This window comes from Cervus elaphus, chromosome 8, assembly GCF_910594005.1.
Source record: "Cervus elaphus chromosome 8, mCerEla1.1, whole genome shotgun sequence".
Lineage (NCBI taxonomy): Eukaryota > Metazoa > Chordata > Mammalia > Artiodactyla > Cervidae > Cervus > Cervus elaphus.
Genome location: NC_057822.1, coordinates 7668039 through 7739204, shown reverse-complemented (window position 1 = coordinate 7739204; position 71166 = coordinate 7668039). Strand labels below are relative to the sequence as shown.

Sequence of the window (71166 nt, the reverse complement as noted above, 5' to 3'; positions counted from 1 at the left end):
CGCAAGGCGGATTATCCAATTCTTTACAAGGGTGTTCTTTTATTTCATTTATTATTTACTATTGATCAAAACGCTTAGAAAGTATGTTAGGCTAGATATTAATTTGTAGAAGGCCGAGGCTGAAACCGAGAAGGGCCGTGTGGGGTTCCCAGGCATGGGGGTCTTTCTGATCCCTTTTTCTCGTAGGCAAGACTCCTGCCTCCGTCACCTTCGTTGATTTAGAAAGGGCTTTTTTGAATGGTTGCTAATTAAGGGCTTCCTTGGTGACTCAGGGGTAAAGAATACCGAGTCTCTTACTGTTTCTTGCGTTGACAGGATTCTTTACACTAGCGCCACCTAGGAGGGCCAAAAGCTTCTTTTTTCCCACACCGGGAGTCGAACCCGGGCCGCCTGGGTGAAAACCAGGAATCCTAACCGCTAGACCATGTGGGAGAAGACGAGGGGGGGGCGGCCAGGAAACTACGTGAGGCAAGATGAAAGGGACCAGAGCCGTTCATCAAGTTCAGGAGAGGAACCACCCGATTGGAGGTTAAGGGAATGCAAAGTTTCACACCCAGTCTTGTCAAGTGGTGGTTTAGTCACTAAGTCGCGTCCAACTCTTGCGACACCATGGGCTGTAGCCGGCCAGGGTCCTCTGTCCATGGGATTCTCTAGGCAAGAGTACTGGAGTGGGTTGCCATTTCCTTCAAAGACCCTACATTTGACCCACTGTTATAAAAACCGTCATTAAGTTCTCTGGATTTGAGACAAATAGGTTTTCGAGGCAAAAGCCCAGTGTGTGTCTCCCATCGCCCGGCAAAGCAATAAAGCTATCCTTTCCTGCTTCACCCGAAACTCTTTTGTCTCTGGAATTTGATTCGGCAAGGGTGTACAGAGGCCGAGCTTTCGGTTAACGAGATTAACCCAAATGCTTTCTGTCCAGAAAGAAAGTGAAAGAAAGAAAGTGAAGTCGCTCAGTCGTGTCCGACTTTTTGCGACCCCATGGACTGTGGCCCACCAGGCCCCCCTCTGTTCATGGAATTTTTCTGTATCCTTATACTGGAATGGGTTGCCATTTCCTTCGTCCAGGTGATCTTAACCCAGGAAGCGAACCTGAGTCTGCCGCATTGTGGGCAGACGCTTTACCATCTGAGCCACCACGGAAACCCCATGTTACTCTGTCCAATAGCAATACAAAAATTTTTTTTTACTAAAAAAAGATAATTCCAGGGCTTCCGTTGCAGCTCAGTGGTAAAGAATCCTCTTGCCAATGGAGGAGACACGGGTTTGATCCCTAATCTGGGAAGATCCCACACGCCGAGGAGCAGCTAAATCCGTGCGTGCATGCTAAGTCGCTTCAGCAGTGTCTGACTCTTTGTGACCCCGTGGGACAGTAGCCCGCCAGGCTCCTCAGTCCATGGGATTTCCCAGGCAAGAGTAGTGGAGTGGGTTGCCATTTCCTCCTCCAGGGGATCTTCCCAACCCAGGGATGGAACCCATGTCTCAGGTCTTCCTGCATTGGCAGGCGTCTTCTTCACCACTGGCGCCCCCTGGGAAGCTAAGCCCGTGAGCCACAGCTATTGAGCCTGTGTTCTGGAGCCGGGGAGCCACAACTCCTGAGTCCACGTGCTGTAACTACTGAAGCTCGCCAACTCAACAGGAGAAGCCACTGCAATGCGAAACCAGTGCGCGGCAACTATAGAGCGGCGCCCCCCCACCCCCCGCCCCGCCGCAGTTAGAGAAAAATCCTAGCAGCAATGAAGACCCAGCGCAGCCAAGAGTAAAATTAAATTAAATTAAAAAGAAAAAGACAACTCCAAAGATTACTGTGTTATTGCCCTTTGGGCATTAATTGGTTGTCCTTTCTTTTTCCTTTTTGATTATGGCCCTTTCATTCTCTCGGTTGAGACCATATCCACTGATCTGTTTCTCCCTCCCCCTCCCAACACCATGCAGCTTTCAGGTTTTCAGTTCCCCTGCCAGAGGTTAAACCCAGGCGGGCCACAGCAGTGAACGCCCTGAATCCTAACCACGAGGCCACCAAGCAACTCCCATCTACTGATCTGTTTTTACCTTCACTAGTCATTTCCTTGGTTATACCCAACCTGTTAATCACATCCAAAGCATTTTTGACCGCAGATATGGCATTTTCAGTTTGGGGATTTCAACTTGGTTTTTCTTTTATAGTTTCCAACTTTCTTCTGAAATTTCCCATCTCTTCAGTCATTATGCAGATCTTCTGTAGACTCTGACAAATTGATCCATGTTATTTCAACTTTTTGCGAATTTCAATGTTTGGGTCATTTGTGGATATCTGTATATTGACTGATCTTTCTCTTCATTACAGATCTCAGTTTCCCGTCTTATTGAATGTCTAATAATTTTTAAAAATGAATTAATTTATTTATGTTTGGCTGCACGGGGTCTTCACTGCCTTTTGCTTGGGCCTTCTCTAGTTGTAGTAAGTGGGGACTACTCTTTGCTGTGATACACAGGCTTCTCACTGCAGTGGCTTCTCACTGTGGAGCACAGACTCTTGGCGCCCAGAGTTCAGTAGTTGCAGGACCCAGGCTCATTTTAAAGGCAGGAGTAGAGATGCTGACAGAGAACAGATGTGTGAAGGTGGGGAGGATGGGGTGCAGGGTGAATTAGGAGATTGGGATTGATATGTGTACATTGTCATGGGTGAAAGAGATAGCTAGTGGAAACCTGCTGTATAGCGCGGGTTGCTCACCTTGGTGCTCTGTGGTGACCTAGATGGGGAGGATGGTTGCTGGGGAGGAAGATCCATGAGGAAGTGGAAAAGTGTGTACATCTAGCTGAAGTGAATAGACATACTCACTTCATTGTACAGTGGAAACTAACACAACACTGTAAAGCAACTATAATGCAATTAAAAAAAAAAAGGAAATTTTACAAACACTCCAGAAAACAATTTGGCCTTATTGAATAAACTTAAAGATATACAAACCTTATGACCCTTACTCCAAACAGTTGTATGCATGTACCAAGAGATATGTATAAAATATTCATAACAATATTCTTTCTACTGTCAAAAACTTGAACGTAAACCTAAATGTCTGTCATCAGGATAAGGGATAGATTGTAATATGATTCCAAAGTGGGATATTATGCAAAAAGAATCAGGATTAAGTACAGCTCCATTCAACAAAATAGATGAAACAGAAATCTAAAGCTGAGTAAAAAAAAAAAAGTTGCAGAAGACTATGCACAATATGATGGCTTTCCTGGGGGCTCAAATGGTAAAGAATATGCCTACAATGTGGGAAACCCAGGTACCATCCCCAGGTAGGGAAGATCCCCTGGAGAAGGGAATGACTAACCTCTTCAGCATTCTTGCCTGGAGAATTCTTTGGAGAGAGGAGCATGGCAGGCTACAGTCTATGGGGTAATAAAGAGTCAGACAAGACTGAGAGGCCTTCACTTCAACTTAGCTTCACATGCACGATATGAGCTCATTTATTAAAAGCTGAAAAAAAAAAACATAGCAAAACTAAACCATGTATTATTTTAAGAAAGCACACATTTATAACAAAATTATTTTTAAAGTGAGGAACATTCAGGAAAGTGGTTCCCTGATGGGGTGATGGTGGAGAATAGAAGATAAGATAGGGAAGGAGTGAGGAGGTAGATTTTTAAACAGCCCTGGTAATGCTCCAACTCTTGAATCAGGGCGTGTTCAGAGCCAGTGTTTAGAAATGTTACTCTTTTTTTTGGCTGCTCTAGGTCTTTGTTGAGGCACAAGGGCTTCTTCTAGTTGTGGCGCACAGCCTTAGTTGCTCCATGGCATGTGAGATATTAGCTCCCTGACCAGGGATGGAACTCCCGTCCCCTGCATTGGAAGGCGGATTCTCAACCACTGCACCACCAGAAAAGTCCAAAAATGTTTCATATTTGGTATTTTACAAATACAATACTATGTGGCAGAGAAAAATTCCTGGCCATATTATTATATCTTTGAACTCCTTAATAGCTGGGAGGCCAAAGACAATGGACTAATATTTTCAAAGTGCTAGAAGGCAAAGAACTTTGGAACAAGAACTTTATCTCTAGTTATACTGTCATTTAAATACTCCAGGAAAATAAATATTTATTCAAGACCTCAGGAATGTTGCCATGAAAGACCTTTGAAATGCCTCCTAAAGTAAGCACAGAGCAAGAAGAGAACTGAATCCAGGAGAAAGTGATGAGATATGGGGAATAAAGGAGAATATATGACTTAATAAATCTTATTAGTATCTAGATAGAGATTTATCCCCTCCCTCCCTTCTCTCCCCTCAAAAATCAAAGCAAAACAAAACAAACAAAAAAACCTCCAAACATCGCAAATGTCAGAACTTAAAACTCTATGAGCTCTTAGCTGGTAATCAGAGAAATCCAAATGAAAGCAACAATTAGATGACATTTTATATCTGTTATAATGCCAAAAAGTAGAAACTCAAGGCAATTCAAAGGGCCAGTAAAGATATGGAGAAAACAGAATTTTCCACAAATTGCTGATGGAGGGAGGCATGAATTTATGCGTGCTTTGTCCCAAAACGCTGTACATAGATAAGTATATCTCTGTTTGTCCTGTGACTCACCAATTCTACTCCTGAGTATGTATGTATATACCATTCCACTCCCTCCACTCCCCACCCCCCAAATACCAAAAAGACCTTTCACACAGATTCATAAGGTGTAAGTTTCAGAAGAGGGCTTACTTGGTGCCTCAGTGGTAAAGAATCCGCCTACCAATTCAGGAGACGTAGGTTCGACCCCTGCATTGGGAAGATCCCCTGGAGAAGGAAATGGCTACCCACTCCAGTATTCTTGCCTAGGAAATTCCATGAACAGAGGAGCCTGACAGGCTACAGTTCTTGGGGTCACAAAAGAGCTGGACCCACACAAAAACATAATAATATAAAAGAAGAGTCAGACACGACAGTGAATAAAAACAACAGTAAAATTTCAGAATGTTTATTTCATGTTATGTATGTAGCTGAAGCTGGAGGCAACCCATGGTGCATCCACCATTAAGAAGACAAATGAGAAAATGTGGCCTTTGATGGCACAGTATACAGTAGTTAGAAATGATGAACTGGATTTACATTCAGTGAGAAGGCAAGAAGCAGAATATCTATACCACATTTATGTAAACTTATGTACATTCAAAACATTTATTCTTAAATGAACACTATGTTTTTCAAGACACATTCATTCACTCCATCAAGTATTCAGTAGTATTCTTTAATACTTATTATATGTCAGGTACCACTCCTGACATTGAGGATATAGTAGCAAACTAAGAAAATTGTGGTTTTTATAGAACTTATATTCTACTAGAAGAAAAGAGATGATAAAGAAAAATAAATGAGAAACACAAGATGAAGATTGTGGATGCAGGAGATGTGGTATCTTTTTTAAGAGACTCACTGTATTTTTCTATTATTTATTTTTGGTTACATGGTTCTTTGGTGCTGCACATGGGCTTTCTCTAGTTGTGGCGAGCAGGGGCTACTCTTCATTGTGGCTTCTCATTGCAGTGGCTTCTCTCGTTGTGGATCATGGGCTCTAGAGCACTCAGGCTTCACTAGTTGCAGTACTTGGACTCAGTAGTCATGGCACATGGGCCTCTGTGGCATGTGAAATCTTCACGGACCAGAGATGGAGCCTGTGTCCCCTGCATTAGAAGGCAGATTCTTATCCACTGTTCCACCAGAGAAGTCAGAGATGTGCTATTTCTTAATACAGGGTGGCCATGGAAGTCTTCTCTGATAAGGGAAATTCTTTAAGAGGAGGAACAAGATTGGATATGTGGGGAATGAGAACTCTGGGCAGAGAACAGTATGTGCAAAGGTCCTGAGGTGGGAGTGTTTGGTATGTTTTAGAAACATTAAGGAGGCCAGTGCGTGGTCAGAGTAGAGAGAGAGTGAGTTATAGGAAGTGAGAGGTGTAGTAGGCGGGGTCACACAGGGCTTTACAGGCTGTGGTATGCACTTAGGGTTTTGTTTGGAGCAAAACGAGAGGCTTTTAGGGGAGGAGTGAAATGATCTGGCTTATTTTTACAGAATCACCACGGTTTTTGTACAGAGCTAAGACTAGAGGCTGGGGAAGTGTTAATGAGGGATTACAGCAATCCAGGACAAGGTGATGGTGATTTAGAAGAGGGTGGTATGAGAGATGTGAAAGGCCAATCTTTAGAGAAAAAATGAAAAGCTACCAGCAAATATCTTTAAGGACTTGGGATGGGGAACAAATACCTCAGACAAAATATTTTCAGAAGTGCTAAGCATCAAAGAAACAAATTTGACTACATTAAATGAAAAACATTTGTTCATCAAAAGATACCACCAAGAGTAAAAGGACCAGCTATAAACTGGCAGAAAAATGAGGATTTTTAAAAGAGCAGACAATTTATGAGTGAATGGGTGTTGAGGGAACTGGAGGTACCATGGATGTTGCTGAGGGTTTTGGCCTGAGCACCCGGAAGATTGATAGAAAGACTGGGAAGGAGAGTAAGTTTTGGTGAAAAAACCAGGAGTTTGGTTGGAATGTTCAGGATGCCCATTAGACACCCAAGTGGAGGTATCAGGAGTCTATTGGCCGTTTGTCTAGAATAGAATTCAGGGGAGAGGTCTGAGGTTACACTTTTAGAAGCTGCAATAGATAGGAGGTATTTAAATCATGGGATTTTTTTTTTTTTTGATACAGTATGTACTCTTGTATCTCACTTCTTCTTCTTCTTTTAGTATTTATTTATTTGACTGCACTAGGTCTTAGTTGTGGCACCTGGGACCCTTGGTCATCCTTGCAACATGCGGGGTCTTTAGCTGGGGCACACAGGGTCCCCAGCTGCCACACACAAACTCCCAACCGCAGCATGTGGGATCCAGTTCCCTAATCAGGGATAGAAACTGGGCCCTCCTGGGGAGTGAGGAGTCTCAGTCACGGGACCACCAGGGAAGTCTCTAAATCAGGGGATTTTTTAAATAAGTTTATTTATTTTTAAATGAAACAAAGATGAATATTTTTAATGATAAAAGGTACACTTCACAAAGAAGACAGACATCATAAACCATTAGATACCTTAACCACAAAGATAAATAAAGCAAAAATTAGAAGAAAAATATAAGGGAAAAGAAAACATATTTAATCATAGCGAGACACACTAACATTTCTCTGAGAATATTTTATCAAGTGCAGAAAAAGTAAGAATAGGAACATCTTGACTGATGTCATTAATAATTTCAATATAATAGATTTGTATTTAATTTATTTATATTAATCATATCCTACACAAAAAGTCAAGGAATTAAATGAAGTCACCAAGGAATGAACAAGAGAGACTGAGATCAAGCACAGAGACACTTCTTTATTTAGAAGGAGGGAAGGTGGTGAGGAGCCAGCAAAGGGGCTGGAAAGAAATGGTCGCTGAGGTTGGAAAAGAACTAAGAGAGGGTAGGGTTCTGGAGGGCAAGCGAGAAAGTATTTCCAGAAGGTAGAAGCAATAGGCTGTGCCCAATTCTACTGATAAGTTGATAAAATGAGGCAGCACGAAAGAGTTTTGGTAAAGTTAACTTAATGCAATGATGAAATTAAAAGCCTCACTAGAAAGGGCTCTAGAGAGACCAGGAGAAGTGGGTAAAGCAAGTAGAGACGGTACTTTGTGTGTGTGGGGGGGGGTGTGGGGGGCTTGGAAGAACTCTATTTCCAGTTACCACCTCTGCTCTCCATTCTAACAGTGATATAAAAAGAATAGAAACACACACACTCACTCACACACACACACACTCATATACAAATCAGGTCATGGGATTAGTAGCTAATCCCTTACCTCCCCAGTCAATGCCGGCTCAGGTCAAAGGTTTTTAAAAAAGATTTTTTAATTTATTTGGCTGCACCTGGTCTTAGTTGCAGCTTGCAGCGTCCTCAGTCTTTGTTGCAGCACTCAGGTTCTTTAGTTGAGACATGTGAACTCTTAGTTTCGGGGTCTAGTTCCCTGATCAGGGATGGAACCTGGGCCCCTGGCATTGGGAATGCAGAATCTTAGCCACTGGACCATCAGGAAAGTCCCAAGTTTAACCGATGTTTATCCTCAGCTCTTTTTGCTTCCCTCTCTCTCCAGGGCTCTGGCCTTCCCTGAAGGCTGCAGCATCAGGAGGGAAAAGAGATGCAGACCTTGGAAAAGGCTGTGTGGCAGTTTGGTCATCTGAGAACAGGTCGGGGGGCACACGGAGTGGGCTGCCATCCTCCCTCTCTTCTCCAGCCTTCTTCATTGACCCAGGTACCACCCCCGCCACCCCATCAGAATGGGCCCCAGTTTCCCCCTCAGTCAGTCTCTCCCACCAGGAAGCTTCCATAAGCCTCTTATCCTCCATCAGACGGCAGACAGACTGAAAACCTCAGTCACAGAAAACTAACCAGTCTGATCACATGCACCACAGCTTTGTCTAACTCAATGAAATGATAAGAGATGCCATGTAGGGCCACCCAAGATGGACGGGTCATTGTGGAGAGTTCTGACAAAACGTGGTCCACTGGAGAAGGGAATGGCAAACCACTTCAGTATTCTTGCCTTGAGAAGCCCATGAACAGTATGAAAGGCAAAAAGATAGGATACTGAAAGATGAACTCCCCAGGTCTGTAGGTGACCAATATGCTACTGGAGAAACAACTCGAGAAAGAATGAAGAGACAGAGCCAAAGCAAAAACAACACCCGGTTGTGGATGTGACTGGTGATGCAAGTAAAGTCCGATGCTGTAAAGAGCAATATTGCATAGGAACCTGGAGTGTTAGGTCCATGAATCAAGGTAAATTGGAAGTGGTCAAACAGGAGATGGCAAGAGTGAACATCGACATTTTAGGAATCAGAGAACTAAAATGCACTGGAATGGGTGAATTTAACTCAGATGACCATTATATCTACTTCTGTGGGCAGGAATCCCTTAGAAGAAATGGAGTAACCATCATAGTCAAGGAAAGAGTCCCAAATGCAGTACTTGATGGCATTCTCAAAAACAACAGAATGATCTCTGTTTGTTTCCAAGGCAAACCATTCAGTATCACAGTAATCCAAGTCTATGCCCCGACCAGTAATGCTGAAGAAGCTGAAGTTTAATGGTTCTACAAAGACCTACAAGACCTTCTAGAAGTAACACCCAAAAAAGATATCCTTTCCATTATAGGGGGCTGGAATGCAAAAGTAGGAAGTCAAGAGATACCTGGAATAACAGGCAAATTTGGCCTTGGAGTACAGAATGAAGCAGGTCAAAGGCTAACAAAGTTTTGCCAAGAGAATGCACTGGTCATAGATAGCAAACACCCTCTTCCAACAACACAAGAGAAGATTCTACACATGGACATCATCAGATGGTCAATACTGATTTCAAACTGATTATATTCTTTGCAGCCAAAGATGGAGAAGCTCTATAGAGTCAGCAAAAACAAGACCAGGAACTGACTGTAGCTCAGATCATGAACTCCTTATTGCCAAATTCAGACTTAAATTGAAGAAAGTAGGGAAAACCACTAAACCACTCAGGTATGACCTAAATAAAATCTCTTATGATTATACAGTGGACGTGACAAATAGATTCAAGGGATTAGATCTGATAGACAGAATGCCTGAAGAACTATGGACCAAGGTTCATGACATTGTACAGGAGGCAGGGATCAAGACCATCCTCAAGAAAAAGAAATGTAAAAAGGCAAAATGGTTGTCTGAGGAGGCCTTAGAAATAGCTGAGAAAAGAAGAGAAGCTAAAGGCAAAGGAGAAAAGGAAAGGTATACCCACTTGAATGCAGAGTTCTAAAGAATAGCAAGGAGATATAAGAAAGCCTTCCTCAGTGATCAATACAAAGAAATAGAGGGAAAAATATGATGGGAAAGACTAGAGATCTCTTCAAGAAAATCAGAGATACCAAGGGAACATTTTATGCAAAAATGAGCACAATAAAGGACAGAAATGGTATGGACCTAACAGAAGCAGAAAATGTTAAGAAGAGGTGGCAAGAATATACAGAAGAACTATACAAAAAAGATCTTCACGACCCATATAATTATGATGGTGTGATCACTTACCTAAAGCCAGACATCCTAGAATGTGAAGTCAAGTGGGCCTTAGGAAGCATCACTACAAACAAAGCTAATGGAGGCAATGGAATTCCAGTTGAGCTATTTCAAATCCTGAAAGATGATGCTGTGAAAGTGCTGCACTTGATATGTCAGCAAATTTGGAAAACTCAGCAGTGGCCACAGGACTGGAAAAGGTCAGTTTTCATTCCAATCCCAAAGAAAGGCAATGACAAAGAATGCTCAAACTACCGCACAATTGCACTCATCTCACACACTAGCAAAGTAATGCTCAAAATTCTCCAAGCCAGGCTTTAACAGTACATGAACCGTGAACTTCCAGATGTTTAGGCTGGTTTTAGAAAAGGCAGAGGAACCAGGGGTCAAATTGTCAACATCTGTTGGATCATTGAAAAAGCCAGAGAGTTCCAGAAAAACATCTACTTCTGCTTTATTGATTATGCCAAAGCCTTTGTGTGGATCACAACAAACTTTGGAAAATTCTGAAAGAGATGGGACTACCAGACTACCTTATCTGCCTCCTGAGAAATGTGTATGCAGGTCAAGAAGCAACAGTCAGAACTGGACATGGAACAACAGACTGGTTCCAAATCAGGAAAGGTGTACATCAAGGCTTTATATTGTCACCCTGCTTATTTAACTTATATGCAGAGTACATCATGAGAAATGCTGGACTGGATGAAGCACAAGCTGGAATCAAGATTGCCTGGAGAAATATCAATAACTCAGATATGCAGATGACACCATCCTTACAGCAGAAATCAAAGAACTAAAGAGTCTCTTGATGAAAGTGAAAGAGGAGAGTAAAAAAGCTGGCTTAAAACTCAACATTCAAAAAACTAAGATCATGGCATCTGGTCCCATTTCTTCATGGCAAATAGATGGGGAAAGAGTAACAGACTTTATTTTGGGGGGCTCCAAATCACTGCAGGTGGTGACTGCAGCCATGAAATTAAAAGATTCTTGCTCCTGGGAAGGAAAGTTATAACCAACTTAGACAGCATATTAAAAAGCAGAGACATTACTTCGCCTACAAAGGTCCATCTAGTCAAAGCTATGGTTTTTCCAGTAGTCATGTATGTATGTGAGAGTTGGACTATAAAGAAAGCTAAGCACCAAAGAATTGATGCTTTTGAACTGTGGTGTTGGAGAAGACTCACAAGAGTCCCTTGGACAGCAAGGAGATCTAACCAGTCCATCCTAAAGAAATCAGTCCTGAATATTCATTGGAGAGACTGATGCTGAAGCTGAAACTCCAATATTTTGGCCACCTGATGTGAAGAACTGACTCAAAGGAAAAGACCCTGATGCTGGGAAAGATTGAAGGTGGGAGGAGAAGGGGACAACATGGTTGGATGAGAAGGGGATGAGATGGTTGGATGGCATCACCAACTCAATGGACATGAGTTTTAGTAAACTCCAGGAATTGGTGATGGACAGGGAGGCCTAGCATGCTTCAGTCCATGGGGTTGCAAAGAGTCGGACACCACTTAAGGACTGAACTGAACTGGATTCTACTCATAAGTTAATAAAATGAGGAGGCACGAAGAAGTTTTGGTAAAGTTAACTTAATGCAATGATGGAATTAAAAGCCTCACTAGAAAGGGCTCTAGAGAGATCAGGAAGAGAAGTCAGTAAAGCAAGTAGAGACAGCACTTTGTGTGTGTGTGTGTGTCAGGGGTGGGGGGTGGCTTGGAAGACTTGAGAACTCTATTTCCAGTTACCACCTCTGCTCTCCATTCTAACAGTGATATAAAAAGAATAGAAACACACACACACTCACTCACACACACACACTCATATACAAATCAGGTCATGAGATTAGCAGCTAATCCCTTACCTCCCCAGTCACTCCTAGATCAGGTCAAAGATTTTTAAAAAATATTTTTTAATTTATTTGGCTGCACCCGGTCTTAGTTTCAGCTTGCAGGATCTTCAGTCTTTGTTGCAGCACTCAGGTTCTTTAGTTGAGACATGTGAACTCTTAGTTGTGGCAGGTGGGATCTAGTTCCCTGATCAGGATTAGAACCTGGGCCCTTGGCACAGGGGAGTCTTAGCCACTGGGCCATCAGGAAAGTCCTAAGTTTAACTTGGGATGTCTATCCTCAGCTCCTTCTGCTTCCCTATGTCTCCAGGACTCTGACCTCCCTTGAAGGCTGCACCATCAGAAGGGAAAAGAGACGCAGACCTTGGAAAATTCTGTGTGTGGCAGCTTGGTCATCTGAGAACAGGTAGGAGGGTACACGGAGTGGGCTGCCATCCCCTCTCTCTCCTCCAGCCTTCATCGTCATCCCAGGTAGCCCCCTTCCCAAATCCAACAATGTGGCCAGCCCGTGCCCAAAGGCACCGTCCCTCTGGCCTCTCAGTTTCATCTCTACAGGCCCTGTAAGACTGCCAGACTCTAGTGGTCCTTGTACCAAAGCCACTGTTTCCCTCGGATATGGCTCCTTCCTTAGCACAGGTCCCTGGCCAGGTCCCCCAACCTCCACAGACCCCTGACCTGGAGGAATCAGAGGCTAGAAGTTTGGGGCAGTTGATGCCAACTCTCACATGAATGGACCGTGAGTGCCATCATGACAACCTGCCCTGGCATATTCTGAAGTGACTGCAATGGCGATGCCTCCTTTAACAGCTCAGGCTGCCCACACACAGGGCAAAGTTGGTCTGTAGATAAGGCGGTGAGTGGCAGAGCCCAGCTAGGATTGAACCACCGGCGTTACTGCCCAGGCCCCTCCTTGAGTGAGGAGGGCACAGGCTGTACCCACTGGCGCCCCTATATCCAGACTGGATCAACAAGGCAAAGTCCCCGACTCCATGGGGCACTTCCTGCAGCAGGACAGTCCGCTGTGGTCAGCCCTGGACTTCCAGACCACCTGTGAAGTTGGTGCCAATCGGCAGCCAGATTCAGCCTAAGGCATACAGGTCTGAACCTGGTTTGTCCTCTGGTTCTCTGGGGTCCGCAGGCCCATCTTTGAGTCTTGTGCCCCTCCCTCTGCTCACCTGAGACCACCCAGCTCCCAGTTCCTTTTCTTCCTCTGAGCTCTGCTTCTCCTTCAGAGGATTCCCCCCACCCCACCCCCCCCCATCTTCCACGTCTGTGAATTCGATGTGTGATCAGAGCATGTGCCGATCCTTCTAAAATGTCTCACAAAGAGGTGACAGTTCTCCTGAGGACCCATTGTCTCGAGACACAGAGAGGACCTCCCGTGGTGCTCCAGAGGGTGGAGGGGGATGAGGTTTCAGAGCAGGTGGAAGGTCAAGGTGCCAGAAGACATCATTCTCCCCGGAGCCCACCCCAAGCAAAACCGAATAAGATCGAGGGTGGAGAGCGATGCTGGGGGAACTGGACTCCTTGGGGATAAGGAAGGGAAAGAAAAATGCAGCTGCAGAGCAGAGATCAGCGCTGTGGCCCCAGTGCATAGGCTGTGCTCACAGTCATATCCACGTCCTCTGTGGGAGAGGTGGCCACGGGAGTGGCAAATAGGGGCACGGGGCACATCCTCCATGGCTGTGACATGGGTGTGCCTCTGCTGGATGCTCTTGTGAGTGTCCTGGGTGGAAAGCCACACCTGGGTGTCTAGCCGTGACCATGGAAGTCCTCATGCAGGTCTCCCTGACCCTCGTGTCTGGCCATCAGCAGCCCCAAGGCCACCCAGTGTAGACCCCCCAGGCCTCCAACCACCGAGCTGACCAGAGGGACAGAGGCAGTGACACCACTTAACCTTCAGCTCTATACCTGTGCGGGGTTGGTCTTATTCCACTCAGGCCCTCTTCTATGGGTCACTCCTCCATTCCTTTCTGTTCCCAAGACTGTTCCCCAGCACTTTGGAAGAGTTTTGTATCAGGGAAAGCAGAGATGTGGCCCAGTGCCAGGAGGGACCTGCGTGGCCAATGGAAAGTTTTTGCTCATTTGTTTTCAATGAGATAAATTTTAAAAATTAAAGGGAGTGTCTATGGTGGAGAAGAAAGCAGGAGTGGGAATTCAGGGTGACGTTACTGTTGTTCAGTTGCTAAGCTGTGTCCCACTCTTTGGGACTCCATGGACTGCAGCAGGCCAGGGTGAAGTGGAGAACAGAAAATCAAGGATGACAGAGCTATAATCTGGAGAAAACGGTGGAGCTGTCTCTGCTGGAGGCCAGGCAGGGTGGAGGAGCAAACACACAGAATAAAACGAAACAAAACAACACCCTTTTCTCCCCTCCTGTTCTTTATTATACACAGCAAACTGCCAAATTCACAATTCTTCCATTCAATGCTGTGAATACGCAGACATTAATGTGTTCTATCTCTTTTACTCCATATGCCTCCTAAGACAAGAACTGAAAAGCTAGAAAGAATGAATGAATTGGTTGCTCTGTTTCTCTGAGATCAATTAAGACACTGCAACATCTTTAAAGAGCATCTGGGGTCCCAGGTACTGTTCAATTCAAGAGACTGAGTTTGAGCCGGGAAGGGGCCCTTTCTGCTAATACCTGGGCTGTGATCAGACCAAGGGTTTTGTGTCACTAGAGACCTGAAGGTCATTTTGTTTTTACCTGCTCCTCCTGAACGTGGGCAGACTATCAGAGTCCAGGACAGTAGTATCTACTGAACCACAGTTATTCGCCTGTTTGCCAGGAAATTTTTTGTGCAGGGAATGAGTGTCTGAGGACAAAGGGCTACAGAGCTGACACAATGCCCTGCTGTGTGCTACCGTCCAGTGGGCTCGAGACGATTCCTGGAGACATTTTTGTTGGGTTACTGCACACCCACAAATAGCTACTTAAAAACAAGGAAAAGAACAAAACTTCACAATTCGAGGGTTATTTAGAAAAGGCATTTAAAAATTAACAGACGCTCCTGTTACTTCTTGCAATAGACTCAAAATTGTCCTCCCAGCCTCTGGTCTCTCCCACACCAGTCCATTCTGCACACTGTAGCAGGATCCATCTCCATAAAGTACAGCTCTGATCTGCTCACTTACATGCTCCAGCACTTTCCATGGCTCCACATTGCCTTTAAACAGCAAAGCCCCGAAGATCCTTCATCCTGGAACCCCTCGTCTCTTCCCCTCACCCATCTCCCACTGCTTCCTTGAACACCTGCTCAGCTGAAGCTTCTCCCTCCACCAGGGCTCTCTTTGTTTCCTCCTCTCCTCCCACCCTCCCCTGCTCATTCCTACTCAGTCTTTCTGTCTTCACACAGATGTTGTTTCAACCGAGGAAGCTTCTTCCCTACGTGCCAACCTCTGGGCTGAGCTAGGTGCCCGAGCAAGAGGCTTCCACAACATCCTGAACTTTCTTCTATCACAAGCATAACTGTTCCATCCATTTGCAGGTGTTTGTTTAATTGTCTTTCCTGCTACTCGGGAAGTTCGGTGACGTCTATCCCACCCTCTTCGTCTCTCCAGTGCCCATGAAGGTGAGACACAGAGAAGGAATAAGTGAACCCAACCGTCTTCTGGAATTTGATAGTGGTGATGCCTGCCCAACTCTGTGAAAATACCAAAAACCATTGAGGTGCATACTTTAAAAGGGTGAACTTGATGGAATGCAATTTACATACTAAAAAACCAGTTAGTTTTTTAAAAGGCAAGCCATAAGATGACAGAGGACTTATATCCAGAACAGATATACAACTCCAGCAAGTCAATGATAAAAAAGGAAACAACCACACACAAACAATGGATAGACAAATGGAAAGGCAACTTTGTGAAAGAGGAAATCTAATGAAATTGAAATGGCCAATAAACATGAAAATCAGTTCCACTCATCATCAGGGAATACAAGCTAAAACCGTATTGACATGTTGACACATGGCAGAAACCAACACAATGTTGTAAAACAGTTATCCTCCAATTAAAAATAAACAAGTTAAAAAACACAACAAGGGATTTCCCTGGTGATCCAGTGATTAAGACTCTGCTCTTCCAATGAGTGGGGTTGGGGGGTGGAGGTGGGGCTAAGATCCAACATGTTGCATGTTGAGGCCAAAAAAAAAAAAGAAAAAAAATTAAACATAATTTTTGTCACATGATGAAATACTCCCACAATGAGAATTGATGCTCTTCAACTACAGGTGACGAGATGAACCCATATTACAAACGCCATGCTGTGCAAAACAATCCAGAAACAAGAGTCTACACTGTAATGCTACCTACAGACACAGTCGTTCTATGGTGGAACAAGGTAGGATGGTGGGTACTCCTTGAGGGAGGTGAGTAGGGTGGGAGGAAGAGGGAGGTGCTAGGGTGCTGGGAATACTTTACTTCTTCATTTGCATGCCAGTTACACAAGTGTGCTCAATTTGTGAACATTTTTTGAGCTGCATACACACATTGTATGTGCATACACACATTGTATGTGTGTGTGTGTGATATTTCAATTAAAAAGTTTTTACAAAATCCTACCCATTCTTCCATGTACTTTTAAAATACTCCCTCAATAGCATTCAAAAAGTCACACAGTCTCTGGGTTAAGAGGAATTGATGGTAACTCTACCTCCTCTATGGTCTCATGGCACTTTGGGATCCTTTGATCACACACCTGGAAGCATCTGCATGGAAAAAGAGAGAGCTCTGGGGACCTGGGTTCTAGGGCCAGCCATTTACCACGTGGGTGGCCACAGACCTGAGTCCCCCACAGCCACACGGCACTTAGCTATAAGCAGCAGAAAGTGACTCTTGAGCAGAAAAAGGAATCAGGTAGTTGCTAGAATTCCTAGAAGGCCAGAAGCAGGCTCAGAGGTATGATGCCAGGTATGATGCTTAAAATTACACTATAGAATCAGTTTGGGACAGATCCCGCGGCTGTGGTTGTCCAGTAGAGCTCACACAGCCAACTCCAACGGGCACCGGGGCTGGACTCCAGGATGCCCCCTGGGACTTTCCCGGCGGTCCAGTGGTTGAGAATCTGCCTGTTCAGGGGATTCCATGCAGGGAACATGGGTTTGATCCCCGTTGCGGGAACTAAGATTCCACATGCCTTGAGCCAACTAAGCCGGTGCACCACAAGTACTGAAGCCTGTGCGCCTAGACGAGTCCATGCGCTGCAGCAAGAGAAGCCACAAGGAGAAGCCCGTGCACCGCAATGAAAAGGAGCTCCCGATCGCTGGAGCGAGAGAAAGCCCACTCGCAGCAACGAAGACCCAGCACAGCCAAAAATAAAATTAATTAATAACACAAAGCAAAAAAAAGAAAAATTAAAAAAGAAAAGAATGCCCGATGTGGCAGCTCGAATCCCTGATGTGGCTGCCCCTTGAAGTGGAGGGTGCCAACACCTACCACAGGAGCAGATTCTGCACAGTTCCTATCCCTTGATGTTGCCAACTCTGCATTTGAAGTCTGTGGCAGGAGTGTCTGATTAGCAGAGCCTAGGTCATGTGACCTCGCCCTAACTGCAAGGGACTCCAAGAAAATGAGCATCTGGCCTTTCCAGCTTTTATAGCAGGAGATGATCCTGCCTCTTTTTAAGTAGAAGTTTTCCCAAACACAAGAATGGTCACTGTTGGTGCTCAGAGTAGCCTGCCCCAAGATATGCCACAATGGCCTCTTGATTATTTTGAATTAAGGTTGCTTGGGAAACAGCTGGTGGGAAAAAAAAATGATATTTATAAAAACCTAACATCCCTTTCTCTCCTTGATAGTGGGAAATGAATCTCCCATGTGAAGCTATCCTCCTTCTACCAGGAGGAGAGAGAGCATCCTTATCAGCAGAGTTAGGGAATTCAAGGCCAGTAAAACTGTGTAAACAAATACTGCCACTTCTTCATCCATCTGTCACTCCAGGCCCAAGCCTCTGTTTCACCGTTGTTGCTGTTGTTTAGTCGCTGAGTCATGTCTCTTGTCTGACTCTTTTGTGACCCCATGGACTGTAGCCCACCATGCTCCTCAGTCCATGGGATTTTCCAGGGAAGAATACTGGAGAGGGTTGTCATTTTCTTATCCAGGGGATCTTCCTGACCCAGGGTTCGAACCAGGGTCTCCTGCATTGCAGACAGATTCTTTACCATCTGAGCCACCAGGGAAGCCCCTCACAATGAACCAAAAATGATGTTGCACAAATATCCTGCTTTGTTCACTTCAGAGGTCTCACTTCTGACCTCTGTACATATGAATTAATCTTTTTCTTCTGTTAATCTGTTTTGTGTCGATTTAATCATTAGACCTGGAAAAGGCAATGGCACCCCATTCCAGTATTCTTGCCTGGAAAATCCCATGGACAGAGGAGCCTGGTAGGCTGCAGTCCATGGGGTCGCTAAGAGTCGGACACGACTGAGCGACTTCACTTTCACTTTTCACTTTCATGCATTGGAGAAGGAAATGGCAACCCACTCCAGTGTTCTTGCCTGGAGAATCCCAGGGACGGGGGAGCCTGGTGGGCTGCCGTCTATGGGGTCACACAGAGTCGGACACGACTGAAGTGACTTAGCAGCAGCAGCAGCAATCATTAGACCAGCCAAATGAAGTCAACATCACCAAAAGGACAAATGTCAATGATATTGAGACCATTCATCTCAGAGTAGGACTTGAACTCATGTGCAGGGGCTCAAATCCAGTCAAAATCCATGATCTTCCAACTGAGATCACACATCTGGTTTTAGGACTTAAAGAAGCTCAGATTCTTGATGTCTCATGGCAGAAAGAATTCAATGAGAGACAAAGTAATAGGGGAAGTGAAGTGAAGTTGCTCAGTCATGTCCAACTCTTTGGGACCCCATGGACTGTAGCCCACTAGACTCCTCGGTCCATGGGATTTTCTAGGCGTGAGTACTGGAGTGGGTTGCCATTTCCTTCCCCAGGGGATCTTTCCCACCCAGGGATCGAACCTGGGTCTCCTGCACTGTAGGCAGATGCTTTACCGTCTGAGCCACCAGGGAAGCCAGAAGTAGATTTATTTAGAGAGGAACACATTCTGCACAGAGGGTGTGAATCATCTCAGAAGACAAGAGTGGCCTCGAAATATGGTGTGGTTAGCTTTTATGGGCTGAGTAATTTCATAGGGTGATGTGTGGAAGAAGTGTTCCAGCTCTTTTGGAGAAGGGGGTGGAGATTTCCAGGAATTGGGCCATCAACCACTTTTTGACTTTTAAGGTCTGCCTGGAAATTGTCATGGCACCTGTGAGGGTGTCATTTAGCTTGCTGACGTGTTACAATGAATGCATACTGAGGCTCCAGGTTTAGTGGAAGTTGACAAATCCACCATCTTGAACCTATTTAGTTCTAATACGTTTATGTCGTGTCCTTGGACCGTACCATTCTTCTGAAGGTTGTGCCCTGCCCCCTTCCCTGTTTCACTTGCACCTGTTTCCTCATCCAAAAAATAGAAATAATGCTCACCCTATGCATGGGAGTCGTAATGGCTAAAGAAGCTAGTGGGTAGAAGGGACTCATCCTATGCCTGGCACAGAGAAGAGCTTAATTAATGGTAAACATCATTATTGGTAATTTGGGTTCCATTCTAACGTCTCCTCCACCCCTAGGGGTCTCCAAACTTTGGCATCTCAGCCTACTGTGAAATGGAATTCCCTTTATAATATTTAATGAAGTTAATAAGTTTTCTAGCTCACAGAGCAGTCCACCTTTTCCACCATCCTTCAGAACTGAGAGTGCAATGTTTGAAGCAGCTCTGGCCTTCCCTCAGGATCCTATTTACATTGTCAAGGAAAGAAAGTTTCCAGAAAAGGTATTTGTTAGCTCCAAATTGAAATCAACTCAACAAATATTTGACTTAAACATTTTTTTATTTTTAGACATTTAAGCATTTAATATCTTTCTTTGATTCAGTAGCCAAATAAGGCACCACCTGCTCAGTGTGGAAAGGCACCTGTCAGAAACAAAATACAACTGTGTTGCAAGATGCCTGTCTCAGGAGGCCAGCTGCAGACTCCCTGGGAGCAGGGACCATGCTTACTGTGTGTAGTAGCACCTCAACTGGCACACAGGAGCCCTAAGGACGTTTATTGAGTTCATCGTCATCAGTGAAAACCAAAACACAACAATCCTTTTTTCTTTGCCTCCCCCTCACCTCTCTACCCTCCATTTCCATTTCCAAACTTTCATTTATACTAGAGGAATATGCTTTTCTTTCTTGGAAGATTCCACTGTGGGCAGAAGAGTTTGGTTTTAGAGTTGTTTTTGTTGTTCAGCTGCTAAGTCATGTCTGACCCTTTGCAACTCCATAGACTGCAGCACACAGTCCTTCCCTATCTCCCGGAGTTTGCTCAAATTCATGTCCATTGAGTCAGTGATGCCATCCAGCCATCTCATCATCTGCGGTCCCCGTTTCCTCCTGCCTTCAATCTTCCCCAGCAGCAGGGTCTTTTCCGATGAGTCGGCTCTTCGAATCAGGTGGCCAAAGTATTGGAGCTTCAGCTTTAGCATCAGTCTTTCCAACGAATATTCAGGGTTAATTTTTTTTGGATTGACTGGTTTGATCTCCTTGATGTCCAAGGGACTCTCAAGAGTTCGAACACCACAGTTTGAAAGAATCAGTTCTTTGGTGCTTAGCCTTCTTTATGGTCCAACTTTTTTCTTTTTTAAGGCAAAATACTTTTGGGAAACATATCTATGTGTGCTTGAGTCCTTAAATGGCTTTGCCCTGGTTTGAGGCATCTCATGCCTTGCTCCTTGAGACTAAATGGTAGGGGGAATGAAGCAGGACTCCTTAGAGCTTGGATGGACTTGGAAAGGGCCCCCTTGGCTACAGAAGCCCAAAGAAGCTAACAAAGTGAATTTACCCCACTTTTGTTGTGGAAGCTAGACCCTGACCTCCACTCAGACACATGAATGAGCCTGTCCTACTCTTGTTCAACTCACAGAAGAATCCACATTCTTTGAGCCAAGGTGTTAGGGAAGAGTGTGATACAACACATAGATGGACCTTGGAGTCAAAGAGACCTGGATCTGAGTCTTGTCTTTGCAACTTACTAGATGTGAGACTTCTGGCAAGTATTTTGTCTCTTTGAGTTTGAAATTCTCAGTGGCAAATGGAAAAAAATAGCATCTCCCAGGGTAACTGGGAAAGACAAATCCCAGGAGAAAATTTACATGAAAGCACCTTGCAAAGTGTCTGGTGGATATTTAAACACAGGATGGAGAAGAGATGTCTGGGAAGAAAGAATTTGCCAGTGTTTTTCCAGACATATTCTTGTGTGTGTGTGTGTCTGGCCACACGGCCCTCAGGGATCGTAGTTCTCTGACCAGGGATTGAACCTGTGCCCCCGGCATTGGGAGTGTGAAGTATTAACCACTGGACTGCCAAGAAGGTCCCTCTCCAGACAATCTGAAGTGAGCATTTCTATAGTGGGATGACAGGAGCTGTATAACTCTGGGTCAGTCTTCCTACCTCCAAGATCCTCAGTTTTCCCTCGAAAGGGATATCTGACTGCAACAAGGAGAGACTCCTAGAATTTAAGATTAAAGGTCAGAGTGTGTCACTTTCTGTAACAGAATACAGATTTATTACCTTGTTTCCAAGATGTTGTCAATTATAAAATGTACAATTGGTTAAAAAAAGAGCTTTTTGAGAGGAAAAAAAATACAACTTTTTTTTGAGAGGAAAAAAAATACAACTTTGTTAATGGGTCCATCAATTTTAAAACATATTCTGACTTCAGAATCATTAAAATGGGAACAAGCATATGTCTTGCAATGGAAGAAATTCATGATAATAATGCTGGTTCCCATTTAGAGCGCATCTGTTGGGTGCCAGGCACCACCTGAGCTACTTTACTAGGTGCTTGACTTGTTATCCAGTGGGGCAGACATTATTCCATTTCATGTTAGGAAACAGAATAGGGAGGAGTCAAGTCACTCTCCCATGGTCTCACAAACAGGAAGTGGGGCTTAGAAAACAGATCACTTTAATCCCAAATTCTTTCCTTTTTCAACTGTTCTCCAGGCTAAGGAGTCAAAGAGATAAGTTCTGTCCAGGGGAATGGTTTGTGAATATGGTACTTTGAATATATCCAGAATCTTTGTAAAGTGAAGGCTTTACAAAGGCTTTACCTCCAGGAAGGCTAGAGGTAACATAAATAGAGTTGTAATCTAATCAGTCTCCAAATACCTGACCTTGGAGGTAAGGTGGTAACTGGAGAGTGAGGACTGCTCAGAATCCAAATAGAGGGAAGCCAAGAAATGAGCCTGAATCAAGGTTAACCCAGCCACACCAAACCCCTGGGGTGGGAGGGGCCCTGGCCAGTCTCCAGGCTCATTCTTGGCCCGTGGACACTGCAATACGCTCTCATCCTAGAGGCCATTCTTCCCATGTCTTCCCAAGGTCATCCTGTGTCCTTGACTTTGACTCTTTACTAAAGATGTAGACACTTTTGGAGAATTCAATTTTTTCTATAACCTTTCTTAAAGATGGAGAAATGTGCAGATCAGTTGTCAGAAGCTAGCTAGTGTTCATTTAGTTCTAGAACAAGTTGTACATGAACAAGCTGAGTTTTGGTTAGTGAGTCCCAGTTAGTTCCCCTGTGCCTGATTATGGGATCGAGTATTTTCGGCTGCAAAGCTATGGATAGGGCCCTCCCTCTGATATGACCCCAGGCAGACCCCATGACTCTCAGGAGCATGCCCTGACTCCTGACTCCTAACCAGAAGCCACCTGGGCTATCTGCATGCCTGCCTACCCGTCTGTCTGTCTAGCTATTGTGTTTAGGGGAGACGGCTAAACCCACATCAGTGGATTCCCAACGTAGCAGAGCTTTTAGGAAGGGTGGCGGCAGGGATACGGATGAAGCTGGGCTGGGGTCGGGCAGGATGGGGTTGGGAGTCGCCAGAAGCATAAGGGATTGAGTAAGAGATGCCCCCGTCAACCTGACCGGAAGGGACTCATCGTGAAGCTGCCGGAGGAGAAATGTGCTTCTTGGTCTTGACTGAAGGCTCTTTGGTCGGTGGCTGAGCCAGCCCCAGCGTGGGCGTCACCGAGCCTCCACGTGGATATCAACAGGGCTGAAGGTCACCGTTGCAGGCTGTTGGCTGATGTTGCTGTTTGCGCCCAGGGCAGAAGGGGAAGCTGGCTTGGGGCCCTTGGGTTCCAGCTCCCGTCTCGTCCTCATTTTCCTGTAATGAGATACCCACACAGGGCTGAGTCTTCCTCGTTGTGTGCCCTGCGGAACAGGCTCTGTAACCACAGCTCCAGCGAGGAGATCACTGCAGATACTGCTGTTGCATATAATTTCCTGTGCAATCCAGTAGGACCTTGTTGTTTATCTATTTTATATACAGTATCTGCTAACCCCAAACTCCTAATTTATTCCTCTCCCCCGACCCCCACCTTTTCCCTTTGGTAACCATAGGTTTGTTTTTTATGTCTACGAGTCTGTTTCAGTTTTATCTTATTTACTTATTTCATTTTTGGCCACACTGCCAAAAAGAATCCCTGACAAGTGCACACCCTGCATTGGAAGTGTGGTGTCTTAGCCACACTTACGGAAAGCCCCTGTTTCTGTTTTATAAATAAGTTCATTTGTATCAGATTTTAGATCCTATATGCAAATGAAGTGTGTGTGTTAGTCATTCAGTCGTGTCCGACTCTTTGCAACCCCATGGACTGTAGCCCGCCAGGCTCCTCTGTACATGGGATTCTCCAGGCAAGAATACTGGATTGGATTGCCATTCCCTTCCCCAGAGGATCTTCCTGACCTAGGGGTTGAACTCTGGTCTCCTGCATTGCAGGCATTTTCTCTACTGTTTAAGCTACAGGGAAGTCCTTATATAAATGATATCATATGATATTTGTCTTTTTCTGACTTACTTCACTTAGTATGATAACCTCTGGGTGCATCCATGTTGCTGCAAATGGCATTATTTATTCTTTTACATGGAGGAGTATTCCATTCTGTATGCATACCGTATCTTCTTCATCCATTCATCTGTTGATGGACAGTTAGGTTGTTTGCTTGTCTCGCTATTGTTAAGTAGTGCTGCTATGAACATTGGGGTGCATGTATCTTTTTGAAGTATGGTTTTTCTCTGGATATATGCCAGGAGTGGAACTGCTAGTTCATATGAAAACCAATCCTGAATACTCATTGGAAGGACTGATGCTGAAGCTGAAACTCCAATAGTTTGGCCACCTGATATGAAGAACTGACTCACTGGAAAAGACCCTGATGCTGGGAAAGATTGAAGGCAGGAGGAGAAAGGGATGACAGAGGATGAGATGGTTGGATGGCATCACCGACTCAATGGACATGAGTTTGAGCAAGCTCCGGGAGTTGGTGGTGGACAGGAAAGCCTAGCGTGCAGCAGTCCGTGGGGTTGCAAAGAGTTGGACATGACTGAGCAACTGAATTGAACAGATGGAAATGGCAACTCACTCCAGTATTCTTGCCTGGAGAATTCCATGGACAGAGGAGCCTGGTGGGCTATAGTCCACAGGGTTGCAAAGAGTTGGACACAACTGAAGCAACTTAGCGCGCACGTGTGGTTACTCTCATTTTAAGGTTTTTAAGAAACCTCCATATTGTTCTCCACAGTGGCTGCACCATTGGCATTCCCACCCACAGTGCAGGAGGGTTCCCTTTTTTCCCACCCCCTCTCCAGCATTTATTATTTGCAGATTTCTTAATGATGGCTATTCTGATCAGTATGATGTGATACCTCATTATAGGTTTTTTTTTCAAATTTTTATTGGAATATAGTTGACTTACAATATTGTGTTAATTTTATCTGTACAGCAAAGTGAATCAGCTATATATAGACATATAGCCACTCTTTTTTATTTATAATGTGCTGTACAGCTGTATAATATCTGCTCTACAGCAAAGTGAATCAGTTTTGTGTGTGTGTGTGTGTGTGTGTAATAAAGTTTTATTAAAGTATAAAGGAGATAGAGAAAGCTTCTGACATAGGCATCAGAAGGGGGCAAAAGAGTACCCTAGCCACTCTTTTTTAGATTCTGTTCCCATATAGGGCATTACAGAGTACTGAGCAGAGTTCCCTATGCTATACAGTAGGTTCTTATTGATTATCTATTTTATATAGAATAGTATTTATATGTCAATCCCAATCTTCCAATTTATCCCTCCCTCCTTACCAACTAGCAACCCTAAGTATATCTGATACATGTGTAACTCGACCTCATTACAGCTTTGATTTGCATTTCTCTAATATTCAGTCATGTTGAGTGTGGCCACCTGTGTGTTTTCTTTGGAGCAATGTCTATTTAGAGACACTTCCACTGTCATTATCATTATTGTATATCAAAAATACTTCTTTAAATACAAAAATCTATGGCCACTGTGAAGTTCTTCCAGTAGTGAAAGTGAAAGTGAAGTCACTCAGTTGGGTCTCACTTTGCGACCCCATGGACTGTAGTCTACCAAGCTCCTCCATCCATGGAATTTTCCAGGCAAGAGTACTGGAGTGGATTGCCATTTCCTTCTCCAGGGGATGTTCCCAACCCGGGGATCGAACCTGGGTCTCCCACATTGCAGGCAGATGCTTTACCGTCTGAGCCACCAGTCAAGTTTATTCTTCCAGTAGAATAAACATCAAAAAAGGACCCAGAAAGGTAAGAGCATTTGAAAATGGACTCAAAGATACTGCTGTGCAGATAACAGGCAACTACAAACGTGAGCTTCCATTCATTCTAGCATCACTGAAGGGACCAGATGGTTCTAAAGCCCAGCGCATCCCGTACCTGTTGTACATCTTCAGCAAGATCAGAACCACAGTGAAGATGATGATGACAACCACCACAACGGCAGCAATGATGGCTCCAGAACCTATGAGGAAGAGAGGCGTAGAGATGGCCAATGTGCAGAGAACGTGTTAGCTGCTCACTCACGTGTGGCTCTTGGTGACCCCATGGGCTGTAGCACGCCAGGGAATTTCCAGGCAGGAATACTGGAGTGGGTAGCCATTCCCTTCTCCAGACGACCTTCCCGACCCAAGGGTCGAGCCTGGGTCTCCAGCATGGCAGGCAGATTCTTTACAGTCTGAACCACCGGGGAAGCCCGGGCTAGTGTGCAAACTGAAATCCAAAGAAGGATTGGGAAGGTGAGCGCAAGACCCATACAGTGGCTCCCTGCATCCTCACTGGGTCGAGGAGAGGTGTGAAAGCCACACTCACTGCTGACCCCAGGAGAGAATCGCTCTAGGGTAGCAGAGCACGGCTACCTGCTGTGTGTGTGAGGGCCCTCGGCACATTACCTGCCAAAATCCTGCTGTAGGTCCAGTCCTGCTCTTATCATCCCCAACATAACTCCAAACTTCTTTCATGAAACAAAACATCCTTGCTTCTTTTTGATAATATAAAAGCAATATGTAATTTTTGTATATTTATATGTGTATTTTAGCTGTGCCATATGGCATGTAGGATCTTAGTTCCCTGGTCAGGGATTGAACCCATGTTTTTTTCTGCATTCAGAGTTTGAAGTCTTAACCACTGGACTGCCAGAGAAGCCCCTGTAGATAATTTTGGTAATATAAGCCAAAAAGGAGGGGAGGATAAGACCTCATTGCCCCAAGAACCATTGAGAGTCTACATCTGTATACATTCACCAATGTGGTCATATTTTTGCATATATACATATTAAATACCCATAATCTTTTGAATAATTTAATAATCCTGTCTGAAAATCTATCTTAAGAAAATATTCATAGATATGGAAAAATATGCATTTGATAAAAATGGAACCATGTTCCATAAACTGTTTTATAACAAAATATCCTGATCATATTGCTATATAGGTATATAGTTTTCTTCATGACTTTTGAAGGTTGCATAGTACTCCATTGTTTGGCTGGCCATAATTTATTTGCCAGTTCTTTTTTTTTTTTTTATTTGCCAGTTCTTTATTGAGGATATTTATGTTGCATTCAATTTTACACTATTAAAAACAAGGCTATAATGAATGTCCTTGTAGCTTAATATCTCAGATTCTACTTTCAGTATCAGCACCCAGTCCTAATGTCAATTTCTAATTTTAGGTTCAAGATCAATATCCTTGCCAGAATTGATATTGAAAGTATCAAGAATCATAAAAAAGGTTCACACTTTAAACCAATCTATTTGATTCTGGATAATTTATCATAGGCAATAATCCCCAATAAAGAAAAAGCTGTGTTAATGAAAATGCTTATTACATTATAAATATGCTAAATATGGAAAAAGTTAAAAAAGATATGGTATACTTATCCCTTGAAGTATTATACAATAATTAAAATAATGATTATGAAGACTCTGGTACATGGAACACTTACGATGATGTAAAAGTGGAAAATAGAATATGATACTATACACATAACCACATATACATATTGCAACCATTAAAATATGTACATACAAACATAACATTAAGCAAAAGAAGTCAGATACAAAAGATACAGATACATGATTCCATGTATACAAAGTTCAAAACCAGGGTAGAATTAATCTATGGTGGTAGAAATCAGAAGAGTGGGTTCCTTTGAGTGGGCAGGGGCTAATGACTGCAAGGAGCACTGGAAATTCTGGCACACCGATGGTGGTCTGCTCCTCCATCTGGGTGCTGGTCACACAGCTGTGTGCACTCTGAAAATTCATCCAGTTGTGCACTTATCATTTGTGCCATTTTTTGCATGTATGTAATGCTTTTATAAAAAGCTTACTTTTGGACTTCCCTCCTGAAAGTCTAGTGGTAAAGACTCTGCGCTTCCACTGCAGGGGGCACAGGTTTGATCCCTGGTCAAGGAATTAGGATCCCACATGCCTCCCGCAGCATGGCCAAAAAATAGTTTACTTAAAAAAAAAGACCTGTGCAATTATTCATAGGAAGAAAGATTGGGAGGGACAAAGAGAGGGGGTGGGAAATCCATCATGGAGTAACTTGCTTTCCTGTTCTTCCTGGGGAGTCCAGTGGGTTTTTCAACCAGTGGCCAGATGATTCCTTGTCACGGGGGCTGTTCTCTGTGCTGAAGGGTGTTCAGCAGCATCCCTGGTTTATACTCACTAGATGCCAGGGGTGCTTCTCCCCACACACCCCCAGATGGGACAACCAAAAATATCTTCAGGCATTGCCAAATATCTCCGGTGGTAGGGTTGCCAGATATAATATAGGATACCCAAGTATATTAGAATATCTGATAAATAATGATAAATTTCAAAATATGTCTGAAATATTACATATATCCTTTATCATTCTAAAAATCTATCAATTGTATATCTTATATTCAAATTTGATTGGTAATCTGTTCTTTTATTTGCTCAATCTGGCAATCCTATTTAAGGGGCAAAATTGCCTGGTTGATATTATTAGTCCCACCTTGCTGACACTAATTCTATCTGCTTTGCATTTCCCTTCAGAACTGTTTTGAGACACTCCTCAGCAGGCCTCTGTAGGTCTCTGCGCCCAGCACAGAGCAGCCTAACATGTGAGACCCCGCCCCAAGAGCGGGTCTCCATGTAAGAGACACATCCTGCCACGAATCTAGCTTCCTGCCAGTGCCACAGTCTGGAGCCGATTATCACTGCTCATCACTGCTCCACGTGTGTTGGGAGGCCTGTTCCATTCGCAAAGGTATGTACCAAATTGGGGAGGGGAGCTTCCCAGGTGGCGCTAGTGGTAAAGAACCCGCCTCCCAGTGCAGGAGATGAAAGAGAGGTCAGTTCAATCCCTGGGCCGGGAAGATCCCCTGGAGGAGGGCATGGCAACCCACTCCAGGATTCTTGCCTGGAGAATCCCACGGACAGAGGAGCCTGGTGGAATACAGTCCACAGGGTGGCAAAGAGTCAGACAAGAGTGAAGCAACTTAGCATGCATGCATGCATGTACAAAATGGACCCAAACTTCACCTAATACAATCAGTTGGTTTTCTGAGGAGTGGTCCTCACTTTTCTCCTCTGGGGCCCTCTTCTTGTTCCTGGCAAAGGTCTCCCCAGGACTAGCTCTTCCCACCTACATTCACTGACTTCTTTGTAAACTGACAGGATGTTTTTGCTCTCCCCCCAAAAAATGAAAGTCGTTGCATTTTAAGGTGACTCGTATAGGGCCATTTAAAAAAATTATTTATTTATTTGGCTGCATTACATCTTAGTTGTGGCATGTGAGCTTAGGTTGCCCCACAGCATGTGGAATCTTAGTTCTCTGACCAGGGACTGAACCCCATTACCTGCATTGGAAGGTGGATTTTTAAGCACTGGACCACCAGGGAAGTCCCATGCAGGGCTATCTTACAAGAGATTCAAATTTCCATTGCCCTCCAAGCCCCCAAACTCCATAATGAAAATAAAAGTAATGGTAGTAATAATAATAATAATACTCATTAAGTACTTAGGCTCAGTGGTAAAGAATCCACCTGCCAATGCAGGAGACATGGATTCGATCCCTGGGTCAGGAAGATTCCCTGGAGAAGGAAATGGCAATCCATTCCAGTATTCTTGACTGGGAAATCCCATGGACAGAGAGGAACCTGATAAGTTACAGTCCATCAGGCCACAACTTAGTGACTAATCATCATGTTTCACAGGCATGGAGGCTATTCTAAATTCTTCAAATGGATTATCACTTGTAGCCCTCACACCTACCTATGTGGCAGATCATTAATCCTCCCATTGTACAGATAAGGAGGGCTTCCCTGGTGGCTCAGTGGTAAAGAATCTGCCTACCAATGCAGAAGCCTCGGGTTTGATCCTTGGGTCAGGAAGATTCCCTGGGGAAGGAAATGGCAACCCACTGCAGTATTCTTCCCTGGGAAATCCCCTGGACAGAGGAGTCTGGCAGGCTACGGTCCATGGGGTCCCGAAAGAGTCAGACACAACTCAGCAACTAAACAACAACAACAAAGATGCTGAAACAAGCCCAGAGCAGTGAAGTCACATGCTCAGGTGCGTGCAGTTGGCAAATGGCATCATCGAGACCCACGTGCTTTGTCTGCAGAGGCCACGCCCTTGACCTTGACACCAGGAGCTGAAGGCAAACCCTGTCCCGCCCTGGATCCCCTGGCCGCAAAGCCAAGTTGACCTTACTCTTGTATAGAAAGTCTTCTCCTCTGGTGGTCATGTTCAGTGAGTAGACGGTGTTACCCCCCAAAGGGGTGGCTGTGGTCATCTCGACGTGCTGAAAAGGAAGGTGAAATTTTGGTTAAAACCAGTCATTTTATAATCCCTGTATGATGCCTCTTTTGGTCTTCATCTGGGTGACTGGAGAAAATATTTAAGCATGTAGTTTCTCTTCAGTCAGTTCAGTTCAGTTGCTCAGTCATGTCTGACTCTTTGCGACCCCATGGACTGCAGCACGCCAGGCCTCCCTGTCCATCACCAACTCCTGAAGTTTACTCAAGCTCATGCCCATTCAGTTGGTGATGCCATCCAACCATCTCATCCTCTGTCATCCCCTTCTCCTCCCACCTTCAATCTTTCCCAGCATCAGGGTCTTTTCAAATGAGTCAGCTCTATGCATCAGGTGGCCAAAGTATTGGAGTTTCTGCTTCAGCATCAGTCCTTCCAATGAATATTCAGGACTGATTTCCTTTAGGATGGACTGGTTGGATCTCCTTGCAGTCCAAGGGACTCTCAAGAGTCTTCTCCGACAACCACAGTTCAAAAGCATCAATTCTTCGGTGCTCAGCTTTCTTTATAGTCCAACTCTCACATCCATACATGACTACGGGAAAAACCATAGCCTTGACTAGACGGACCTTTGTTGGCAAGTTTCTCTTAGCAGCAAGTAAACATCAGGCCTTTTACCATATACTATTGGAGCTCCAACTCATTGGAAAAGACCCTGATGCTGGGAAAGATTGAAGGCAAAAAGAGAAGAAGCTGGCAGAGGATGAGATGGTTGGATAGCAACACTGATTCAATGGATCTGAACATGAGCAAACTCCAGGAGATAGTGGATGACAGGGAAGGCTGGTGTTCTGCAGCCCATGGGGTTGCAGAGAGTTGGATACAACTTAGCAACTGAACAAGGAACAATGGGGAGTTAAAAATAAGGTTTGACATTTTTAAAGATTTCCATTTTTCAAAGCAGTTTCAATTCATTCAACAATATTTATTCAACTCCTCCTAACTATGTTTCACACCAAGTATCTAAATTGATCTTCTGGAAAATGTGTGAGGAAGGTTATTGTTGCCATTTTACTAATGAAACTGAAGCTCCCAATACCACATGGAGCCCCAAGTTTACGCAAGAGAACTGAACCCAGGGCATCAGTGAGACTTTGGCCACTCTACAATGCCTGAATGCTGTTTCTGGTTTCAAAATCTTTACAATTTAAGATGGGGGTGAGGGGAAGAAGCTAAAAAAACTAACTATGATATATGATTATTAAGCAGTCAGTGAGAGGAACTATTGGGTTGTGAACAGTGACTTCAAGAAGATTAATCTGAATGGGCCTTGAAGGATGGGCGTGGTTTGGGCTGGGGGTGGGGTGAGAGGGGAGAGAACGCGGCTGAAGTTGCGCAAAGCCCTCCAAGCAGAGAGAGCATCTTCCCCCAGCTAGCGAGACGTGCAACTCGGCCCAAAGGCCAACAACTCCTTGCCTCCAGAAGCTCGCATTCTGGTGAGAGTGAGACCCTAGGTTTGATCATGGCATTCCCGGGCTCAAAAAAAACAGTCATCTCCTGGGCACCCACACCCGAACGTCTGGCAGTGAAAGCCCTTCACTGGCTGCTTCCAACCCCCTTTTCAGCCTCCTGGCTCCCCACAACAACCTCTGTCAAATCGCTGGGACAATGGGCCACTCCGTCCTCCCACGTCACTCCCGGTCTTTGCTGTCTCTGAGCTGCGGCCCCAGGCTTTGGCCCCCTCCAGGTCCCCTACCTCTGCCAGCTCGTGATGGAAACAGGGGCCAGCACCCCTCCATCGGGGTCACCTGCAGCCAGGCTGGTGGCTCTGGAGACTATGACCTGTTCCCGGCCAGTGCTCCCATTCTCAACCTCAGAGTGACCCCGCGTGGCTGGGTCTGCTGATCCACAGGATGGGCTCTGCCTTCACCGTCTCTGCCCTCCTTTAAGCCTTGAAGTCCTGCCTCAGTCACAGCCCCAAGCCCCGCTTTGTCTGTCCCTTCCTCCCCGGAACCAGATCCTCAGGACTTGGATGACTCAGGCTCCCTGAAGGACCCCTCTGACGTCCCCACACTGGCCAACCTTTCCGCCTGGCTGAGCTTCCTGTCTCCCGACCACCATAAACAGGCCTGGGTTGCCAGCCATGCTCCGCTGCCCACTCCCCCTCCAAAAGGAACCTTCCAGACTCAGCCCGGTCACCTCCAGGAAGACTTCCCGCCACACAGAATCAATCCTCCTGCTCTCCGCTCTCCCTCGCATCTCTCGGCAAAGACGCGCCGCCACGGCCGGTGGCTCCCTTCTGCGTCTGGCAGCCAACTTTCCGTGCTCATTGTCAGGTCCTTGAGTTAGAGACCGCTTTTGGCTTTCCCCCCACATCTTTCTGCCTCCTTCAGATAAAAGAGTCTGGCTCTCCTCACCTTTGTGGGTGGAAGGACCTGGGTGAGTGGTTGAACTTCTCCCAGCTGGGTTTGCTGTTTGTAAAAGGAGGCAGCTTTTCCCAAGGGAACTGAGGGTTCAAGGTTAAGTATGAAAAGTGCTTTAAGTGCTCAATAAAGGGTATCTCTTAGGATTTTTAGCAGGTATTAGTGAGTATTTGCTGAGCTAATTAGAGACAGGAGCTCAAAACAGGAAAAAAAAAATTCTTTCTATAAAAATAAGTATGGACCAATAAGAGAACATGGCATAAAAGTCTTCCCCAACCATCCACCCCCAACTCCTACTCCCAGGGAGAGGTTCCCTCCCACAACACACATTCCCTATCTTGGCACATAAAGACTTTTAATATGCGTTTGCCTAAACTCTCTGCTTCTGTCTCCACCAATATCAAGCTGAGCACACTCACCAGTAATGCTTTCTCACAATTCCTTTTTTTTTTTTTTTGGCTGCACCTTGTGGCTTGCAGGATCCAAGTTCCCCAATCAGGGATTGAACCCAGGCCCGTGGCAGTGAAAGCACCGAGTCCTAACCACTATACCGCTAGGGAGTTACCCACAATTCCTTTTAAAAATAGAAAAAAGAGGCAAATAGGTGGCCATTGACCAAAGGTCACCTAAGGAGAGAGACATGGCATAATCACTAGATAAACTAAACTCTATCATGGACTCATTCCCCGTTAAACCAACAAGCACAGAATTGACTGAAGCCATCATCTGAGTGTCTGCCATGTGCAAAGACCTTGTGACAGATATTTTTTATCCATTCTCTGATTTAATTAGCAAATGCCATGTAAAATAGGTCTTCCTTTCCCCTTATTTCACATGAGGACCCTGAGACTTTCCATATGGCCTGAATGCTGCAGGCTTGGCAAATGAACCCAGAACTGCAAACTTCAAAGCCTGTATCCTTCCCTCCGCATCACCTGCCCCTGGTACACACCCAGGGTGGGGATGGGGGCTCAAGACCAGTCACTACAGTAACCCGCACACATGCACACAGATACATACTCACCAGTAACGGAGCTGTCTAGGGCCGCCAGGGCACAGGCTCCTCCGCAGGTCCTTCAGGGTGACCTCTTGGGTGCCGGGTTCCAGGAGGGACTCCCTTTCAGAAGGGCCCGGCTGCTCCTCTTTCTGAGAGAAGAGTGAGCAATCCCAGAGCATATTTTGCCTCATCTAAGGGCCAAGGGCTCTCAATTACATCTCTGTTCCGACCACATAGAGAAGGTGGGAGGGAGGGTGGTGGAGCGTTGATAGCCAAGGGTGTGGGTGTTTTCATGTGTCGGGCCCCTGTGATTCTTGTTAACCAAGTGAGGTCCAGCAGGGAGATGTCAGTGTCAAATATGTCCATGACCAGGGCCCATGGCCACAGAAAATGGGGGAGTGTACAGGGAGGTGAGGCTGATCTTCATGGACAGAGGTTGATTTAATAATAATAATAATATACCATGTGCCCCAGGCACTGTACTCAGTGATTTATGTGAGAGGTCTCATTGAATCCTCATATCTGTCTGATAGGAGAATACAATCACTGTGCCCATTCTACAGATGGGGAAACTGAGACCCAGGTCAGAGAAGATATCAATCTAACTTCATAGGGCTAATATGTAATTATGCTAGGATTCAAGCTAGGGTTTGTCTAATTTCACAGCCCCTTCTCCATAAACTCTCACTAGACTGCTCCCCAGAGAATGCACAAGGTGCAATGGCCAGCATCTGGGGGCCAAATCAATGTAGGGCTTTGATGAGAAGACCCTCAGAGGCTGTGGAAGAGAGAGAGGCCAGAGCTCTTCACCTAACCCTGACCCAGACTGGTCGCTGACCTTGCCTATACTCTGAACCTCTGTCTCCAGCAGAGCCTTAATCACATTTACAGAATCTACAAGGAGCTGTTGTTTCCTTGGGTTGTTTACAAATGCTCATTTGGGAGGTCATTTTGGGAAGAGATGGAGAGTCATGACCATTTACTCACTGAACCATCTTTCTCTGTTCCTTGGTCAAGTATAAGGTCATAGTGAGTAAAGTTGCTCAGTCGTGTCTGACTCTTTGTGACCCCATGGACTGTAGCCCACCAGGCTTCTCCGTCCATGGGATTTTCCAGGCAAGAATACTGGAGTGGGTTGCCATTTCCTTCTCCAGGACATTTTCCCGACCCAGGGACTGAACCCGGGTCTCCCACATTTTAGGCAGATGCCTTACTGTCTAAGGCACCAGGGAAGTCCATAAGGTCATAACTCAAGGATCAATGTTGCCACCTGTCCAGAATATCCCCCTCCCTTCTGCTCTGCCCCCACAGTATCCTTCTTCTCTCTGACCTAGCCTAGATGTTCCTCCCTGGATAAGAAAACCCATATGCTATCAAGCCTGGCAGACCCATACCCAAATGGCCAACTATAACTCAGAATAGGGAAGCCATGAATGCCTGAGACCTGCCAGGACACTGGATTGATTTCTCTCATTCATCTGAGAGAGGGGAGATTTAGCATGACTTGGTTTCTTCCACAGACAAAAACCTAACTGCTCCCAAGCTGTCCCTTAGGTTAGTGGGATGGTTTAATTGTCAGAAAAGTAACTTTCATTTTGGGACCAAAATCTCTTCCCTTGCGATTTTAACTCATTGGTCCTAATTCTCTTCCCACAGAGGCAACCCATTACCTCTTACACACGACAATGGACCTTTTTAAAAGCCCTTCCACGTACAAAAAGTTAAGGTTTTATGAATGGAACAGTGATGGTAGCTGAAATCAGCATGTCATTTTTACCTTCTACCAGTAGGTGGCAATAGCAGTTGGCTATAGTATGTCCCTTTGAACTTCCTTGGTGACTCCGACGGTAAAGCGTCTGCCTACAATGTGGGAGACCGGGGTTCGATACCTGGGTCGGGAAGATCCCCTGGAGAAGGAAATGGCAACCCATTCCAGTATTCTTGCCTGGAAAATCCCATGGACTGAGGATCCTGGTAGGCTACAGTCCATGGGGTCGCAAAGAGTCAGACACGACTGAGCGACTTCACTTTCTTTCTTTCACTATAGTATGTCTGTTTGAACTTAACCAACAAATGATTGGTAAATGTCCTGTCAGGCTTCCCAGGTGGCTCAGTGGTAAAGACTCGCCCGCCAGTGCAGGACGGGTGGTTCAGTCCCTGGGTTTGATAGATCCCCTGGCATAGGAAATGGCTACCTGCTCCAGTACTGTTGCCTGGAAAATTCCATGGACAGAGGAACCTGGTGACTTACAGTCCATGGGGTTGCAAAGTGTTAGACATGACTGAGCACATACAAATGTCCTGTGAATCCAACATGTTTCTCAGTAGAGATGCTTTCTGCCCTTGAAAACAGCAACTATATGTTCTCCGATGATTTTATTCTCCAGGATAAATATTCTCAGCTTCTTCAAACCATCTTTAGTATCCCTCATGAATAGGTTCCTCGTTTCTTTATGTGTCAGTGTCTTCCTTAAATAAAATACCCTAAACCGTATGCTTGACTCCAAAGGGGACCTGAACTGTCCAGAATGACATTTTTCTTGACAATGATTAGACCTGAGCTTGAATTCAGTTATTTACTAGCTGCGTGACCTTGGTCAACTTTCTTCACTTCTTAGTTTTCTGATCCGTAAAATAAGAATTATAGACTCCACAGGGTCATGTGAGAATTAAATGAGATAAAACATGTGATACATTTAGCACAGGGACTGGGCACAAAACCTATTGATATTACACTGGACTAACGCAAACAAATAGCTTACCAGCTTTTCAAGCAGCTACAGCCCACTGCTCCACACACCCTGCTGAGACACCTTTTCCTGACTTATCTTGTGCTTGTTTATGGTCAGTCAAAGCCCTACGATCAGTACATGAAAGGACTTTCTACACTCAGAGTCCTTTGGAACTAGAAGGCAATGATAGTTATATTACGCATGGTGATGATATTATGATGAGCTGTAGTCTAGTAACCAGACCCCCAGGACACTCCTGTGCAGTTGTCTTTTTGAACTTACATGCAGGACTTTGCACTGATTCCTGTTAGCCTTGACCGTGTTGATTGGGCCCTTCGGAGAGAAACTCCAGCTCCTGCTGGTGCTTCGAGAACTCTTGATGTTACTGTGACAAAGCACACGGTCGGGGAGCTCGGGACCTGGCAGGGGCTTTGGGGTCGGGAAGTCTTGGGTTTTAATCTTGGGATCCCTGCTGACCAGCTCTGCAAGCCACCTCCCTAGGCCTCAGTGGTCTCATTTATAAAACAGGAAAAACAGTCTCATTTATAAAACGTTCCCTATCTTGTGGGGTTCTGAGAGTAAATGAGATGTTCTAACTGCCCAGCACAGTGCCTGCAGGAGGAGAAGGGGGCGACAGAGGAGGAGTTGGTTGGATGGCATTGCTGACTCCACGGACGAGAGTTTGAGCAAACTCCAGGAGACAGTGAAGGACAGGGAAACCTGGTGTGCTGCAGTCCATGGGGCTGCAAAGACTCAGACACAACCGAGCAACTGAACAATGAACAAAGTGCCTGCTGGCTGGTGGGTGATCAGTCAGTGTCCATCCTAGCTCCTTTTCTCTTTTCTCTCCTGTTCCCCCTACTCTTCTTGGAGCCCCCAGTTCTCCACCTGATCAAGTGTCTGCTGTGCTTGGTCGAGCTCAAGTATGAACAAAGCAGTCAGGGAGCCAGACTGTGAAGGCTGATATTCCAAGAAGGGGATCTGAGGAGAGACTCATCAGAACATCCAGAACTTTGACCTTCTCCTCCATCTCCACCGAGGGCAGAGACAGAGGAAAGAGTGAAACCAACCCCAAGCAGGCAAAAGTCCTAATGGGACTGGTAGGGCCTGGGGGCTGCTGGGTGTGCAGGGAAAAAGCATTAAAGAATTCTTAACCTGGGGTGAGACTCAGGAGACATGGGTTTCCTTTTATTACTCACTTGCCATAGACTTTGGAAAGTCATCGTCTTCCCTAGACCTTGATTTTCCCACCTGCAAAATGGCCTAGTTTGGAGATGATCTCTAAGGGCCTTTCCACCTGTGGTCTAGGGTATGGACCAGCCATTCATAGCTGATCTCAAGAACCTGTGTTTTCCAAAAGCTCATCTTTCTTTGTAGCTATCGACTCGGGGGATATTGGATGAGGGAAGACGGTGTGTACAATTCAGAATGGAAGGCAGGAATCCTTCCTGGAAGGTAGTTGAGACTGGAATAAAACAGGGAGAACTCTACAGAGGGGTTTGACATGGCAGCAGATTGCATATGGGACCCTTAGGAACCTCCAAAAGCTCTGTTGAGTACATGGTGATCCCAGTCTGCCTGAATCCAGACTGGCTCCCTCCTACACCCTCCATTCCTGTTGGGTCCCATGTCATCTCCCCCTACTCTAATTGCTCTGCCTGTACGTGGCTCTGTCCCCGTGTGTGTCAGAGCTCCCGAAGGTGGGGGCTGAGTTGGCATCATACTACCTTGAACTTAGTCCCCCCCCGCCCCGCCACAATTACATACTGACTATGTTCCTTGCAGTTGGCTCTTAGAAATTAGGACGCCCATTTCTTGTTCCATGTATCCATCTACTCTTCCATCCTCCCATCCACTCATCCACCCACCCACCCACTGTGCACAGTCATTCTCCCACCTGTTCTGTCCACTTTCCGTCATTCATTCAACAAGCACCCACCACCTCCCATTTGGCACCAGGCATAAGTCTGCCTTATGACCACTTTCGTCTGGGATTTCTATCTGTAACTTTGTACATGAAAATTAGACTTGCACCAGCTCTGAGACGATTCAAAGAGGGGCCATAGGGATCATGTCTCTACAGCTCAGACAAAGAGGATGAAACTATTTCTTTTAAGAAAATCTCCTTCTATCAGTAGTTAGTGGGGATCATCCCCCTCATGCCTGGCCCAGCCTTGATCACAGAGAGGTGGCTGATTAACATCATATTGAAGTCCTTTGGAAAAGGCAGTGGCCTGTGGATCTGGAAGTCTGGGTTCCAGGTCTACCACATCTATTAAGTTTTATTTACCCACCTGTCAACTTCAGGCTTGAACATCCTGTGTTTCTGATTTTTGTGGTCCACATTGTATAGAAAAGATGCCTCAAGGAGCTTCCCACCCAAGACCTGCAAGTCTAATTTTCATGTACAAAGTTACAGATAGAAATCCCAGACGAAAGTGGTCACAAGGCAGACTTATGCCTGGTGCCAAATGGGAAGCATAGGGTGTGCCAGGAGTCAGTGGGAGGAGGAGACCAGTGGGCGTCCTGGTTGAGACTGACCGAGAGCCGGAATGCGACCTGCGCCTTACATTTACCCCTCAGTCTTTGGGCTCCAGCCAAGGGCCCAGCTTCCAAGGGTCCTCAAATATACCTGAGCTCCTATATAAATCTCCAGGTGTCCCACTGTCCCCAAGGGAAAAAAGGCACAAGGGTAAAGAGTTGATGGCTCTATGCAAATATGTCAGAGGAAGATAATTCAACCCCAACATTCTGATCAGGAAGGAGAGGAAACTAAGGGAACTAAGGAATTTAAGGGGATGCTAATGAATTTTTTTTTGGCCACCTGGGGATCAGGATGCGGATATCTTTGAGGGGACCATTACTCAGCCTCATAGACAGGACCCATATCTGTTGGACTTCAAGACTTCTGTAGTCAATTCACACCTGTTTCCTCAGCCCCGTCCTGCCTGAATTGACACATCTCACAGGCCAGGTGCTGCAGGAGATGCAGAGGTCGATCAGACACGCCGAGGGGTAGCAGGTACGAGGTACATTGGGAGGCAGTACGGGAGAGCTGCCATGAGAGGAGCAGAGAAGGGGTCCTAGAGACACTAGGCAGGCAGGGCAGGGGCGTGGGGAGCAGGCTCAAGAGGCAACTGGGAAGGCCCGATTCTGTCCCTGCCGCATGAGCTGAGTTCACATCTCAGCACCTACTCCCAGCCTAACTACAAATACACTTGCAGTTCACCCTGTCCTGAAGGACCACCCTGCTCTAGCCTGTGCCTGCCAGGATTCAGTCCCATTGGTGGGATTTATTTGCCCAGTTTGGTCCCATCAGTGGGATTAATTTGCCCAGTTAACTGGTGACCATTCTCAATTTTTCTTTTCTTTTTACTTATTTGGTTGGTCGCACCAGGTCTTAGCTGTGGCACTCAGGACCTTTGATCTTCGTTGCGGCATGCTGGGTCTTGAGTTGGAGCATGTGAACTCTTAGCTTCATGTGGTATCTAGTTCCCTGACGAGGGTCTAAACCCGGGCCCGCTGCATTGGAAGCTTGGAGTCCCACCAGGGAAGTCTCATTCTCAATTTTTCCTTTTCAAATCTCCTCCCTGTTAAGGGAGCTAATATATAGGATTCAGACTCTAATCTGTCAGACCCAAAGGTTTGTATTCAATCCTCTCCAGCCTCCCCTGCCCGTTCCTGCCTGAACAGACAAATCTCTTCCCTGCCAAGGGCTTAGAATGTCTTTAGTTTTATAAGCCCCCTCCCTGCCCAGCTCTGGTTTGCAAGGATGTCCTGGCCCCTCCATGAGCCTACCCATCTCTTCACAGGATAAAGAACTCACATGGGGTGGGTGAGCCGGGCATTCCATCCCCCAGACAGGCAGCAGAGCCTTCTACCTCTTACAGCAGGTTTCAGGCTCTGCAGTGACTCAGGGGTGGTTTCTCTGGGCCCAGAGGAAAACAACAGGTAAGAAGGACAAACTCTGGTTTGCTTCATCCTAGGAGAAACAATTGTAGGATCTATCTTTGTTTTTCAAAAAATGCAGGAGGGGGACTTTTCTGGTGGTCCAGTGGTTAGGACTTTGCACTTCCACTGCAGGGAACATGGGTTCGATGATCCCTGATGGGGGAACTAAGACCAGCAGGCAGCTCAATGCAGACCAAAAAAAAAAAAAAATGCAAGAGGGAATTCTGGTTAACCAGAGCAAATGGAATATAATTATCTCTGCTTCCTCTTGAAACTCACCCCACCCCCCACAAATGGCAGTAAAGGAATTCAGACATACGACACCACGAGGTCAAAAGGGAAAGGAGAGATGACAACCACTTTGGAGAGAGTCCAGTCCAGGTTTGAAAGTTGGAAAAGCTGAAGGCTAAGTATGACTAGCAGCCTGGCAAAGACTGAGGCTCAAACCTGCAGACTGGGGAAACCAACAAAAGCTGAAGGCACAGAAGAAACCCCAGATTCTGCTGATACTACTAAAAGCCAGGGTAGGAAATGGGGCTGGAAAGAGGAATTTGCAGTTCAAATCCATCCCTTCCCCACCAAACGGAGACAATGCAAAGGGCAGAAGAAAACTTCAACATCCTCGGAAAGATGAGATACTATATTTATAAAACAAGAACAGAATGCTATAAGAAAAGAATATTCCAAGAACAAGAAAGAGTGCTAGGAATTTAAAATATGACAAAAGAAATGTAAAAGTTCAATAGAAGCATTCGAAGACAGTTGAGGAAATGTCTCATAAAGTGGAATCAAAAAAGACTGAGAGATAAAAGAGGCAAAAACAAATTACTCCAGGAGGTCCAACATTCTAACGATAAGAATTCCAGAAGTGATTAAGTGGGAAAAAAATCAAGGGGAAGCAATTATCAAACAATACATGGAAATTTCCCAGAAATGAATGACCTGAATTTTCAGAATAAGAAGACGGTGGACTCACCAGAAAAGTGAATATAAAAGATGCACAACGGGGCTTGTCATCATTACCTCCCAGAACACGGGGTGTAAAGAGAATGTCCCACACATCTATCAATTATAAAAAAAAAAAAACAAGGTCAAATATCCAGAAAAGGATCAACACTCAGATGAAAGCAGAACGTCCGTGGATTTGACAGCAGCAGTCCTGAAGCTCTGAGCTAACTCTCCAAAATTCTAAGGGAAGATTATCTCCAGCCTAGAAGTGGACAGATGCCAAACTAAATACGGAGTGGAAGGGTAGAAGAACAATATTTAGGGGCACAAAAAGCTTCACACACAAAAAAATCCGCCCCGCCCCATGCACATTTTCCCGGAGAATTTGCCCCATGAAAGCGGAAGAGTGAGCTGCAGGAGACGCTCCAAGGACCCAGGGACCAGGGGGCGCCCGGGTGATGCTGTGGGTAGCCAGTCCGACCAAGGGGTGGAGGGAGGTGCAGGAGAATTCTGCCAGCCAAGAAAAAAGTGAAACTGGTCGATTTTCTATGTGTTTGTCCAGAGTGAAAGGAGATCCACTCTTGGCTGGAGAGTTTGTGGGATGAACTTATGATGGAAAATTCAGCGCCTCCAAAAGGCTCCTCCCTTCCACTCCTCTCCCCACGAGGCTTCTTTCCCTGGTCCCCACACCTTCTGCGGTGATCCTAGGAGGCAGTGCCTGTGATCATTGGTTTGGTGGAAGCCACTCTGAAAACTCTCCTTACAAATGGGAAAGCTAGGGGCCAGCGAGGTGCCCGGGGCACACGGATGGGAGGGCGCGTTGGTCATTCACTGGGTACTCTTTCCAGAACGCCTTTCTGATTCACCCAAGACAAGGTCAGTAACAACAATAGCAAGAGCCAAAGACAACCCAAAGGAACCCCGGCCGGGGAGCGCAATGAGGTCCCGCCTGGCCCAGTGTTCCCCCCGCAGTGCTGCCCTCAACCACCCCGCCTGGTAGCTGTGCTGCGTCTTAAAACACACCAACCGAGGCTTCTGAGTTCCTTCTCACTGCCGCCTGCTGAAGCAAGAACACAGAGGTGTAACTGAGTTGTGTCTACCCTGGGCAGGCCACTCTGAACCTCCTAAGGAAAAAAAAAAAAACTGGGCTTGGGAGTGCAGAGAAGAAACCAAACCCAAGTCTCTTCAGAACCAGGCGCCCTGACCCCCAGTGCCCCCAGCTAACTGCTTCTAATTTAAGAACCCAGGCCAGTGCCGTCCTACAAGATCCAATCATCTGAGGTCACCCCTGATGTTGACTTTTCAGCGGTCTCCCTTTGATTCTCGGTCTCTCCTCCACCTTTGGCAAAGGCTTGGCCAACCTTCGAGTCTTTGTCATGGAGGAGTTGAGGATGAACTCTGCCTGCAGCATCTGCCCTTGACTACAGAGCTAGAGGAACCCTAGTGCTGTGGAGCCTGTTACGTGACACTCTTCCTTTGCGTCTCCAAGTCCCAGGCTATGGCGCTCACGACCTCACCGGTTCAGCAGGCTCAGCACCCAAACCCCAACCGTGAGGCCAGACGTGGGAGGCCAGGGGCCCTGGGCTGGAAGTTAGGAGTCCAGGGTTCGAGTCTTACCTCTGTTACTGCCGCGCAGTGTGACCTTGGGCAAGTCACCTGTCCTGTCTGCACCTCAGTTTGTTCCCCTGCAAAGGGCGCGGGCTGGGACGGTGACCTCCCTCTCACGCTCCCTCCTTCCTGTGACTCTCCCGCCTCCCCAGTTTGGTTCAGGACACATCACCCACCCCCCACCCTCCCCAAGGCTGCCTGCCTCCCACACCTTCCATTCCAGAAGGAACGGCCCTCCCCTTTCCTGTCCGTGCGGGGGGAGCCTGGCAGGCGCTGGGCAGCCGACAGGGACAGGAGGTGCGGGAACAATCCTGGCCATTCAAGCCGCCCGCCGGCAGGGAGCGCTGGCCCGCAGCCAGTCTCCACGGGCCGAGATACAGAGGGGCGTTTGTCTGGGGGACGCAGGTTTGCATCTGAACCTTCGCATTCTCCTCTCCCTCCCTCTCAGGTGGCAGCTTTGCTAGGAGGTGGGATGTGGGCAGCTCCTCTGTGGGCTGGGAAATGGGACAGGAGGAGGGAGGCGGGAAGGAGGGCAGGCGAGCCACGTGGACAGGGTGCCCACAGTGAGGGCAGGGGGTGGGCACCGTGGGGGGTGCAGGAAAGGGCTTTGGGCCGGAGGGGGCCGTAGGAAGGGGCGCAGGAGGAGGGGCTGGTTCCCCACCCTCACTGACTACGAGGAAAGGACCCAGGGAGCAAGGGGTCCCCTTCTCAGTTTCCTCTGCTTTCAAGTGGGGTCGGATGACTTCTCTGGCGGTTCAGTGGTTCAGGCCACCTTCCAGTGCAGGGGGATGTGGGTTGGATCCCTGGTAGAGAAGCTAAGATCCCTCATGCCTTGTGGCCAAAAAAACAGAACATAAAACAGAAGCAATATTGTAACACGTTCAATAAAGATTTTAAAAATGGTCCACATTAAAAAAAAAAAAACACCTTAGAAAATAAAATGGGGTTGAAAATTCCCTGGCAATCCAGTGGTGAGGGCTCCACACTTTCACTGCCGAGGGTGTGGGTTTGATCCCTGATTAGGGAACTAAGATCCCATAAGCTGAATGGTGCAGCTGAAAAAAAAAAAACAACAACCAACGTGGGACTGATTATCCCACCATTATGCTATAAATCAAATAAGATGATGAACTTGCAAACGGTGTGGTCTAGGGAAGAAAAGCATTTGGACTCAGGTGGGCCTGCATTTAAATCCCACCTCTGTCACATCTAAGTTGTGGGCAACATCTTTACCCTCCAGGAGCCTCACCTTCCTCATCTCAGGGAGAAAAATGATGTGTGTGCCACCAGACAAGATCATAAGGATGAAATAAGAACCAACAGGAAGTACCCTGCCCAGGATATGCGGTTGAATGAATGAAGACATGGTCAGGGCTGCGGTGTGGCTTTTGCAGGCTGTTTGCAGTGTAATAAAGTTTCATGGGCTTTAAACATTTTATTTTTTCTGAAGTGAGGTTTGCTTGTGCCCTAAAATGGATTCCCACCCCACTCCCGATTTTAAGAGAAATTAAAACATTTAGACAGCCTTGTGTCTGTTCTGCCCAGTGGGTAAGTCGGCCTGGTGTTGGGTCAGGGTCCTGGCAGGGCTGCCCTGTCCCGGGAAGGGCCCCCAGTGCCACCTCTGGGTCCCTGACGCCTCCCCCCGGCCCCCCAGAGCTGAGCCCATGGGCCTTCGTTTCTGCCATTATCTTTGTTTCAATGCAATATGAGCCCTGTTGCCCGTGGCTGGCGGGCCCCTGGAGCTCGGCAGGTGCGGCGGCGGGGAGAGTCCAGAGGCCCTGGGAGTGTAGGTCAGCCTGGCTTTCAAGGAGCTGGGGTTGGGGGTGATGGGCATTTACCACTCACGTCACCCCTGCTCCGTTTTGGGACCGCCTCTGTGTCTAGCACTGTACTTGGGGCTTCACATTCATAATCTCCTTCACCCCTCATCACACCCATTCTGCTTGAGACCCAAGGAAACTGAGGCTCAGAGAGCTCAAGCAATTCGCCCAAAGTCACAGAGCAGGGTAAGGATCCAGGCTTCAACTCCCCAAACCAGAGGGCCTCCCGGTACCTACCCCACCATCTTTGAAGAGTCAATGGGAACGTGGAAGAGGCTTGGAGGGTGTGCAGAACATGGCAAGGCAGTGTGAGTCTGGGGACCAAGGAAATATGAAAATGAGCAGGAGAGCAGAGCCGGGGAGGGTGTGAGAGGTGTGCCAGGGGCACCTGGGTCCTCCCGGGGGTGGTGGGCAGAGCAGGGGAAGGGGGCATGGTCAGCGTGCCAGCTTTTGCCTCTGTGTTGATTTCTTGAGCCAGCAAGAAACTCCGCCAGGCGGGGCTACTGCAAAACATGCCTGTAGGCACTTCATTTTCTCACTGAACTGTGGAGGGCTGCGCCTGTTTACCCACACACCATGGCAGAGCCTGTGCTGCTCAGGGAGCCCCGCCCCTGAAAGAGGAGCTCAGAGTCACCGAGGATTGCATGCTGGGGGCTCCGGCCCTGACGTTCGCCAGAGGAGGGAGATTCCTGCTGGGAGCAGGCTGCCTGCTCCACCCAGTCACACCGCAGCCAGGGGAATGGGGTACGCCCTGAATGTGACCTTTCTACTCAGAGCGGACAGGTTGGACAGGGCCCACTCCACTCAAAAACCATCAGCTAGGGACTTCCCTGGCAGTCCAGTGGTTAAGACTCTTTGCTCCCAATGCAGGGGGCATGGGTTTGATCCCTGGTCGAGGAACTAAGATCCTACATGCCACATAGTACAATGAGGAAAAAAAAATCAACTTTACGGCCACCCCAGAGAGCAAGCTTTCTAGAAACAAATCTGACCCTGGTCACCTCTGCCTAGACCTTGAGTGACATCTCACCAGCCAAGATGAATGAAGTCCAAACCCCTTAGCATGTAGGCCCGTGCTCAAAAATGTGGTAGCCACTGGCTTCAGGCGGCTATGGAATCCTTGAAATGTGGCTGGTCTGAATTGAGATGTGTTGTATGTGTAACATACCTGTGGGACCTCAAAGACTTAGCACATAATAAAAGAGCTAAGTAATTTATATCTTGCTTATCTTAGTAAGTTAAAAAAATTGATTAGATGTTTGATAATATTGGGATTGTTACTGCTGTTCAGTCGCTAAGTTGTGTCCCACGCTTTGGACCCCATGGACTGCAGCAGGCCAGGCTCCTCTGTCCTCCACTATCTCTTAGAGTTTGCTCAAATTCATGTCCATTGAGTCGGTGATGCTCTCTAACCATCTCATCCTCTGTCACCCCCTTCTCCTTTTGCCTTCAGTCTTTCCCAATGAGTCACAGGCTTTTTGCATATGTTGGGTCAAATAAAATATATTATCAAAATTTAATCTGTTTCTTTTTACTTTTTTAACGTGGTTACATTTGAAATTACGTATGTGGCTCATGATATACTGAACACCACATTTATACTCTGTCCTCTCTCCGCTGCCTCTCCTACCCACATTAGCTTATTCATTTGTTCTTTTCTTTTTTTTCCTTCTTTTTCTGGCTATACCACATTGGTTGTTAGTTCCCCAACCAGGCATTGAACCTGGGGCCTTGGCAGTGAAAGTGTGGAGTCCTAACCAGTGGACCACCAGGGGAGTCCCCATTTGTTCATTTCTTCATGACTGTATTCATTCAGTAAACATTCACTAATCGTCTGCTATATGCTAAACACTAGAGGCAATGAGGAAACAATATAGGCCTGGCATTTGTGCCCACACGGAGCTTATGAACTATACTTGTGTCCTACACTGGTTTGAGCAAGGAGCTCAAATCAGTCAATCCGAAGGAAATCAACCCTGAATATTCATTGGAAGGACTGATGCTGAAGCTGAAGCTCCAATACTTTGGCCAGCTGATGCAAAGAGCTGACTCATCGGAAAAGGCCCCAATGCTGGGAAAGATTGAAGGTGGGAGGAGAAGGGGACGACAGAGGATGAGATGGTTGGATGGCATCAGTGACTCAATGAACATGAATTTGAGCAAGCTCTGGGAGCTGGTGATGGACAGGGAAGCCTGGTGTGTTCACTCAGTCACAACTGAGTGACTGGACAATAACACACATAGATCCCATAGCATTACTTGCCGCTGCTCATATTGATGCTTCTCTGTAAAATGACTTCTTAATCCTGTCTGCCTGGCGAACTCCTATTGATACTTCAAAGCCCAAACCTTCCAACCCTTCAAGCACTTATGTCAAATGTTTCAGTTAAAAAGAAAATTACCTCATACAGTTTGTTCATTCCCACCCCCAATCCCTGCTGGGGTTCTGAACTATTAACTGTGTGACTGTGCGATTTTACCATTGTATCAGTTTAAATGTCATCACTCTAAGATGCTCACTATCCCCCAACCCCAGGAATTGTCTCACTTACCCTCTTTAACCTTCTTAGATCCACCACCAGCAGAAACTATCTTGTTGGTGACCCATCCAACCCTCCAGACCCTAAGATCTGTGAGAGCAGGCACTGGTCTTTGTTGTTCAGAGATGACATCCCAGTGCCTAGCACAGTCTTCAGCACCTAGTAGGCACTTAGAAAATGAAGATGGGACTTTCCTGGTGGTGAAGAATCCACCTCCCAATGCAGGGGACTTGGGTTCCTTCCCTGATCTGGGAATTAAGATCTCACATGCTCTAATGCAAACTAGTACAACCACTATGGAAAACAGTATGGAGATTCCTTAAAAAACTGGGAATAGAACTGCCATATGACCCAGCAATCCCACTTCTGGGCATACACACCGAGGAAACCAGAGTTGAAAGAGACACATGTACTCCAGTGTTCACTGCGGCATGGTTTACAATGGCTAGGACATGGAAGCAACCCAGATGTCCATCAACAAATGCATGGATAAGGAAGTTGTGGTACATATACACAACGAAATGTTACTCAGCTATAAAGGAACACATTTGAGTCAGTTCTAATGAGGTGGATGAAACCAGAGCCTATTATACAGAGTGAAGTAAGTCAGAAAGAGAAAGACAAATACTGTATATTAATATGCATATTAATATGCATATACAGAATTTAGATAGATGGTAATGACGATCCTATATGCAAGGCAGCAAAAGAAACACAGATGTAAGGAACAGACTTTTGGACTTTGTAGGAGAAGGCAAGGGTGGGATGATTTGAGAGAACAGCATTGCAACATGTATATTACCATGTGTAAAATAGATGACCAGTGCAAGTTCGATGCACGAAGCAGGGCTCTCAAAGCCAGCGCTCTGGGACAACCCAGAGGGATGGGGTGGGGAGGGAGGTGGGAAGGAGGTTCAGGATGGGGGGACACATGTGCATCTGTGACTGATTCATGTTGATGTATGGCAAAAACCATCATAGTATTGTAAAGTAATTATCCTCCAATTAAAATAAATAAATTAATTAATTAAAAAAAATCCCACATGCTTCAGCGCAACTAAGCCCATGTGCCACAACAAAGACCCAGCGCAGCCAAAAGGAAAAAATAAACAAAAGGAAAATGAAGATGATGGCCTGTTGGCTATATCGTGCAGGGTGTTACAACAGAGGTTCTGGAGTTGGACCACTGGGTCCAAATCCTGCACTCAATTGGCCATTGTGGTCACTATCATCATCATCATCATTATATGTCTGCTTTCCCCCTCTTGAGGGCCTGGGCAGTGTCTTGGGCTTTGTCACGCCCCAGCACTTCACAGAATCTGGTCTCTTCCAGAGTTCCCCATGGCAGGAAATGTCACTGCCATCCATGTAGCCTCTGAAGCCAGAAACCCACTGAAGTCATCACCTGTCACCAGTCTGCCACCCTCATCAACAAGCCCTTTCAGATTTATCTTCATTTCATACACATCTCCTTACTAATCTCCTCCAGCGTCCCTATCCTTGCTGGGGTCCAGGCTTCTGTCCTCTGTCACCTGGATGCTGCCATCGCTGCCCGGTGGGCCAGGACTACCTCTGCTCTGGTCCTCCACAGCAGTGGCAGCAATCTTTAAAAACCTCAGGTCTACTTTACACTAGAATTTACCATCGTCAGCAAGGCCCCTGTATAGGATCTGTATTCTTCAGACCCCTCCAGTCTCCTCTCTGTCTGAGTTCTGCCCTGTAACTCTGTCCCGTTGTGGCCACAGGACCTTTGCATATGCCAGAGCACTCTTTCCTCACCTCCTGGCATTTCTGATACTTTAACCCAAGCATCACTTCAAATTCCCATGCTGTGCACCCTCACAGCACAGGGGTTTAATAGCTGTTGGCTGAACCAAAGCATCCAGCAAGGACTAAACACAGGTCATAGGGCTTGAGCCTTCCCACCACAAGTGGCCACCAGTAATGTGACGCTAAGACACAGACGGGCCGTGAATGCTATGGAGCTCAGTGTGGGAGATGGTGCTAAGCAGGGGACAAGAGAAAAGGGCAAAGCTGCTCAGAAAGGGAAAAGCTGAGTGGCACCATGTGGTCATTAAACAAGCGTTAGTCACTCAGTCGTGTCTGACTCTGCGACCCCATGGACTGCTTTGTTCATGGAATTCTCTGAGCAGGAATACTGGAGTGGGTTGCCATTCCATTCTCCAGGGGATCTTCCCAACCTAGGGATCAAACCCAGGTCTCCTGCATGGAAGGCAGATTCTTTACTGTCTGAGCCACCAGGGAAGCTAAACAAGGGTTTAATTAAATAAGGGCTTTGAGATCTGTATCTGAACGCCCGTATTTACCTGTCACTAAGTGCCAAATCCTCTGGGTACTTTAAGTCTATTTGACTGTCTCATCCACCCTAAGTGGAAAGCACGTTGTTGTTGAAATTTTTTTACAGAGGAAACCACGGCCCAGAGAGATTAACTAACTGGTCTAAGGTCACCAACCGAGGTGGGATGTGAACTCAAGCAACCCGACTTCAGGGTCTGCTCCACATTTCAAAGGCTTGACTGTTAGAATGAACATTTGATCACTTTCTCTGTGCCAAGAACTTTTCTAAGAAATTTACAAAGAAGTTACTTCTATCATTTTTATTTATTTTTACTTCATTTCATCCCACTTTTTCTCCTTCTTCCAGGTCAACTGGGTATCACTATATCTTACAGGTGAAGAAACTGTAGTCCAGAAAGGTTAACTAACTTGCCTGAGGTCACACAGCCAGCAAAAGTGATGAAACTAGCTGGAGTTTCATTCTTTTAACCACTCCACTCCACACCTTCTGCTCTATGAAGGTGCATTATTATTATTAATTTGCTAGGATTTTGTCAGGTGGAGAAAGGAGGAGGGACACTGTAGCTGGGAAGAACAGTGGGCATGAAGACTGGGAGATGGGGATGAGGACGAACACTTTAGAAAGGGAAGTGTGAGACTGGGGAGGCGGGTGGGGCAGTGAGCGGGGTGGGGCTGTGAGGGTCCCAGCACAGCGGAGCTGAGTGTCCAGGCAAGGTCAGAGTGGAGACTGAATGTGAGGGATGTTTGGGGATTAAGCTATGGAAGAATTTCCTGCATAGGCAGATGCTAGCACACTTTAATCTCTCCAGAATCCCCATGTCACAGATTCCACGCGAGCTGTGAGCTCCTGACCTGGCTCTGCTGAATGCCCTTTGGGAAGTTACTTAACCTTTCTGGTCGTCCATCCCTTTCCCGCAAAATGGAGGTAATAAACAGGACCTTCTTCATGAGGTAAAAATGAGGTTATGAATATAAAGCCCCTGGCAGAGTGCTTGGAATAAAGCAGCCCTTTGAGATCTCATTTCTCTCCTTTCCCCAGCCTCTAGGAAGGTCTCCTCAAAGCCCCAGGCTCACCCGAATTGAGACTAAAATCGGCTGACTGAGAACCACCAAGGCCCCCCTGGAGGCCCCAGGTCCGTACAATGAGGAAGAAGAGAGGTATCCAAAGTGTCAAGCTATCTGAAGTGCATCCGAGACTGCAAAAAAAATGAGTAATTATAATTTATGTCCTCCTCCTTCCTGCTGTGTCAACTCGGGGTTATATAACTGAACTTCTCTGTGAGGGGGCCCTTGGGGGCCTCCAGGAGGCAGGGCTGGCGGTGACATAAATAAATATTTCTCTGCTCTCTGCCCCGGGCTTGGGCTCTGAGCAAACACCACAGCCTGAAAGGGAGGCTGTGACAGGGAGGAAGCTGGGGGAGGTGAGTTCAGGGCTGCGAGTCAGGAGACCTGCGTTCCAGGCCCAGTCCTGACTGGGAGGACGTGGCCATCAGGCAACCAGTGAGCCGGGAGGCGAGATCACGGTGTGATCTGGGGAACGCTGGGACCCTCGGGCAGGCCTTTGCAGCCTGCTCCCTGCATCCAGGCCCGGCACTCGAGCCCTTCCCATCTCTCTCCCGTCTCCTCCCCCGTTCCCTCTTGGCACCCACACACCCCTAACCTTGGTTCTCTGGGACTACGGAGTCCCCTACAACCCCACAGGATTTGGCCCTCTCCTGGAAAGTCCTCCACTTCCCGTGACATGGTGGTGTGCTGAGGGCGACTGAGGTGGGGGTTTAGAGTTAGATACGGGCCTGAAGGAGAAGAGGGGGACAGAGGCTGAGATGGTTGGATGGCGTCCCTGATGCAATGGACATGACCTTGGGAAAACTCCGGAAGAGGGTGAGGGACAGGGAAGCTTGGCACACTGCAGTCCATGGGGTTGCAAAGAGTCGGACACGACTTGATAACTGAACAACAATGGACTTGAATTCTGACCTGAGTGTCTTTAGGCTTGTGACTTAACCTCTCTGAGTCTGTTTCCTCATCTGTAAACTAGACTTGGTGATTCCTGTCTTTTCCCTGGTTGCAAAAATCAAATAAGATAATCATTGCTAATAATAAGCGGACTCATCTCTTCCATGCAGCCTCTATGTTTGCATGAATTCATTTCCCAAGGAGCTCCTAAAATAGAAGGGAAGACAGACCTGTTTGCTAATTATAACACTTTCATGTGATAAGTGCTATAAGCAAAGTACCTGTGAGGTGCTGGGAATTCTCAGAAAAGATTGACCTACTTGAGATCCGTGGGGAGGCTTTGGACAGATCCTGGAGGAGGAAACTAGTATTTATTAATGCCCACTATGCCTCAGGCTGAACCTCCAATACTTTGGCTACCTGATGTGAAAGCCAATGCATTGGAAAAGACCCTGACGCTGGGAAAAACTGAAGGCAAAAGGAGAAGGGGGCAGCAGAGCATGAGATGGTTAGATAACATCACCAACTCAATGGACATGAATTTCAGCAAACTCTGGGAGACAGTGAAGGACAGAGGAGACTGGCATGCTGCTGTCCATGGGGTCACAAAGAGTCAGACACGACTTAGCGACTGAACGGCAACACAAAGCATCAGTCACTCTCCTAGAGGCTTGAAAAGCATTGCTAAATGCCTTATGCATGCAAAACCCTCACAAATGCCTGATTTATTTATACAGTAAGGCTAAATAATTGGACTTGCACTTGTACCACAATTTTTTAGTCAAAACTCAGGACACTTGTCCTCAGCTCAGTTCAGTCACTCCGTCATGTCTGACTCTTTGCAACACCATGGACTGCAGCACTCCAGGCCTCCCTGTCCATCACCAACTCCCGGTGTTTACTCAAACTCATTTCCATCAAGTCAGTAATGCCATCCACCCATCTCATCCTCTGTCGTCCCCTCCTCCTCCTACTTTCAATCTTTCCCAGCATCAGGGTCTTTTCAAATGAGTCAGTTCTTCACATCAGATGGCCAAAGTTTTGGAGTTTCAGCTTCAGCATCAGTCCTTCTGATGAATATTCAGGACTGATTTCCTTCAGGATAAACTGGTTGGAACTCCTTGCAGCCAAGGAACTCTTAAGAATCTTCTTCAACACCACAGTTCAAAAGCATCAATTCTTCAATGCTCAGCTTTCTTTATAGTTCAACTCTCACATCCATACATGACTACTGGAAAACCATAGCTTTGACCAGAAGGACATTTGTTGGCAAAGTAATGTCTTTGATTTTTAAATGCTGTCTAGGTTGGTCACAGCTTTTCTTCCAAGGAGAAAGCATCTTTCATTTCATGGTTGCAGTCATCACCTGCAGTGATTTTGGAGCCCAAGAAAATAGAGTTTCTTACTGTTTCCCCATCTATTTGCCATGAAGTGATGGGACCAGATGCAATTATCTTAGTTTTCTGAATGTTGAGGTTTAGGCCAACTTTTTCACTCTCCTCTTTCACTTTCATCAAGAAGCTCTTTAGTTCTTCTTTGCTTTCTGCCATAAGGGTGGTGTCATCTGCATATCTGAAGTTATTGATATTTCTTCTGGCAATCTTGATTCCAGCTTGTGCTTTATCCAGCCTGCCATTTGCATGATGTACTCTGCATATAAGTTAAATAAGCAGGGTGATCATATACAGCCTTGACGAACTCCTTTTCCGATTTGGAACCAGTCTGTTGTTCCATGTCCAGTTCTAACTGTTGCTTCTTGACCTGCATACAGATTTCTCAGGAGGCAGATAAGGTGGTCTGGCATTTCCATCTCTTTCAGAATTTTCCAAAGTTTGTTGTGATCCACATGATCAAAGACTTTGGCATAGTCAATAAAGCAGAAGTAGATGTTTTTCTGGAATTCTCTTGCTTTTTCTATGATCTAACAGATGTTGGCAATTTGATCTCAGGTTCCTCTGCCTTTCCTAAACCAGCTTGAACATCTGGAAGTTCACGGGTCACTTACTGTTGAAGCCTCGCTTGGAGAATTTTGAGCATTACTTTACTAGCGTGTGAGATGAGTGCAATTGTGTGGTAGTTTGAACATTCTTTGTCATTGCCTTTCTTTGGGATTGGAATGAAAACTGACCTTTTCCAGTCCTGTGGCCACTGCTGAGTTTCCCAAATTTGCTGACATATCGAGTGTAGCACTTTCACAGCATCATCTTTCAGGATTTGAAATAGCTCAACTGGAATTCCATCGCCTCCACTAGCTTTGTTTGTAGTGATGCTTCCTAAGGCCCACTTGACTTCCCATTCCAGGATGTCTGGCTTTAGGTAAGTGATCACACCATCATGATTATCTGGGTTGTGAAGATCTTTTTTGTATAGTTCTGTGTATTCTTGCCACCTCTTCTTAATATCTTCTGCTTCTGTTAGGGCCATACCATTTCTGTCCTTTATTGTGCTCATCTTTGCATGAAATGTTCCCTTGGGATTTCTAATTTTCTTGAAGAGAGCTCTAGTTTTCCCCATTCTATTCTTTTCCTCTATTTCCTTGCACTGATCACCAAGGAAGGCTTTCTTATCTCTCCTTGCTATTTTCTGGAACTCTGCATTCAAATGGGTATATCTTTCCTTTTCTCCTTTGCCTTTAGCTTCTCTTCTTTTCTCAGCTATTTCTAAGGCCTCCTCAGACAACCATTTTGCCTTTTTACATTTCTTTTTCTTGAGGATGGTCTTGATCCCTGCCTCCTGGACAATGTCGTGAACCTTGGTCCATAGTTCTTCAAGCACTCTATCAGATCTAATCTCTTGAATCTATTTGTCCCTTCCACTGTATAATCATAAGAGATTTGATTTAGGTCATACCTGAATGATCTAGTGGTTTTCCCTACTTTCTTCAATTTAAGTCTGAATTTGGCAATAAGGAGTTCATGATCTGAGCCACAGTCAGCTCCCGGTCTTGTTTTTGCTGACTCTATAGAGCTTCTCCATCTTTGGCTGCAAAGAACATAATCAGTTTGAAATCAGCATTGACCATCTGATGATGGTCTTCTCTTGTGTTGTTGGAAGAGGGTGTTTGCTATGACCAGTGTGTTCTCTTGGCAAAACTCTGTTAGCCTTTGACCTGCTTCGTTTTGTACTCCAAGGCCAAATTTGCCTGTTACTCCAGGTATCTCTTGACTTCCTAGTTTTGCATTCCAGTTCCCTATAATGAAAAGGACATCTTTTTTGGGTGTTAGTTCTAGATGGTCTTGTAGGTCTTCATAGAACAGTTCAACTTCAGCTTCTTCAGCATTACTGGTTGGGGCATAGACTTGGATTACTGTGATACTGAATGGTTTGCCTTGGAAATGAACAGAGATCATTCTGTCGTTTTTGAGATTGCATCCAAGTACTGCATTTATAACTCTATTGTTGGCTATGATGGCTACTCCATTTCTTCTAAGGAATTCTTGCCCACAGTAGTAAATTATAATGATCATCTGAGTTAAATTCACCCTTTTCCGTCCATTTTAGTTCACTGATTGCTAGAATGTTGATGTTCACTCTTGCCATCTCCTGTTTGACCACTTCCAATTTGCCTTGATTCATGGACCTAACATTCCAGTTTCCTTCACAATATTGCTCTTTACAGCATTGGACTTTACTTGCATCACCCGTCACATCCACAATTGGGTGTTGTTTTTGCTTTGGCTCTGTCTCTTCATTCTTTCTGGAGTTATTTCTCCACTGCTCTCCAATAGCATATTGGGCACCTACCGATCTGGGGAGTTCATTTCTCAGTGTCCTATCTTTTTGCCCTTTTATTGCCTAGCAAAGATTTTGGGTCCACAAGGAGTCCAAGAGGAGAACTAGAAGCTATAGAATGAACGTAGAAATACCAGAGTTTGCAGGATAGCCCAGTGGTTTATGAATCATAGACTTATTTCCACAGAGCCTGGTCTGGCCATGCACTTGCCATACAATAACTGTCTAACAAGTGCTTAGTGGATTGAGGGCAGTGTGTGTGTGTGTGTGTGTGTGTCTGTGTATTTTCTACCCCTTCATGCTCCTGGGATATTCTACTGTAAAGGAACAGAAGCTACCAGCTGTCTTCCCTACGGATCCCTTGTTGCAGAAAAAATTGCTGTGACCTTGGCCTTCTGCATGGTGTCTCTCTTTTATTCCGATACTATCCATCTACTTCTGGCTGGTCACAGAATAAAGCCATCATTCTTTGTCTTATCAACCAAAGTCTTCCATGAACCTTTTCCACTTTTATCCACCAGCACCTGTCTTCTCCCTTTCTTCCCAACCCTAGGCAGGGAATGAGTGACTTCCTGTCTCCTTAAACTCACCCATGCCTCACCTGTGCCTCCCATACTGGGAAGCTATTACTAGCTGCACAGTATCTCCCCACTGAAGAGATGGAGTCTGTTTCTCCACTCCCTTGAATCTAGGTGGGCCCCATGACTGCTGGGACCACTGGGATATGGCAGGAGCGACACTGGCTCTTGGGGTAAAGCCCTTCAGGGAGGCTTCTGCTTCCTGCCTCTCAGAATGCTCGCTCCGTCTCGGCACCCCGCTGACATGCTCTGAGAAGCCCCGGGCACGTGCAGAGGCCACAGGCAGACGTGCTAGTTGACCGCCCCGGCTGTGGTCCCAGCTGTCAGCCACGTGTCACTAAGTCACCACGTGAGTGAGCCACACAGACACCCAGGCCAGCTGAGCCGTGAGCTGTGAATGTCAGGCAGAAGGCACGTGTCAGACCCCAAGTGAAGACCTCTCCCCTGAGCCCGCTCAACCTATACAGCCATCAAGCCACGAAGTCTTAGAGCAGTTGGTTACACAGGGACAGATAATCAGCAAACTGGCCTTTTCTCCAGTGCCATCTTCCCAATGCTACCCCAATCTAAACCTTCCTCGGTCATGACACTCAACTGTCTCCTCCTCCCCAGAACACCTCTTCCACCTCTGACTACTTATAATAATTGTTTGCACCAATCACGATGGCTTGAGATCCCTGGACCTACTTATCCTTTAAAACATTCAAAAAATAACCTGTAAACAGAATAATTTTATCGTTTCTGAAAATGGAAAACTTGCCATCAATAGAAAGCAACAAAATAAATTAGATGAAACAGATCAGTGTCATTCTAGCTGGACAGTGTTACCTCCCAAAGGGTCTGGGCCCAAGGCAGGTCCTCTTTTAAAAAAAGGAGTGAGTGTTGCAGCCAGACTCTGAGATTCAGAATCCAGGCAGTTACAGCAGACCAGCGTCTGAATCCCCGGATCACATGACCATGGTTGTGTATCCTTCAATTCAGCAGTTGCGCGAGCTTCGTGAGTCCTTCACCTTCCTGACTATGGCGGGTGCCAGAGCGCTCCAGTATGCAGCGCTTTGGAAGCCTCCAGCCTTTCCAGTATTTTAAAAGAACAGGGTGCATAAAATCCCTTCCTCCCGAAAATGCTGAGTTCTGTTTCTGTTTCTTGCATTGACCCCAGGCTGAAACACCCTGACTTCCGGCAGCTCCTGCAGCAGCTCCTGGATTTGTTTCTTTTATTATTTAAGTAGTTCCTTCAGAGTATTTTCAATGTGGGTCTTTGTGTATTCCACCTTCTAAGGCTTTATTTGTCTAAGAATATTTTTAGTATGACCTCATGTTTGAATGACGATTTGGCTGCCTTTAAAATTCTGGATCGAAAGGGTTCTCTTCTTTCAATTCTTATAATAACATTATTCTTTGACTTCCTTGATCAAGTGCTATTATTGAGATGTATAACATCAGTCTAAATCTTGGCACTTTGTAAGGGAGGCTAGTTCTCTCTGCCCTTTCTCACTGTCTTTCAGCTTTTCAATTTTATCATGATATTTTGTATGGATTTTTCTGCTGTTGGTGACTCCATGAGTCCTTTCAGTATGATTTCATTCATTTTCCTTTAATCCTGGAACATATAATCTCTATTATTTCTTCAATTCTTCCTTATTCTCCATTTTTCGTCTTCTTTCAGGACACCTACTTTTACTCTCCGTCTCTCTTAGATTTTCTTTTTCATTTGTTATCTCTTTATTTTTTTCCTGCTTCCTTCTGGGATAGTTCTCAATCTGATTTTCCTCTTTACTGCATGCATGCGTGCTAAGTTGCTTCAGTTGTGTCTGACTCTTTCTGACCCTATGGACCACAGCCTGGAAAGGATTCTCTGTCCATGGGATTCTCTAGGGGAATACTGGTGTGGGTTGCCATGCCTTCCTCCAGGGGATCTTCCTGACCCAGGGATCTAACCCACGTACGTCTCCTATGTCTCCTGCATTGGCAGGCAGGCTCTTTACCACTAGCACCACCTGAGAAATGTTAATTTAGCTGTATCCAACCTGATATTTATACCATCTATTGTGTCCTTTATTTTTTTTTCACTACAAATTTGTTTTATTTTCTTTTGCGCAAGAGCCTGATTCAGAGTTGATGTTTCAGCCATATTGGCCCAAGACGTATAATGAGGCGATGTGAAGCATTTCTGAATAAAGAAGTGGAGAAAGGAACAGGCTGAGATGGCAATGCCTCTTTTGTCTCTGGAGCACAGGGTCCAGCTGGATTGCAGAGCTCTGTTCTGCTTGCGGAACGTGAGAACAGAGTGCCTTCCTCTGTGGCGCTTCTGACCTGAAGCTAAGTGGAGGGGAGGCAAGGACTTCTGCCAGGTCGTGTCCTTCATTTTAAATAGTATATCTTTCATGGGCTTCCCTGGTGGCTCAGGGGTAAAGAATCCACCTGCCAAGCAGGCATCACAGTTTGATCCCTGGGTCGGGAAGATCCCCTGGAGGAGGAAATGGCAACCCACTCCAGTCTTCTTGCCAAGAAAATCCCATGGACAGAGGACCCCGGTGGGCTGCAGTCCATGGGGTAGCAAAAGAGTGGGACACGACTTAGCAACTAACCAACAACGATAAGTTTCATAGCTAATCTTTTGCTTTGGTTCTCTCCTATGATTTCTTGTTCTTGCATTATTCTACAAAGGTCTTTCCTTATCTTTTAAAGTATTAATAAAAGTATCATGCTTTACTTCAAAATCTGGTTCCATCTACTTCAATCATTCTGCTTCAGATGACAATCTGCTGCTTGATTTACTGTCTTTTAGAACAGTTGTACTTCTTAGGCATCTAATTATTTTGGTGAGTGAATTCAAGTTCCCCTGGGGGAACTTCTCTCAGCCTGGTAATGCGCCCTGTGGAAGAGCCAGAGGCACTAGGAAAAGAAAAAATGAGCCCGGGGGCAGAGAGACACAGACTCCCTCAGCCACTCTCTTCTGGTTGGCACTCTGCCTGTGTCTCTGCAGGCTTCATCTCTGAGTTCCAGGGAGCAGTAGCCTTGGCAGGAGGTCAACTCCGTCGGTGGGATTCTACAGACTGGGGTGGGGGGCGGGGTTGGAAGGGCAGCGATGGGCAAGTGAATACCTGAGCCTTGGTCTGTTTTGATTGATTCCTCATCTCAGCAGGGCTTTGAGTTGCTCCAAGGGCTTCCGTGGTGAGCCAGTGGTAAAGAACTTGCCTGCCAATGCAGGGGACTCAGATTCGATCCCTGGGTCAGGAAGATCCCCTGGAGAAGGAGATAGCAACCCACTCCAGCATTCTTGCCTGGGAAACCCCACAGACAGAGGAGCCTGGTGGGCTGCAGTTCATGGGGTCACAAAATAGTCGGACATGTCTTAGCGACTAAAAACAACAATAGACCCTCCCAGGGCTGTAGCTGCCAACTTCTGCACTGCAGGGACAGGAGGCAGTGACTGTCCCAAGACAAGGAGCAGGGACCCAAAGTGAGTAAGTGTCCTTAGAGAACAGTGCAGAGGTCAGTCACTCATTCCACGCTGAAAGTCTGTGTACCAAGGCACTGTGCTAGATGGTGGGGCAGACCATGGGATATGGTCCCTGCCATCACGGGGTTCATGCTCTGACAACAAACTAACAGACCCAGCCTAGTGCCCTACTAAGGTCCCCATCCCGGCCCTGCCTTTCGAGCATCTCAGTTAGTCTTTCTAAGCCTCAGTTTCTTCATCTGCACAATGGAGATGATAAAAATATCATCTTGCTTTTCTTTAATAGACATACCTCATGCTTAAAGATAACTAAATTTGTCAACCTTGATTCCAGATTCACATTCTGCCACCTTTTCTTCTGGAGGACTGACAAGATATCGCATTTTCCTCCCACTCTCCAAGAGGGTTAGGTTTTCAAGAGACAGTTCATGCCAAGTGATTACAAATGATTAGCAAATGCCCAGCACACCGAAACCTCTCAAAATTATGAATTGCTGTTATTATTACTATGAGCAGTGACATCATTTCTGGGGATTAGGGAGGAACATGGAGCTGCTTCTGTACAATAAATAAATCCTCTTTTGTCCTCTGGGCAAACCAGTTACCGTTAAGGTCTGAGGCTGGAGAGAAGACCAACGTAGGGCATCTACAGTTTCCACAAAAGAGGACGGAGTGGACTTGGCTCTTGAAAAAATTTTGGTTAAGAAATAGTGAGGAAGAGGGTAGGAGTTGGTGGGGAGGTGAGGAAATAAACCAAGTGACATTTTCCAGAAAGAACTACTAATACCACCACAGGCATTAGAAGTTTGGATAACTAGTCCCTTTTCTGCAGTTTCTTGCCTGTTCTTCTTCTTCTTCTTTTTTTTTTTCTTAATTGCTGAAGGGCAATACAGGGAGGAGGTTAGGACTTCCTGGAATCTCAGTCTCACTTCTGCCGAACCTCAGGGTCTGCGTCTTTCCAGGACCCAGGAGACCCACTGCCCAGGGCTCACAAGACTTTTGGGGGCTCACAAAAAATGTTTCTCATTTCTTTCAAAATCAGAAGAAAACAGGAACTTTTAGGATGAAGAAAACGTTTAAATGTACCAATACAGTTATTAATATAACTTAATATTTTTTATGGAGGAAGGGGCCCATGAAGGCAAAATGTCGTCCCCAGTTAGCTCTGTGACCACCAGCCCTCTGTGAACCTCAGCAGGGAGCGAGGGAAAACTACTCACATCCTGGGCTGCCGTGGGTGGGAAAGGGCTGAGGCATGTGGAGCATTTAGTGCTGTGTGGGCCCCGGCAAACCCTCAGCAAACAGGCATTAACTGTTAACCATTTCCCTCTGAGACCTGAAGGCTAAAACCTTAGGGATATCTGAAGGAGAGTTAGGGGATCAGGGATGGCAGCTGGGGGAACAAGTTGCACAACTGCATTTTAAATTTTTTATTCATTTATTTTTATTTATTTTTTGGCCATGTGGTGCAGCATGTGGGATCTTAGTTCCCCAACCAAGGATCAAACCCATGCCCCCTGCATTGGGAGAATGGAGTCTTAACCACTTGTGAACCACCAGGGAAGTCCTCATAGGATTAATTTTTATTTTTTCCATGCCACAGGACATGTGGGATCTTAGTTTCCCAACCAGGGATCAAACCCATGCCCCCTGCATTGGAAGCACAGTGACTTAACCACCGGACCGCCAGGGAAGTCCCACACTATTGCTTTTTATTGCACAGCAGACTGAAAGAGATGATCCCCGGTGGAGGAAGAGATGGAAGCTGCAGAAGGTCAGGCCCCACGTGCTGGGGGCTCTGCAAGAAACAGACACACAGCAGGAAAAAGAGGTCTCTCTGAACTTCCGGCACAGGCCAGAGGCAGGTGTTAGTCTTGAAGAATGAGTGAGTGACTGAGTGAATGAATGAATGAATGATGAGTGAACTGTGGAAGAACTGAAACACCCTGATGCTCGTTGGCCTGAACAGCTGACGCAACAGGTCCCAAGACACAAACTTCTCTGAAGGGGAAGGGAAACTCATCTTTATAAGTGAGGGCCTTGGATAGCATCCTCTTTAATAAATTGGGAAACCGAGGCTTAGGGAGGTGATGTGGCTTGAACAAAATCCCACAGCTCGAAAACCAAGGCCTCCCTCCCCACTCTGCGCCCCATCCTCCCCTGCTGGCTGAGGCTGCCCTGGCCATCCAGGGTCTGCACAGATGCCTGACATCCCAGGAGCTTCCAACATCGCCCCCTCCACCTCCTCGAGCCGCCCACTGGGTACCATGGACCTGGCAGCCCTGCTGAGGGCCCCAACTGCTCAGGAGTGTCCAGCCCAGGCAGGGGGCCCCTCACCACAGGCCTGGCTGAAGAACAGGCCTCTCCTGTCTTTAGAGATTGGCACACCCCCTTTTCCTTCCTTAGGCCAAGCTGCAGCCACCACCCCCGGGAGCTTCAAACCACAGGAGAGGTTCCAGCCCAGCTGCCACGCTCTGGCCCTACCCCTCAACTGTACTGACACCCAGCCCTGCTGAGGAATCCACGGAGACTTGCTGACTGGTAGGCTCTGGCCTTGGCTCAGTCCCCTTTCTCTCTTCCTGCCTCCTCCTGCCCACGGGGTACCTATCGTCCTGATGAGGAACTCCTCTGAAAGAAGATAAAGAGGGATCCACCCTGCCAGATCCCGAAGCAAAGAGTGGGATGTCAGAAACCCAGATGCCAGTGGCTGCATCAGGAGGCCGGATGGATGGAGGTGCAGAAACCGATAGGGCAGCGTGCTCCATGCTTAGAGGTGGTCCAGGAGAAACAACCCACCGCTGATTCTGGGCTGCCTGCAGAGGCCCTGGCGTGGCGGCCTGCAGGGTACACCCCAGCACAGGCACTGCTTGGCCAGCAACACCTGGCCCAGGTTAGAGAGGTTCCTGCTTTGGATTATTTTTCTCCAATATCAAACATATATCTTTTAAAAAGTAAATTGAACGTATATAATTTGGGGTCTTTATTTTCAACATATATGAGGTGTTTTTTTTTGTTTTGTTTTGTTTTCAATTAAAAAGGTTTACTGGGCAGCTTAAAATCCACTTTATCTTTCTTTTTATAACCTTCCATTCTACTTTATTGGAAGACTGGAAAGTAAAGGGAAGTGTTGTAGCTATTCATATTCCCAGAGAACCTCCCAGCCCACGGCAGTGACAAAGCACTCAGATAAGGGGACTTGAGGTCTCTCCTAACAGTTCTTCACTGGGTGTATCTCATCCTTTCTGGACTCCAGCGTCCTCACCTGAAGGAGCCCTCTGTTGTCTTTAAGGGTTCCTGTAGCACCTACTTCTACTTTATTGACTATGCCAAAGCCTTTGACCTTGACGTGTGGATCACAACAAACTGTGGAAAATTCTTCAAGAGATGGGAATGCCAGACCACCTGACCTGCCTCCTGAGAAATCTGTATGCAGGTCAATAAGCAACAGTTAGAACTGGACATGGAACAACAGATTGGTTCCAAATAGGAAAAGGAGTATGTCACAGCTGTATATTGTCACCCTGCTTGTTTAACTTAGATGCAGAGTCCATCATGAGAAACGCTGGGCTGGAAGAAGCACAAGTTGGAATCAAGATTGCCAGGAGAACTATCAATAACCTCAGATATGCAGATGACACCACCCTTATAGCAGAAAGCAAAGAAGAACTAAAGAGCCTCTTGATGAAAGTGAAAGAGGAGAGTGAAAAAGTTGGCCTAAACCTCAACATTCAGAAAACTAAGATCATCGCATCTGGTCCCATCACTTCATGGCAAATAGATGGGGAAACAGTGGAAACGGTGACAGACTTTATCTTTTTGGGCTCCAAAATCACTGCAGATGGTGATTGCAGCCATGAAATTAAAAGACACTTGCTCCTTGGAAGAAAAGTTATGACCAACCTAGATAGCATATTAAAAAGCAGAGACATTACTTTGGCAACAAAGGTCTGTCTAGTCAAAGCTATAGTTTTTCCAGTAGTCATGTATGGATGTGAAAGCTGGACTATAAAGAAAGCTGAGCGCTGAAGAACTGATGCTTTTGAACTGTGGTATTAGAGAAGACTCTTGAGAGCCCCCTGGACTGCAAGGAGATCCAACCAGTTCATCCTAAAGGAAATCAGTCCTGAATATTCATTGAAAGGACTGATGCTGAAACTGAAACTCAAATACTTTAGCCACCTGATGTGAAGAACTGACTCTTTTGAAAAGGCCTTGATGCTGAGAAAGATTGAAGGTGGGAGGAGAAGGGGACGACAGAGGATGAGACGGTTGGATGGCATCACCGACTCAATGGACATGAGTTTGAATACACTCTGGGAGTTGGTGATGGACAGAGAGGCCTGGCGTGCTGCAGTCCATGGGGTCACACAGAGTCGGACACGACTGAGCGACTGAACTGAACTGAACTGAACTGTAGCTCCTATCCCCTGTGATCCTGCAGGATAGGGATCAGACTGGATGTTTCTTTCCTCCTCTCAGAGCCTAGGGGGTCTCTAGGGGCTGACTATCAGGCTGGGAGAAGCAGCACAGTGTCCAGGCCTGCCCCTGAGGTGTAAATTCTACCAGCAGGGGATTCTTCCTTGAGAAAAGACCCTGATGGTGGCAGGAGAGAGGGCAGAGGCTCAGAACGTGTGATTGGGGACATGCCTTTCAAGCTAGGGGATGGGGATTGGATGGGAGACGAGGGTGGCAGTAGGGGGAAGAACTTGGGGTGTCTACATCACTTTGGTAAAGAGATGCTCTCCCTGGAGCATCAAAGATCTCCTCTCGGAGCCAAGAGCCCCAGTCCTTAGCCTGGGTTCATGTATTCCACAGACATTCACTGAACGCCTGCTATGTGCGGGGCACTATGGTAGGTGGGGATATGGTGAGAAAGAAGGCAGGCTTACTCCCTGAGTCTACAAGTCAGTGGGAAACACAGATATCAAATGATTATGAGCAATTATGGAAAGCGCTAAGAGAAAATGCTTTGAACTTGGCTCTTTAGAGAGATACAGTGCCTCCCACGTCCTCTTGATGGGTTTGCCCAAATCTCTCACCTCCACTTCAGATCTCTGCTTTCCTAGTCACTGCAGGGAGATGGGACCCTCAACAGGCTGCCTGCCAGGATGTCAGACAGGCTGTAGGCTCCTCACCTGGCTAAGAGTGGTTCCACCTCGAGGACACAGTTCCCTCCCGGCCTGAGGCGGCAGAGGCCACGGTCCATAGGAGGAGACGAAGGACATGAGAACCGGCTGCAGGGATGAGCTTTGATTCCATGAGAGCAGATTTCCCCAGAGACCCAGCACGATCCCCTGGCCCGGCTCCCCATGAGCCTGGCTCAGCATGCACGCTGGCGGGTCGCCCACCTGGCCCCACACTGCCCCCTTCAGCTGCCTCACCAGCAGCCAGGAGGTAGCAGGACGAGGCGAGGGAGGTCCCACTGCCATGAAGGGGCCATGGGAGCCCCTTTCCCGTTTCATCTTCCCTTCTCACCAGGCACCCGCAGCCCTTTGCTGTCTCTTGGCACCCCTGACCCCTGTGGCTTGGGGATGGACACTTAGAGGATGTGAGAAAGGCAGCTGACCGACCCAGATTCCAGCTGCTCCATGTACTTCCATGTGGCCGCTAGGTCAGGATCCCAGGATTCTGTGTGCCTTCCCCTACTCTGCGCTCTGCTGAGCTTATCATGTTGCTCCCCTGCCCCCTCAAGAAGGGGTGCCCCAAATCTGTTGCTTTGGGCTTATTCTTAATCTGTTACACTGTTCCACCCACCTAGACCACTGTCTCCTATCCATACCCATCTGTTAGGGTCTGGCCATCTCTAAATTCACTATTTATTGACTACTTGCCACACGCCAACTGTGGTACTACATACTCACTCATCGTTCATTCATTCAACAAATGTGCAGTGAGACCTACTATTTTTGTTGTTGTTTAGTCTCTAAGTCGTGTCCGGCTCTTTTGTGACCTCAGGGACTGGAGCCCACTAGGCTCCTCAGTCCACGGGGCACCAATAATGGTGAACCAAAGAGACATAGGCCCCTGTCCCCAAGGAGCTACAATCTGGTGGAAATTAATAGCTCATTTTTATTGAGTGCCTATAACATAAAGACCTTGTCCTAAGTACTTTATATGGGCTATCTGACAATCTGTCAAAGAAATTGCCTTGTTTATGGAGTAACGCAAACCATAGAGAAATGCAAAGTCCTGCCCAAGACTAAGTTATCGGCCGCCTAAGGGGCAAAGCAGGGATTCCAAAGCCCAGGCTGACTGATTCCAAAGCTCTTTAGCACTAGGCTTTCTTTATTGGTCGTTCTTTCATCACTCAGTCGTGTCTGACTCTTTGTGACCCCATGGACTGTAGCCTGCCAGGCTCCTCCGTCTATGGGGCTTCCCTGGCAATCTTCTCCAGGGGAATCTTCCCCAGCCAGGGATTGGACCTGTGTCTGACCCAGCAGCTCCCGCACTGGCAGGCGGATTCTTTACCACTAGCGCTACCTGGGAAGATACTCAATCCCACGATACCTGGGAGAATAACCCTCCTGGCCCTCCTCCCAGACTAGAGAGATTCCTAGATCCTTCGAAGCCCGCCTAGTATATGACACACCCTTGTCCTCCTCCTGACAGGTACCAGACCACAGAACGTGTCCCCGCCTCCTTTCTCCGGAGCTGCTGAGTTGGCTGATCTGAACTAGAACCCTGGGTTCTTCCTCCTGGCTGTGGGTTTTCACTGCAGATCTTCCTCCAAAAGGGGCCTCCGCACAGACGCCCATTTCACAGATGAAGCCAACAGAGGTCCTAAGTGGTTTAAAAATCTCTTCTACCTCCTGGCTGGCCGGGTCTCTTTTCTCCTGGGAGTCTCGGTCCCTCCGCCCGAGGCTTAGTGAGGGAGGTGGGTCAAGGAAACAACTCGCCAGCCGGATGCTCGGAATAACACGCCCCAAATGCAGGCTTCTCCGCGAGGGTCGAGCTTGCGACGCGTGTCCCATCCCCATTTCCAAAGCCCGAAAAAGACAACCGACCTCCCTCTCCACTCGGATCACAAACCACCGCCCTCCGGGCGCAGACCCCAGGCACTTCCTCCAACGAAGGGGGATGGGTGGGACTTGGGGACCCCTCACCTTACCTCTCCCGGCTCCCCTCCGAGGATCGCGGCCGGCAGGTGGACTGTGACCCGTCGCGCCCGAGCCGGACCACCCGTGCCCCCGGAGCCTCGGGGTCCCCCGCTTCCCGCGCCTCCTACCTGTTCGGGGGAGCCCCGCGCACCGGCCGCCGCCCTAATCCGCCTCCCGCCAGCGCCGCAGAAGCCGCCCCGGCTCCGGCCGCCCCGGGATCCCGCCCCCGGCCCCGCCCCATCGCGCGCAGGTGATCCCGGGAGGGGCCCCGTTGCCCCCTCGGTCCCTGCCTTGGGGGCCGCCCCAGGGGCGCCAGGCTCGGGGCACTGGCTGGGCGGCGCTTCCCCGCCGCGTCCTCGCGCTTCTCCTGGCCCAGGTCCTTCTTGGGGATCCAGTTCGCCCACCCCCAGCCACTCGGTCCACCAAGGCCACTTCAGCCAGGGCCGAAAGGGAGAAGGAGCTTTAAATACGCCAGGCTAGCTAGATGTGAACTGCAGGGAGTTTGTTAGGTGTCTATTTTTTTTTTTTTTAATAATATTTGTAGCCTTAAAAATTGTTTTATTGGAGTATAGTTGATTTACAAAGTTGTGTTACTTTTACTTATATAGCCAAGTGAATCAATTACACAAATAGTTATATCCACCCTTTATTTAGATTCTTTTGGAATACAGGCCATTAGAGTATTGAGTAGCGTTCCCTATTGTATACAATAGATTCTCATTAGTCATTTACTTTCTATACTAATGTCATCTATTTTATATACAGTAGTGTGTATATGTCAATTCTGATCTCCCAGTTTATCCCTCCCCACTCCGCCATCCCCTGGTAACCATAAGTGTGTTCTCTGTGACTCTACTTCAGGTAAATAAGTTCATTTGTACCCTTTTTTTAGATTACACATTAAGCTGAATCACATGATATTTGTCTTTCTGAGTCTGACTTGCTTCACTCAGTACGACAATCTCTAGGCCCATCCATGTTGCTGCAAATGGCATTAATTTTTTTTTTTTTTAATGGCTGAGCAATATATGAACCATGTCTTTATCCATTCCTCTGTTATGGACATTTAGGTTGCTTCCATGTCCTGGCTATTGTAAATAGTGCTACAATGAACACTAGGGTGCAGGAACCTTTTCGAAGTATGATTTTCTCCGAGTTTATGCTTAAAAGTGCGATTGCTGGATCATATGGTAGTTCCGTTTTTAGTTTTTTAAGGAACCTCCATACTATTCTCTGTAGTGGCTGTCTCTGTATAGCTGTCTTTAAAGTTGGATTGTGTGGGGAATTCCCTGGTGGTCCAGTGGTTAGGACTCCACGCTTCCACTGCAAGGAGCATGTGTTCCATTCCTGGTCTGGGAACTGAGATCTCCAAGCTGCGTGGTGAGGCCAAATAAGTAAATGAATTGGGATTATGCTAATCGGACTGAAGGGTTTGGGGGAGGTTGGGGTCTGGCCAATCACAGAATGTTACAGGGGAGGTTTGCCAGCTGATGAGTGTCAAAAGCTCTGCCCTATAGAATCTGGCGGTCTCCTATGTCAGGCTGGTTTGTGGCTGGATCCGTGAAGCCTAGCATTCTATTATGGACACACAATGGGCCCTCAATCAATATTTATAGAAAAGGAGAAGAGATCTTAAGGGATCCCCCGTTTACAAACAGGAAACTGAGGCCCAGGAAGCAGAGGTGCCCACAGTCATGCAGCAGGGGAATGACAGAACCAGGAGTAGAGTCAGGTTTCCCCATTGTGTCTTCAAATTATTTCTAGAAAGTGTTTGGTTTGGGGCCTATTGCTTTGCCACTGGTGCCTATGAGATGCTGTCAAAGCCTTGATAACTTCCTCCCAAGTTGACTGAGGACTAAGAGAGAACCACTGTGTTTTCGTAGGAAACTCTGGTGATGTTTATTAACAAGGATTGGTTAAGAAGTGAAATTCTGTGAATCACTATATTGTACACCTGTAACTTATATTGATACATCAACTACACTTCAATAAAAAAAAGAAGTGTAATTCTATCATTCTACTTTTTTATTTTTTAAGTGAAAGCAGGTTTATTGAGACAGAGACACTTTCCATAGGCAGGATGCTATCCATCTCAGAAGGCAAGAGTTGCCCCAGGACATGGGAAGTCAGAGCAGCCTGTGTTTCTGCTTCTTTACCAAATACTTGAAACATGGTCTTTGGCTTCAGAGAGCTCCTCTGTGATGGGAGAGGCAGTCTGTCTTCACAGCAGGGGCTTGAAGGAAGGCAGAAGGCGGGGGGAGTCCACTGAGAGATCACTCTGGCCTTGAGAACTGAGATCTGTGAGGCCACCTCAAGATGCTTCCAGAAGCTCTTGCTGGGCTGTGCAGGGGGTCAAGAGCTCTAAAGTCAGATGGTCTCAAGTTCCAGTCCTGACTCCATTGCTTGCTAATTGCAAGGCAGGAGCAGTTTTTGCTTTTGTTTTTTTTAAATAAAACCTCTCGAGACTCAGTTTCTTTCAGTTGAATGAAGATAATATACTTACCCCAGTATACTTGTGGTGAGAATTAAAAATGAGATAATGCTTACAAAACGCTAGATAAATGGAAGAATTTTTATGCTAGGTGGTAGGGGCTGGGGTGGTAGACATACTGACCCAAGGGGACCTTAGCATCTCTGGTAGGGTCCCCTCTGACCTGAAGGTCAGTGACCTTCAGCCTTCTGTCATCCATGGCTCTACCCCACCTTCTGCTTCTCCCTTAACCCAGGCCTACCAAGTCATAGGACACCTGCCATGTCAGAATGGCTTTGCACACACCTGCCATGAGGGATCTGGGGATGAAACTCTGAAACTCAGCAGGACCCTGCAAAGCCTTGCCTGGCACAAGACCCTCTGTGTCCCTGACTTCTTGTTTGGCCTTCTCCAGTTCCAATGAGCAGATTCAAGCAGTCAGTGATTAGAAAATAGAGTCAAGGACTCCTACTTCCTCCTGAAGACATGTAGTGATAATCTGACACATATCCTTGCATTGTCCTGCAGAAACTAAGCTGCCCCCACTCACTGGAGAATGGTGACTACATGTTGACCATAAGGACACAGACTCCAGACTGGTTGGAACAGGAAGGTGGATGCTTGAGATTCAAAAACCATCTCCCTGTTACCTCACCTCCGGCCAATCAGAAGAATGTCCATAAGCTGATCATGTACCCTGTTGACCTATCCCTAATGCTATAATACTTTTAAAACTCTTGCCTAAAGGCCAGGGGAGTTCAGGTCTTTTGAATCCTAGCTGCCCATTCTCCTTGCTTGATGCCCTGCAATAAACGCTGTACTTTCCCTCAGCACAACCCAGTGTCCATAGATTGGCTCTGCTGGTGGCACGTGAGCAGACTCAAGTTCAGTCTGGCAACAACTCTTCCTCTCACCAGCCTCCCTCATAAGGAGTTGACCAGGGTCAGACACACAAGCCAAGCTCAGTGAGGCAGAGGCATAAAAAGGCTCTCGTTAAACTACTCTCAGTTTATTTATTACGTCCTCCTGTTCACTACAGGCCAGGTACTCTGCAAGGTGGGGCAGCATCAGTGCGGGCCCTGCCCCATCGTAGACTTCACCTTCCGGGGGGCTATGGGGACAGCTGACGTGTAAGCACAAAAGATGGTAACACAAGAGAAGGACAGTCTGTGAAAAGTTCCCTGAAGGACATAACATGCTGTTTTTGATTGTTAGCGGTGGGAGAGCAGGAGCTCCTTCAGAAACGGAGGGAAGGGTGAGTACCATCTGCTGGGAGATGGAAAGGACAAGCAGGTAGGTGAAGGAGGAGCTGTGGCTGGGGGAGTGTTCTGGAGGCAGGGAAAGCCTACCAGGTCAGTGTGGTTGACTGGAGTGGGGGCGGAGGGCAGAGTGAACAGGATGAGATCAGAGGCAGGCAGAGGTCAGATCTTCTAAGGTCTTGAAAGTGAAAGTGAAAGTCGCTCAGTCATGTCTGACTCTTTGAGACCCCATGTACTGTACAGTCCATGGAATTCTCCAGGCCAGAATACTGGAGTGGGTAGCCTTTCCCTTCTCCAGGGGATCTTCCCAACCCAGAGATCGAACCCAGGTCCCCCGCATTGCAGATTTCATTCCACGAACCATGAAACCCAGGGGATGGGGAGTTAAGAAAAGCAGTGGCCTGATCTAACCAGTTTGTTTGTTTTTTATTTTTTGCCTCTGCTGGGTCTTCATTGCGGTGCACAGGCTTCTCTAATTGTGGTGTGTGGGCTAACTGCCCCATGGGATCTAAGTTCCCCGGCCAGGGATCAAACCCATGTCCCCTGAATTGGAAGGCAGATTCTTAACCACTGGATCATCAGGGAAGTCCCTAACCTATGTTTTTAATAGATCACCCTGGCTGGCTGAGAAGAATGGATCAAGGGAGCACAGGTAGGAGGGTGGTGTGGAACAGGGGGCGTCAGTGGAAGAGGAAAGAAGTGGTCAGATTTGAGATATAATCTGCAGGATAGGCAGACAGGAATTGCCGACAGAGAGGAAGGTTCAAAGAAGGCCACGTAGTCATCTATCTGCTGCCAAGTCAATTCATGCCCTGAACAGTGGGCATGACCAGAGTCAGTTCCATGACCAGAATCACTGCCCCTCCTTCTGCTGAGCTGGATGCAACTTCAGGTTGTCCCTGGATCTTACGCCACAGAGCCTGGAGAGGTGGAGATACATGCCCAGGTAAAGGCAGAAGCCCCCTAGCTCCCAGTCCAGAACCTGCCTGACCCACTGGCCAGGATTTATTCCTTGGGCAAACCACAAACAGGTCATCCAAGGTGCCACACCAGGCAAAGGGATTATCAAGTGATACTCTGCATGTAAAGACTAAAATGATCACAGTCCCAAATGGGAAGAGAATGTAAAGCCAACTGTGCCTCATAATAGATGCACCAGATGTAAAAGACTCAGGTGTTTCCAGCTGTGGAGACATGCGTGTGTGAAATTGTGATTTA

The 71166-nt window shown here is 46.7% G+C and overlaps 1 protein-coding gene, 2 long non-coding RNA genes and 2 other non-coding genes across 10 annotated transcripts; 2 read left to right on the top strand and 3 right to left on the bottom strand.

Annotated features, from left to right (window-relative positions):
- Nucleotides 1–360: 360 nt before the first annotated feature.
- Nucleotides 361–432, bottom strand: TRNAE-UUC. The gene has a single exon. It is a non-coding gene; the product is annotated as a tRNA-Glu (tRNA).
- Nucleotides 433–12165: 11733 nt separating this feature from the next.
- LOC122698352 lies at nucleotides 12166–28542 on the top strand. The gene is made up of 4 exons (XR_006342317.1): nucleotides 12166–12307; nucleotides 15393–15476; nucleotides 16134–16243; nucleotides 28352–28542. It is a non-coding gene; the product is annotated as an uncharacterized LOC122698352 (long non-coding RNA).
- TRNAC-ACA lies at nucleotides 18861–18932 on the bottom strand. The gene has a single exon. It is a non-coding gene; the product is annotated as a tRNA-Cys (tRNA).
- Nucleotides 20486–66412, bottom strand: LOC122698351 (non-compact myelin associated protein). Of its 6 annotated transcripts, none has more exons than XM_043909255.1 (5): nucleotides 66348–66396; nucleotides 58764–58905; nucleotides 30014–30104; nucleotides 25706–25790; nucleotides 20486–23121 (listed from the first exon to the last, which is right to left on the bottom strand). In XM_043909255.1, the coding sequence occupies exons 2-5, from the start codon at nucleotides 58794–58796 to the stop codon at nucleotides 22980–22982; spliced, it is 351 nt and encodes a 116-aa protein (XP_043765190.1). In that variant the 5' UTR covers nucleotides 58797–58905; nucleotides 66348–66396; the 3' UTR covers nucleotides 20486–22979. The 6 variants fall into 6 exon arrangements, with proteins under 6 accessions (XP_043765190.1, XP_043765195.1, XP_043765193.1 ...); XM_043909260.1 differs by lacking the exon at nucleotides 58764–58905 and adding an exon at nucleotides 44772–44848 and having other exon boundaries at nucleotides 66348–66376; XM_043909258.1 differs by lacking the exon at nucleotides 58764–58905 and adding an exon at nucleotides 33503–33624 and having other exon boundaries at nucleotides 66348–66366.
- LOC122698354 lies at nucleotides 42985–44150 on the top strand. The gene is made up of 2 exons (XR_006342318.1): nucleotides 42985–43119; nucleotides 43955–44150. It is a non-coding gene; the product is annotated as an uncharacterized LOC122698354 (long non-coding RNA).
- Nucleotides 66413–71166: the final 4754 nt, after the last annotated feature.

Coding starts and splice junctions, on each gene's coding strand:
- LOC122698351 (XM_043909255.1), bottom strand. CDS start 58,796: ATGAGGAATCAATCAAAACAGACCAAGGCTCAG. Junction 30,105..58,763: donor CAAAACAGACCAAGGCTCAG/GTATTCACTTGC, acceptor CTTCCTTTTCAG/CACGTCGAGATGACCACAGC. Junction 25,791..30,013: donor AGAAGACTTTCTATACAAGA/GTAAGGTCAACT, acceptor TCTTCCTCATAG/GTTCTGGAGCCATCATTGCT.